The sequence below is a fragment of the Equus asinus genome, chromosome 29 (genome assembly GCF_041296235.1).
Source record: "Equus asinus isolate D_3611 breed Donkey chromosome 29, EquAss-T2T_v2, whole genome shotgun sequence".
Lineage (NCBI taxonomy): Eukaryota > Metazoa > Chordata > Mammalia > Perissodactyla > Equidae > Equus > Equus asinus.
The window spans coordinates 40781169-40852229 of NC_091818.1; the positions used below are offsets into that span (position 1 = coordinate 40781169).

General features: G+C 48.6%; 1 protein-coding gene across 1 annotated transcript; it reads left to right on the forward strand.

Annotated features, from left to right (window-relative positions):
• The first annotated feature begins 2210 nt into the window (after nucleotides 1-2210).
• ASB13 (ankyrin repeat and SOCS box containing 13) lies at nucleotides 2211-31914 on the forward strand. Its single transcript, XM_044762184.2, has 6 exons — nucleotides 2211-2423; nucleotides 20557-20744; nucleotides 22001-22151; nucleotides 25030-25164; nucleotides 28254-28445; nucleotides 29947-31914. The coding sequence occupies exons 1-6, from the start codon at nucleotides 2381-2383 to the stop codon at nucleotides 30072-30074; spliced, it is 837 nt and encodes a 278-aa protein (XP_044618119.1). The 5' UTR covers nucleotides 2211-2380; the 3' UTR covers nucleotides 30075-31914.
• Nucleotides 31915-71061: the final 39147 nt, after the last annotated feature.

Consider the following 71061-nt stretch of genomic DNA (forward strand, 5'->3'; position numbering starts at 1 on the left):
CACTAGTTCCAAATGTTCCGGGAGTAACCTCTGTGTGGGCTACTTGTGTCTTTCTGTTGTGGTAGGTTTGCTCTTGCTGCAGCTGCCCAGGGAGTCTAGGCTGTCCCCCTTCAGCCACTATATCAGTTTTGGGGAGCCCAAGCACAGTTGGCTGCAAGGTCTAACAGCACATTCCTGTTGCAGTTTTTCTGTTAGGTGAGTAGGCTCCTAGCATGGCTGGTTGCTAGGCTCAGGGGCTTACAATTGCTGTAGGCCACTCGCCTACAAGGTGGTTCTCAGCTCTAAGAGAGTAGATCTTAAAAATTCTCATCACAAGAAGAAAAATTATAATTATGGTGATGGATGTTAAGTAGACATTGTGGTGATCATTTAGCAATATATACAAATATCAAATCATTACATTGTACACCTGAAACTAATATGTTATATGTCAATTATATCAATAAAAGAAGAAAAAAATTGGAAGCTAATATCCAATAAAAGGAGATTAACACAAAAATAGATGTGATTTACTATTTTATGAATATTTTGGGAACAGTTCTATTTCAGTTTAGAGAAAAATTAATATAGATCCTATACATTGCAACAAGTTCCAGATGGATTAAAGCCTTAACAACAGAACAGAATGAAACAGAATAATATACACATTCTGGGTCTTGGTGGGGAAATACTTTCTGAATATTGAAGAAAGATGAAATACTCTCAAAGAATATATTTCTGAATATATAAAAACTTAAAAAAGCTTTTCTGCAATAAAATATTGATATCAAGCAAGAGAATGGAGAAAAAATGACAATATAACAAAATAATAATAATGAAACATTTGCTTTCTAATATATTCAGCAAATATTTGCACACATACACATATATGTATGTGTACATATATGCATACATATATATAGACAAATACACACATAACTAGAAACATATAAATAAATATATAGTTTATAAATATATAAGGTATACATGTAAATATAAACATATATATGTGGTCTATACTCAGATCTAGATGATACTTTGTCAAGGAAGAAATATTGAAGTAAATGCAAACGTAGAAACACATGACACTGTCATAGTAGAAAACATAACATCTCATGGCAATTATATCAATTCGAACATGTATTACATTTAAAAAATTACATTAAATTTAAATTAAATTAAATTAAAATTACATTTTAATTACATTAAAAAATGCAAGAAAAATGCAAGAGCCTAATTTTTGAAGACAAGTGGCAAAAAGGTTACAAACACATATTGCTAATAGGCTGGCAATGTCCTTCCCAGGCCTGAGCTCTAATCCTCAGGAGGCTGGGATTCTGACAGATAGGCTTCAAATCCTTCCTCAATGCGGGCCTGCGGTGGAGCCTGGAGGTAAAGATTCCCGTCCCCGGGGAGCCTGGCCCACTCCGGGTAAAGACCAAACCTTTTGCTCTCTGCTAGGCCTTATGTATTTCCAGATCGCATGATTCCTCATATTTTTACTTTCCAGCCCAAACTACCTTTACATTAGGCTCAGCACAGGTCAGGGTGATTGAGAAATCTCGTGACCGGGCTGCACTGAACTTTGGTTAAGGTTAAACCTTCTGGATTACGTAGGCCGCCTACAACACCCCCCGCCCCGCTTACTCAGTCGTTGGCTTGGAATCATTTGGAAACAGGTTTTTCATTTCCGTCAAACGTGCCCCAGCTTTTATCTGCTAAGACTATTAGGGGACCATTGGATTTAAAACAGTCCCTAAAGATTTGGATAGGGGTTAAAAAAAAGAAAAAGAATGTGAACCATTTGGAATTTATGATTCATCTCGAAAGATGAAAGACGCAGGGAGCATGAACACCAGCGCTGGTTGGAAGCCCATCTTGAAAATTCAGTCATGGTGGGACTCCTGAGCTTTGCTGAGCTCGATAATGTGAAGGATGACAGTGAGTTTTAGCAGCTGGGCACGTTTTGCACGTGGGCACATGCTTTGTACATGGACACGTCTTTTGCACATGAACACGTTTTGCACGTGGAAACGTGTTTTGCATGTGGACACATGTTCAGCTCTTGGACACATGGGGATGTTTTACACGTAGACATGGGACATGTTTCGCACGTGGGCACGTTTTACACATGGACACGTTTTGCTCAGCACAGCGCTGCGGCAGCGACAGGGGAGTGGGACGCAGGTGACCGCGAAGCGGCGCTGGCCCCGAGTCCCGGGAGCGGCGCCACACCGCCCGGGAACTACAACTCCCGGCACGCGGGGCCACCTCGGGCCGGATGCGCGGCCCCAGCGCGCCGATTGGCCCCGCCCAGCCGGCCCGGCGCGGTCGCCGGCCCAGGTCCCCGGCACCGCCAGTCGCCGGGCCGCCGAGCTAGGGGCGCGCGGCAGCGAGCGGCATGGAGCCGCGGACTGCGGACGGCTACTTCCTGGGCGACGTGGGTACGCGCGGGGCGCAGCGGACGGTTCGGGTGCCGGCCTCGGGTACAGGGGACGCGGGGCGGGGGTGCTGGCAAAAGAGCGAGGACGGCCGGAGCCGACTCTTGGGGCTGAAGAGGTGCTTCTGATGACATTCGCTCCGAGATCGGTGACGCGCCTGGCTGAGAGTCAGGGGCGTTTTGGTGGGTCCAGGTTGGAGGGCCATGTCCTTGAAGGAGCAGGGTCCGGTGATCCTATGCATCTCCGACGAGGTTTCTGTGTCCCACTCCTTGTCCTCGGCTAGCGCCTTGCAGGGCTGGTCATCATTGTGACGTGACAGTTGTAGGACTTCAGAACAGCAGACCTACCGGAGCGCCGCGCACCTTGGGGAAGATCAAGGAGTGTGTGCGCGCGTGGTCATTGCCAAGTTCTGAGGAGAACCTGGGAAATGCCCTGGCGGGACCATTCAAAGAGCAGCCCTGGCATGAGCCCAGTGTGGGAGCTGGAACCTCTTCCAGGCGGCCGATGTCATTAGCATCCTACAGACTTACCCAGGTGTGATAGAAGGAATCTGCTCCAGGAGGAGGATGTGCCCCTGTGACATCAGGTCACACTGAGTAAACAATGCGACCTCGGTTCTTCACTGAATCTTCTTTACCATTTGAGCTACCCAAGAATAAAATAGATTTGAGGGCAAAGGGAGGTTCTCTGGGGAAGCAAACTTTCCTGCCTATGAAATTATACTATGGCAAATGAAATGAGCAGTGAGAGCACATTGAAAGGTTGGAAAGAAACAAAAATCGAAGGTGTTTTTACACTGGTAAAAACAGTAGTGCGAATAAAAGTGAGAAGTCTTAACAGTAAATTTAGGTTAAGAGAAATTGCAGTCAGAGCAAGGCCAAAGGTATTTTAATTGATTTTCCAAAACAGCCACCTTCAACGTGATCAAAGGCATTTAATAAGCCTCTATTTTCTCTTGGCATTCTGCCCCAGGCAGGCACAAGACTTTGACCTGCCAGTGTGATCTGTGTTTGATTGGTTCAAATAAATCAGCGATGAACAGCTAAGCATGGAACCTACTTGAACACATATTTTAATATTTTTATTCCTGTAGAGCATTCAATAGCACAGTATTACTTCTGAGCATTTTTTTTTTTTGCATAGTTTAAGGAATGTATCTTTTGAAGAAAAGCGTATTCTAAACTAATGGATGCATGCTTCTGGGGTTTGTGTCTATTTTTGACTCTGTCATTGTTTTATTTAATATATGTCTCCAAAAATATATCCTGCTGACATTTTTATTCTCAACCCTCATGAATAAGCGGAATGTGTTGTATCCAAAACAACCCAGAAGTAGGGGCCCATCGTAGGAACTTTAACCCATTTTAACATTCTGATCTCAAGTTCTATATGTGTGGTGTGCTCCAATAAGTTCAAAGAATTAGGAGCAAGTCACATCCTAAAGTGAATCCAGTGTTTATAACTTAGATTAAAATGTAAACAGATTGTTATTGACCCAAGGTAAGTGTCTATTTGCAAAGCTGAAAAAAATGATCCCCATATTCAGCATCTGTACTCAAGAGCTTCTCACTTGGAAGTAAGAAGCTGGCAGAAGATGAAAGGCTGCCTTAGGCAATTTGGGCTCTAGCAAGGTGAGCTGCCGATCTTCTCCAGTTGTCCTTAGCCAGGAACTCTAAACAGTTCATTGCCGTCTGGGGTGTTCAGAAGGGGAGATGGAGAGAGAAAGGAGAGGCAGCTCCTGGGACTGTGATCAGAGCCACTGAGCCGCTAGGACACACTTATGTGCTGGACACTAGCCACAAGCCCTGGGACAGCTGTAAGACGGTCATCATTATTGATAATTAGAGACGAAACCGAGTTCACACAGCTAGAAAGTAGCAAAGCTGAGGTTTTAACTCAGGTGGCGTTTCATTTCGTTTTGTTTTTTTTTGGTGGTTATTTGTTTTAAGCTAAAAGTCTCATGCCTTTCCCATGAAATAGGCTGGTCTCTAATGATTTTGTCAACTTGAAAAGCAAATTTGCCTGTTATTTTATCTCAAAGTGAGTTTATTTGGGAATAGCCAAAAGAATTGCAATTTGGGATGTGCGTGCTATGGCAAATTAAAGGCAAATCCAGAAAACAAAGGAAGGGAGATGCTTTTATAGAGAAGGGGAATCAGGAGGGGCTGTTCTAAATGAAAGTCCATTGGGAGAAAGAAGCGGTTCAGGGTGGCAAGGGCCTCTCATCAGCTGAAGGCTTCATTTCTCATTGGCTGAACTGAGGCGTTTCTTATTGGCTGAGCTGCGGTGTTTCTCATTGGCTGAGCTGCAGCATTTCTCATTGGCTGAGCTGTGGCCTTTCTCATTGGCTGAGCTGCAGTGTTTCTAATTGGCTGAGCTGTGGCGTTTCTCATTGGCTGAGCTGTGGCATTTCTCATTGGCTGAGCTGCAGTGTTTCTCATTGGCTGAGCTGCGGTGTTTCTCATTGTCTGAGCTGTTGACTGGTGGGGAGAGAAATCCTCTTTCAGCAGTAAGGTAGTTTTACTCCTCATCCAAGGTGCTAGCCTCCCTCTCTTCCTGTTTGGTGTAATTAATGGTGTTTGATAGGGCTTGAGAGCTCCTCCTACAGGCCTTCCAGACTCCAAGTTAGTTAAGGTTTCTTTTATTGATTTCCACAATTTGTAGGGTACATGGAGTGTTGGACTGGTTTTGTGGCTGGGATGGATGAGCTGTGTCTGCTTTGGGTTTCTCGGGGATGTGGGACTACTTTTACCACCGATTGGCCATCTCTGCATTAAACCACATCACCTTTCCTACTGTGAGAAGTGTATTTCCCTCAGGAGTCCACAGTCAGGAGCATGGGTTGGTCTGCATCCCCGTGCATGGGGAACCTATATGCCAGCTCATTCTTCTGTTGAGTCTGCGGACTTTGATTTTTTAAAAATACAGTTGTATTGAAAGTACTTTGAGAGATCTAAATAATCGGTGTCCTTGCTGGGAAGTCAACTTCCTTAAAATTTTCTCAAATCTTGTTTGTGTCTCTGCCTTGGAGAACGCTGAATTGTAGAAATCTCTAGATGTGTCCTTTAGTGGAGAAACTCTGGGCACTGCTAATAAAAATGTCTCAAGGAAATCCATTTAGGATGATTTTAACACCAATTGGGATTCCAGGGCAGTCACTGGGGCCAGTAGTGGTCGCCGTCTATAGCAGTACAAATGAGTTTTAATTTTTTGGCACAACTTTGAAGCCTTGGAGCATGGGGAGGCGTTGGGAGTTTCTTCATCTGGGGATTGAGGAACGGTGGGTTTCTCACAGCGGGAAAGATGATGTAGTATAATGCAGAGATGGCCAATTGGTGGTAAAAGTGCTCCCATGTAACACCTTTTGAAAGCAGGCTGACTTGAGCTAGACCACAAAGCTCCTTCAGGAGGAAAGAAAAAAGATTTGCTGCTCCAGGACGCTGGCGCTGGGACGCAGCGGAAGGTAAAGACAGTGCTTTCCTATGACAGAGAAACAACCGAACAGGGATTCCCCATCTTGGCCACACACTGCCATGACTCAAGGAGCTCTAAAAATTACTGATGCCTGGGTCCCATCCCCGGAGATTCTGATTTAACTGTTCTGGGGTACTGCTTGCGTGCCATATGTTTTAAAACACCCCAATTCATACTGATGAAGTGGATACAGACATAAGCGCTAATGTCAATCAAGAATTTAGTTAGTGTGATTTGATAGAATAGGAGGAAATGTCTTCCATCTCCTATTTCTACCTTCGTAAAGATTTAAATAGCACCAAAAAGCTGTCTGAAGCAGTATATAGAAGCAAACAAATTAGCAAGACCAGGTTGAAAAGTACGTCCCTTGCAGATACATAAGTCACTAGCAGCTATTTTAAGGAGCAGAATTTATAGAAGTGATAAGACAATTTAAATTCTTTGGATCTCCCTTCATGGCCAGTCTAGGTGAGGATGGAGATTAGGTTACTAACAGGAAAAAGCTGAGAAAACACTTCTAAGTCTGTGCTCGGAGATCTGCCTTGCTCCTGAGCATTTGACTAAACCTGTCATTTAAAATGGTCTCTTCCACTTGCTGGAGCTCACAGATGTTCAGAAAGGAGACTAGTGTGAGCTCACCTGTTCCATCATGGTTGCGACTGAATCCGTACATTTTTAACACGAGCACAGACATGCATCCTGCTATAAGATAAAGTGGAATTATGCGTGGGTTGGGTAGTTTGGGAGCTCATTCAAAGGGCCTTGTTATTCGGAGTTTCCCTCTTTGTGGGGTGAGTTTCATTGCATGGTTCCAGAGAACAGAAACCCCTGCAATTCCAGAAATGGTGGCCTGCCAGGGGTGGGGGTTAGGGGTGAATGCTATCCATGTGTGCAGCGCTGTGAAGGGTCACTCAGAAGCCACTGGGAAAGACTACAGGAACAAGTTGTTCAAAGACGCACACTTAAGTGACCTGGGTTTCTCATATGGGTGGTAAAAAAAACAACAACAGGGGCTGGCCCCGTGGCCGAGTGGTTAAGTTCGCGCGCTCCGCTGCAGGCGGCCCAGTGTTTCGTTAGTTCGAATCCTGGGCGCGGACATGGCACTGCTCATCAGACCACGCTGAGGCGGCGTCCCACATGCCACAACTAGAAGAACCCACAACGAAGAATACACAACTATGTACCAGGGGGCTTTGGGGAGAAAAAGGAAAAAATAAAATCTTTAAAAAAAAAAAAAAAAAACAACAACAGTGAAATCCATTAGATGCCTGTGAATGGTCAAGCTTTGAGAATTTGATTTTGATGGGTTGGAAAGGCAAAGCCAGAAATAACGCTCTCCTGTTTGGGCCTGTATATTTAACATGTTTGTTAGAAACCAGAGCCAAGAATCCCAGTGATGCTGAATGGCCCTAAATGGTTTTTGCTTTTGCATTGAGACAAGAAATGTGTCCCATGTCCAGATGGGTTAGTTCTTAAATATGGGGCATGCCCACAAACACACATGCACAGCCCGGTGTGGTGGGAAAGGAACCAATTTGAGACCCAGGGATTCCCGTGCTGGGTGATCTTAGGCAAGCCTTTTGCTCTGTGTCAGTTTCCTAAAATGGGTTAAATGAGAGGTTATAAGGATTTCTTATTAGTTTTTAAAATATAATATTTTATGGATATAATACTATACGTAGTTTTAAAAAATTGAATAAAACCAAAAGACTTGTCGTGAAAAATTTCTGTCTTCATCCAACGCCTCCTCTACTCCCACTACCCAGAGGCAAATACTTTCAACTCTTTTAGCTGTTCAGCTGGTTTACCTCCATGTTTCTAAATAACGTGCTGGTAGAGCGATCTCCCGACTTTTAAGTTTTACGCTCCCTACAGACATCCTCTCAGAGGAGAGGAAGCCCTAGTCCACTTGGTGCTTCTCTACTCCCACACTGTTTCCCTCTAGGATCCTCCAATATAATTGAATTTTTTGTTTAAATCAGTATTGCAGCATTTACATTATTATGACCGTGAATGTAGTCCACAGCTTGCTCTGTTAGGATTACCTTGCTCTCCTTGTATGACTTTCACTTTCCTCGAAGGTAACGACTGTTCTTTTTATCTGTTTACTTTTCTTTATACACAATCACTAATTTATCCCAGACTGTCTGTGAGAGCCTTGCTCGGGCACCTCAGGTCCCATCAGTTCCACCCTCTGTCTTGTCCCCTTTATAATTTGGGGACACTCCCCGACAGCCTTGTGTCTTCCTACTCTATGTGTGCGGGTTGCTCCTTAGGCCTGCTGCCGGCCTGTCATCCTGGAGCCCCCTTGACCAAATCCTGGGAATTCACATCCTCTCTTTTCTAAGTTAAATCCTGGCTCCTGTATCTCCCTCTTTCCTGCTTTTAACTCCCTCATTCTGATGGAACACGTCTTCCAGGAATGTCCCGAGAGAGTGAAGGGGAGGCAGGTTATTTCAGATCTTATTATCCCCAAATGTCTTGATTCTATCTCCACGCTTAATTGGCAGTCTGGCTGTGTTTGGAATTCTGGGTTGGAAATCTGTTTCCCACAGAATTTCAAAGGCATTGCTTCTGTGCTCAAGTGTCCAGAACTGCTTTAAGAGGCCAGATGCTGAGGTCTGCCCGGTGGCACAGTGGTTAAGTGCGCACGTTCCATTTCTCAGCGGTGCGGGGTTCGCTGGTTCGGATCCCGGGTGCGGACATGGCACCGCTTGGCAAAAGCCATGCTGTGGTAGGCGTCCCACATATAAAGTAGAGGAAGATGGTCACGGATGTTAGCTTAGGGCCAGTGTTCCTCAGCAAAAAGAGGAGGATTGGCAGTAGTTAGCTCAGAGCTAATCTCCAAAAAAATAAAAAGAGGTCAGATGCCATACTGATTCCTTATTCTTTGTGATTTTTTTCCTCTCTGGAAACTTTTAGGGGTTTTCCTTATCCTTGGTGTTGTGAATTATATGACAATGTGGCTTGGTGTGGGTGCTTTTTATTCATCTCTCTGGCTGCTCACTGGACCCTTTCCATCTAGAAACTCATCCCCTTCAATGCGTGGACTTGAGTGTAATTTCTTTGAGAGTCCTCTTCTCTCTTTTTGATGCCCCTAATGATTCGATTTTAGACTTCCTGGATGGAATCTTTATTTTTCTTACTATTTTTCTTGTGCTTTCCATCTCGTCTTTTTGTTCTAACCTCTGGATTTTCTGAACTTCATTTTCCAACTCTTTTATTGGACTTGTTTTTAATTTTTGCTATCATATTTTTTGTTGCCAAAAGCTCTCTCTTATTCCTTGAATTTTCTTTCAAAAAGCCTCCTGCTATTGTGTCAGTGTTTGCTCTGCTGTCTGCTTGGGTATCGAGAATAGTGTTTTAAAAGTTTTTACCTGCATTGACCCTGTTTCTTCAGAATTCCTGGTTTTCTGTTTGTTTTGGTCTCTTTCTTGTTCTAATATGAACCGTGGCTGTGAATTTGTTTCTATGAGAGAGGCGCTAAAGAGATAGCTGGGCAGCTCTGTGAGTCCAGTGGGCAGGCTTGTCCATGGGTAGACTTCATGCCAGGAGTTTGGGTGAGCACCTGCCTGTTCACTGGGGGCTCTCTGTAGATTTCAATGTCAGCATCTGTAGGTCTCCCCTCTCCCCTATTTGCTCTCAGTGCAGCGGGGTCTTTGGGGAAGACCCAGAGGAGTGTGCGCTCCATCCTCCGTGTTCAACTTGACATGCCCACAGCTCCATCATTCTTTACTTCCTGTGGGAGGGGAGGAGGGAAAGGAGACTCCAACAGGGAGGTGACCCAGGGTATCTTCTCACTGATAGGGAGATATTTAGACTGGGAAGCTTACCCTACAGCTGGACTTCAAAGAGGACTTGTTAACAAACTGAGAATGCCTATTTAGGGCAAATGAAGGTATTCAGGGAAATCGTATGTCGTGAGTCACGAAGACTTACTGAGTACTTTTCTGGCCAAAGCATCGTACATCATTCTCTTATTTTCTCCATAAAACAGTCCTGTGAAATGTTATCTCCAATTATAAGAAAACCAAGGCTCAGGTCATTTTAGATGAAAAGCTTCCCAAAGTCCCTTGGCTGAGATGGGGAAGACGAGGCTTCCCCACCCCTGAGGTCGTTAGGCGGCAGAGCTCCTTACTCTGTGGTTAGGCAGTGAGGAAGCAGGGAGGGGCGAGTTGGAGACGCGTGTGTTTGGGGAGGTCTGCCTGTCGCAGGGCTGCAGTGCTCATGAAGAAGCTGCCTCTTCCGATACCTTCCTTTTTCCTGGCTTTCACTTTATAGGTCATCTTTTTTGACTTTCTCTTTCACTTTCTTTTTTCCTCTCACTGAGTTTTGACTATTTCGTCCCTATAGGACGTTAAGCCTTTTCTATTGAATTTTTACCCACTTTAACACACCTAAAAACACACTGGCTGCCCTTTGACCTCAAGTTTACTGACAGTCTTTTGAGCACTCACAATGAAAACATTAAAAAAGCCATTGCTGAAAAAATCTTAAAAAGCAGCAGAACACTCAGCCCCAATTCCTAAGTAAAGGTTTGCACACATAAAAATAGAGATTTCTGTTTTCCCTTGAGAACCAACGTGACTGCTAATTTCAAGTGCACTCCAACTTTAATTCTGACTGCACTATTAAAAATTGGTGGTCATGATAAACAGCATTGACTGAGTACCCCCCTGTGCCAGGCTCCTAACAAACATTGTGTCCTTGGTCCTTACAACATCCTGCAGAGTAAGTATTGTCATCCTGAGGCTTCTGTTGTTACCTTGCTAGTCTCTTTGTCCTTGAGGGTTCATGCCCTTCAAAAATTTTTTTATTCCTTTACTATATCAGATGGTTGAGTACACTTCGCCATGCTATTCTGGAAGTGTCCATCATAAAGGGTTTCTAAGTTCCTTTCAGCTCTAAAATTCATTGTGAGCCTTATACACACAAATCCTTGTCCTTGCGGGACCTTGGTGAGCGAGTCACTCGAGACCTCTGACTTTCCCTGGGAGCAGGCCTCAGAGAACCACCTCCACTGTGGCTTCAGTCTCAATTCACTGCTGCGACATCCCGCACGTGGCCATCCCTCACAGGTATGGTCTGCCCCTCCCTTCTTCCTCGCACTGTACTTATGGGTGGGGTAGGCAGAAGGCCATCATTTCAAGAATGTTTAGTGGGGTATTTTGGGGAAGGGCTTATTCCGGAGCCTGGAGAATTATTTTCAATCTGCAGCTGTGGCAGGGAAGGTCATTTCTGCAGCAAGGACCCCAGGCTCCTCAAAATTCCTGGCTCAAGCAACATTTCAGGGTACATGGTGGTATTGGCCCTGAGTCAACGCCAGTGTGTTGGATCAGCTTTGTCGTGAAGGTATTCTCTGTGGCATTTGGAAAACCCTCTTTGTTAGAGTGGAGCTGCTGCCAGTGGAGAGGCCAGCTGGGCTGGGGAGGAGCAGCCTGGAGCATGGAGCAGGGTCAGGGTCAGGGTCAGGGTTAGGGCCAGCACAGACAGAGCGGCGTGGATTATGGCCTCTGGAGAGTTTGGTAGGACCAGTGAGTGCCCGCTCTGCACGTGGGTGGGGAGCCTGGGCAGGCCATGTGCATCAGAGACACAGCTCTCTGGGAAGGCTGGCGGGGTCTGGGCTGAGGAGCTGCTATTTGGGCTCAAAGAGCAGAATTCCTTTGAGAGGTCTCAGGGATGACTAAGTGGGATGCTGGCAAACTGGCTCTCTGGAGGAAAAAGAAAAAAATAAAAGGAACCAAAACAAGATCTGATTTGCTGCTTTCCCTGGTGTAAATGCTCACACCATGGCTGATTTTGAGCCTCAGTGTTTTCTGGCTGGTGCAATTCCTGGTTATGTAACAGTTGGGGGTGGCGAGCTGGTAGGAACTGGTAGGAACGCAGACTCCAGTGTCAGAGGCCCTAGAATTGTGCAGGTAAAACTCAGTACAGGGACTTACACGGGATCCAGTTACTGGAGCTGGGGTCCGGGGGTGGTGGTGGCGGGATGGCTCCTTATGGAACAAGGCCAGATAGTAGAAGTGGAAGCCAAGGTCCAACCAGGACTACCAGGAGTGGTCATGGTGATAACGACCCCGTCATAGCTAGATCATCTGTCATTTATTGAGTGCTTACGATTGTCCAGGCGAAATAACGTGCAGGCAGTATTTCTTCCAGTCCTCATAGCCACCCTGTGGGTAGACAAAAATATCTCCATTTTTTTAAGCGAGAAAACTGAGGCTTTGAGAGGGCGAGCAACTTGCCCAAGGTCTCAGAGCTCGTTGTAGGTGACAGATGGGAGTTGAGCTCACACGCTGGGTGATTCCTGCCCCTCCTCAGTCACCACAAATCCAGCTCCCTCTGGGGAGGCTGATGCCGAACGTCTTAAAGTACTCAACTGGGGCTTCTTAATTCCCCAAGGCTGGGGTTGGGCCAGCCCTCAGATGTGCAGGTGTCAGGGGCCCCAGCGAAGGTAAAGAGGGGTTTCCAAGCAGGGAGGCAGAGAGATACACATCTGGTACACAGGCTGAGTCAACAAGGTCATGTTGTGGGGCAGAAAAGGGGCAAAACGGTTCTCAAGCACCTGTCATTCCTTCCTGGCTGATGCTCACAGCCTCTGGCAGATTTGTAGATGATGTCGGTGAAACTCTAGTTTTCAAGATGAAGGTTTTCACGTAGCCCTTTGTGAGCTTGAGCTCGCCAGTGCAGGTCGACATGAGGAATGGTACAGGTATCACCATGACCTTGAAATGACCTTGAACCGAAGCTCGGGGAAGAGGCAGGAGTGAGCCAAGATGCAGGTCCAGAGCACCAGTGCCCAGGTGCTCTGTCTTCCAGGGGCTGCGGCCTTGGCTCTGGTTGCAACAAACTCCTATTTAATCGATGCCCTGGTGCCTGGCCCAGCCGCCATGGGTGAGGCCTTGGGTGTGGCTCAGTGTCCTGGGCGAGGCAGGCCTGTAACGGGCTGGAAGGTGGTTCCATGGGGTGGAGGGCAGACCCAACTGCAGGGGGAAAAAGTTCAGTCTGGCAAGGAAAATATGCTTCTGGAGTGTATTTACCTGAAACCTGCGTGTCAGGTGCTGTGCTGGGACTGGAGAGTGGGCAGCGCTGTGCTATCTAAGGATGCTCGTGGAAGCATGGGAGGGGAGTCAAATCAGGCACTGTGTAGGGGAGTGTGTGTGCTGCTATTTGTCCAGAGATGGCGTAAAGAAGGGAGTGGCTGGGTGGGCTGCACGTTGGACGACTTCTGAAGGAGCAGACATTCGACTTGGTCTTGGTGGGTGAGGAGGAATTTACTCAGCTGAAGGGCAGAGGATGGGGAATGAGGAGACTGGGGGGGATGCGTTCCAGGCTGGGGACAGCACACACAAGGTAGGGGTGCTAAGAGACCAATTATGTGGCAGAACTTGGATTTAGGGGGAATGCTAGTCCCAGAGGGAACTTGCCAGATGGGTGGGTCTCAGGTTTCCAAGGCCACCTCTCTCCCTAGGGGGATGGCACAGGGATGTGGCATCTTGTCACAACTGGGGTCCAGGCACAGGGGTGGAAACAAAGCCTGAGGTCAGGACCAGCCAGTGGTTTGACTAATGAATGGTGTTTTCGCGCCCTCTTCACAGATTGCAAGCAGATGCATCCTTTTGCCTTAAGGTTAAGGTTGCAGGCTGACCCTCCCCATCTTTTCAGTGGGGGAAGCTGAGCTTCCCACTGAGGGCCAGTAGGGCCCTTTCATGCAGCTCTGTGGGGCACCAGGTGGCCCCCACATTCTTTGTGCAGGAGATGGGGTCCCCACTTCCTCTCTGCCCCTCCCCTCCTGCTGTAAAGCTGTCCCCTGTTGACAGTCTGTGGTTGGTACCAGCTGCCAGTGACAACCTTCTCCACCCCCAGGTCCTCCTCCATATTTTTGTTACTCTTTTAAAAATATAATCGGGGGGCTGGTCTGGTGGCACAGTGGTTAAGTTCATGCTCCCCACTTCGGTGCTGGGGGTTCGTGGGTTCTGATCCCCGGCATGAACCTACACACCGCTCATCAAGCCATGCTGTGGCAGTGTCCCACATACAAAGTAGACGAAGACTGGCACAGATGTCAGCTCACCTTCCTCAGCGAAAAGAGAAAAAATAATCAGAAAAATTTTAATTGTGGTCAAACCTAAACTTTACCATCTTAAGCCTTTTTAAGTGTACGGTTCAGTAAACTATATGTACACCGCTGGGAAACAGATCTCCAGAACTTTTTCATCTTGCAATACTGAAACTTTGCACCCATTAAACAAGAACTCCTCCTTTCTCCCCTCTCCTCAGCCCCTGACAACCACCACGCTGCTTTCAGTCTCCACGAATTTGACTATTCTACATGTCTCATAAGTGGATTCATGCAGTATTTATCTTTTTGTGTCTGGCTTATTTCACTTAGCATAATGTCTTCAGAGTTCATCCATGTTGTAACATGTGTCAGAATTTCCTTCCTTTGTAAGGCTGAATAATATGTCACCGTATGTTTATACTACATCTTGCTTATCCATTCCTCCCTTGATGGACATTTGGGTTGCTTCCACCTCTTGGCTGTTGTGAGTAATTCTACAGTGAACATGGGGATGCAAATATCTCTGAGCTCCTGCTTTCAGTTCTTTTGGGGGTATATCCAGAAGTGGGATTCCTGGATCATATGGTAATTCTATTTTTAATCTTTTGAAAAACCAGAATACTGTTTTCTATAGTGGCTGCACCATTTTACATTCCCACTAACATTGCATAAGGGTGCAGTTTCTCTGCATCCTCATCAACCTTTCTTTTCTGTTTTTCTGATGGTAGCCATCCTAATGAGTGTGAGGTGATATCTCATTGTGGTTTAGATTTGCATTTCTCTGATGATTAGTGGTGTTGAACATCTTTTCATATGCTCATTGACCATCTGTATGTCTTCGTTGGAGAAATATCTATTTAAGTCCTTTGCCAATTTTTTAATCAGGTTATTTGTTTTTATGTTGTTGATTTTTAGGAGTTCTCTATGTATTCTGGATATTAACCCCTTTAGATATATGATTTGCAAACTTTTTTTCCCTGGTCTGTAGGTTTCTTTTTCACTGTGTTGATTGTGCCCTTTGATGCACAGAAGTTTTCGTTTTCTTCCTTTTTGTTATCACATCTCCCGCTTCTTATCTCTGCCCTCAATCACTGCTGCTAAGACCATTGCAGCTGATGTTTCTTCATTAGAAAATACAGTTACCAGTAAGTTGCATTTCTTTTACACACTGATCATCAAGAAATAAAGTTAGATTTTCTTTTAAAAATTTTATGTCCAGTCTTCATAATTTGTTTTAGTAATGCCTTCCATTCATTCATTCACTTATTCATTCAACAAGGGAGTGGATAGGAGTGAGCCATATACTGTGCCAGGTGCTGGGAATACAGAGCCAAACCAGCGATGCTTGTCACAGACTCGCTGCAGCCCGCCTCCTCCCTGATGGTTCCTGACTGGCCCTGGGGACTTGGGTCGTCTTGCTTTTGAGTCTCCATAATGTGAAATGTTCCTCCAGTATCGCGGTCATCGTGTTGTTTTGATTCTTTGCACATTCCCCTCACCCGTGACCATGAACTGCTAATTGTCACATCTTATCCATCTTTGAACACTGCAGTGGAAGGTGCTACATCTCTAGATAGTGACTGAATGCAGGCATGTGGGAGCCCGCGGTTCAACCTCAGGGCCTCCCTCAGTGCAGGCAGCTGTCCTCGTCCTCGGCTGCACTTTCCTTTTTGCGGCAGGACCTCGGGCCTCGCCCTGCTCTCTGTTTCTTTTAAAAGTTGCAACCTCTCATTCTATTCTTAGGGTTTTTGCTCCCCTGAGATTGACTTTAAAGTGATCCATAGCCACTTTTCCCTAACCCCCAAGATAGCACGTGAGTTGCTGTTAATTACCACTGGGGAAACATACTGTGTTCCTTTCTTGAGATGGTAAGTAGAAAGTTCCACAAGCTTGGCTTTTATATTTTGTGGGAATCCAATCTTCCTCTGTGTTGCAGCTCCCCCTTAGCCTCCTCCCACCCCTCCACGATCCAGTCCTCATTTCATGGGGTCACACACGCTCTTGGGCTCATGGGCAAGACAGATGGGTACAACTGGGGGGTAAAAACGCTAGAAATGGACCCCATTTATTGAGCACTTACTCTATGTGCCAGGCCTCACACTAAGTTTTTTGTACTTTTTAACATTCACTTAATTTTCATAACCCACCAATGAATAAACTTATTATTATTATCCCAATTGACAAGTGAAGACACTGACACTTGGGGAAGCTGGTTCTCACACTTGCCGGTAAATGGCCGAGCTGAGCTTCAGACCTCAGTGTGTCTGGCTCTAGAGGAATGCTGGCCATGGTACTAGACTGCCCACTGTAGAGGTGGCCGGGCTGGTGTGTGGAGGAGTGGGGCGATCTCCAAGAGCAGACAGTCCTCGACGTGTAACTGACGAGGCGATCCATCTGCAGAGGAAATGAATTCACCCCAGATGTGGTTTATAAAAGTGCTTCTGATAAGATTCTGGAACTATCTACTTGATTAGGTTTTCTAGGGAAATGTAGTAATAAAGGAACTTATTATGAAGAGGCATGTAATGTGATCGTGACTGCTTGAAGTAGGGACCTTGACAATAATGATATATTAGTATTAATCCAGTATTGTTGTCATTTATGACTTTTTTTTTTTTTGCTGAGGAAGATTCACCCTGAGCTAACATCTACTGCCAATCTTCCTCTTTTTGTATATGAGCCAGTCACTGATGGACAAGTGGTGTAGGTCCATGCATGGGACCTGAACCCAGGCAGCTGAAGCTGAGCATGCTGAACTTAACCACTAGGCCACTGGAGCTTGCCCTATGACATTTAAAAAAAAGCTTCTAGAGGCCAGCCCAGTGACCTAGTGGTTAAGTTTGTGCACTCTGCTTTGGCAGCCTGGGGTTCACAGGTTTGGATCCCAAGCACTGACCTAGCACTGCTCATCAAGCCATGCTGTGGCGGCATCCCACATAAAATACAGGAAGATTGACACAGATGTTAGCTCAGCGACAATCTTCCTCAAGCAAAAAGAGAGGGATTGGCAACAGATGTTAGCCCAGGGCCAATCTTTCTGGCAAAAAAAAAAAAAAAATGTGTCTATAAGACTCTACTGTATCCCAGATGCTGTGATGGGTGCTGAGTAAACATTGCCGTGTTTTCTGCATTCGGGGAGTTCACAATCTCTAGTAGTTAGCATGCTTTTGTCTTCATTTGCCTGAGACAAGAAGGAAATATCCTTCTCATATAATAGGAAGCCCAACTGTCAGCTGTGCACAGGCCCCATGGGACCATCGACGACCTGTGGTTCTCAAGACTCTGGTACTTTCCATTTCCCAGCTCTCCTGGCTGTATCGTTCTTGGTGGTTCCATACTTAGGCACAGGTAGCCAGATGGCTGCAGCATTTCCGAGTTCACTTCCAGGCAGTATCCAGAGGAAGAAAGGAGACCGTCTTCTCCTGTAACTCCTTGGGCGAGAGTGAGTTTTTCAGCTGTGACCCCCTCAGCAGTCTCTCTTGCTTCTCGTTAGCTAGAGTTGGGTCAGATGTTCCACTGGAGATAGGATTACTGTTATGGACTTAGACCACTCATCTGGGGTGGAAAGAATGGGTCCGAGAAACAACCGCACTGACTGTTATATAGTCTGTTTCTACCATGTGGCAGATAGCAGGCAAACAGGTGGTGGCCAGAGGACAATAATGCTTGGTGGGCACAAACAGGCCAGTTGTGGGGACAAGAGGAGGGGCTACTGACCCAGTGTGGATGGGCTGAGGTGGGGCAAGGCCTGCCAGAAAAAATAACCACTGGATTTGAGTCTGGAAAGGTACAAGTTAGAAGTTATCTAGGATGAGTGAGGAGAGGTGGGGGGTTGGAGGATGAGATGAAGAGGCCAGAGCTGGGGCGAGAAGGGGGCTTTTATTCAGAGGGAGAAGTGTTGTGTAAAGCGGTGGTTCTCAAAGTGTGGTCCCCAGACCAGCTGCACCAGCATCATCTGGGAGCTTGCTGGAAATTCAGATTATCAGGCACCGACGGAGACCTACTGTTCAAACTCTGGAGGTGGGGCTCAGCACTGTGCGTTTTCGCAAGCCCTCCAGGTGGTGCTGATGCAAATCTGAGCACCACTGGTTGGAAATATGGGGAGGTTGGAGTGCTGCATTCTGTGTCCCTTGTTCTCTAGAGCTGGGTGGGGGGCAATGAGGGGAGGGGAGGGATGAGAAGAGTAAGCCACTGTATAAGAAAGAGGGACATTTTAGAGAATTTTACTCCATTTGGGATAGCGCCTTTGTTTATTTCTTAATCAATTACATATTTGTTGGACGTGTACTTTATGAGGTTGGAATGCAAAAATGAATAATTATAGTTTCAGATGATTGAAAATGAAAACACAACATACCAAAATGTATGCGATGCAGCTCAAGCAGTACTTAGAGGAAATTTACAGCAGTAAACATCTATGTTAAAAAGAAGAAAGATCTCAAATCAATAACCTAACCTTCCATCTTAAGACACTGGAAATAGAAGAGCAAGGTAAACCTAAAGAAAGCAGAAGGGAAGAAATAATAAAGATTAGAGAGAAAATTAGTGACATAGAGAATAGAAAAATGATAGAGAATAGCAACAAAACCAAAAGTTGCTTCTTTGAAAAGATCGAAAAGACTGACAGACCTTTAGCTAAATTGACCAAGTACAAAAAAGCAAGAAGACTCAAATTACTAAAATGAGCCGTGAAAGAGGGGAGCTTTCATTACTATGGCCTTACAGAAATAAAAAGGGTTATTATCAGGGCCCACTATGGACAATTGTGCATTCGTCTGCTCAGGCTGTCACAACAAAATACCGCAGCCTAGGGGGCTCAAACAACAGAAGTTTATTTTCTCAGTGTTCTGGAGGCTGGAAGTCCCAGACCAAGGTGCTGGCAGGGCTGGTTTCTCCTGAGGCCTCTCTCCTGGGCTTGCAGGCGGCCGCCTTCCCGCTGTGTCCTCACACGGCCTTTCCTCTCTTTGTGCATATCCCTGGTGTCTCTCGGTGTGTCCTAACCTGCTCTTCTAGTAAAGAGTCCAGTCAGACTGGATTAGGGCTCACCCTGAGGGCCTCCCTTTAACTTAATCACTTCTGTAAAGCCCCGTCTCCAAGCACAGTCACATTATGAGGTACTTGGGGTTAGGACCTCAACCTGTGAATTTTGTGGGGGATACAGTTCAGTCTATAACAAATTGTATGTCAACAAATTAGATAATGTACACGAAGTGGACAAATTCCTAAAAAGACATCAACTACAAACTACCAAAACTGACTGAAAAAAAAATAGAAAATCTAAATAGACCTATAACATATGAAGAGATTGAATTAGTAATTAAAAAACTTATAACAAAGGAAAGCCCAGGCCCAGATGTCCTCACAGGTGCCTTTGACCCAACATTTAAAGATTTAATACCAGTTCCTCATAAACTCTTCCAAAAATTAGGAGAGAGTGTACTTCACAATACCTTCTGCGAGGCCCGTATTACCTTGGTACCCAAACCAGACAGATACATCAAATCACAAGAAAAACGACACTTAGGAATACACACACAAAATTCCTCACCAGAATACTAGCAAACCAAATCTAGCATCCCATACAAAGGATTGTATACCATGACCAAGTGGGATTTATCCCAGGAATGCATGGTTGGTTTAACATCTGAAAATCAATTAACGTCATACAGCATTTCAACAGAAGAGCAAAATGCTGTCATGATCATTGCACTCGATGCAGAAAAAGTATTTGACAAAATCCAGCACCCTATCATGATAAAAACATTCAACAAACTGGAAATAAAAGAAACTTCCTTGACTTGGTAAAGAGCATCTACGAAAAACCCACAACTAATATTTTCCTTTATGGTGAAAGATTGAAAGCTTTTGCTTCAAGACGAGGAACAAGGCAAGGAAGTGTGCTCTCCCCACTTCCGTTCAACACTGTGCTAGAAGTTTAGGCTGGGGAAATTAGGCAAGAAAAAGAAAAAAGGCATCCCGATTAGAAAGGAAGAAGCAAAACTTTCTCTATATGCAGATGATGTGATTTTGAATGTAGAAAATCCTGAGGAGTTCCCTAAAATTGAATGATTTAAAACATGGTCCTTATTTTCAAGGTACTCCCAGGCAAGGAGGGGGGACAGTGTAAATGCCGTGAGTGAGTGCGTATGTGTGAGTATTTGTCAGAGAAGGGTCCCAGAGCAGATGTTTCAAATGGGTCCACGTGGAGTATGTAACGTGTCAACAGGAGATTTCAGAATGGACGATTGGAGTGGGGGCAGAGGTGGGCATTTCAGGCAGGGAGAACATATGCAAAGAGATGCAGGTGGGCAGTGATGAGCTCCAAGTGACAGGAGAGTGGGGTTTGTTTGGGGTAGTGGTGGGAGATGAGTCAAAGAGGTGAGCAAGGTCCGAATCACGAAGACCCTTATACGCTGTGCCAAAGACTTTGGATCCCACCCTTCAGGCAGTGGGGATTGCTCAAAGATTTTGAGTAGGAGCCCATTACGTGATCAAATATAGGGTCTCGGGTTTTGTAAAGGGTGCCCGGAGTTGTCCATATCTTCATATGACCTGATAGAAGTGGCGTGGTCTCAGCACTGGGTCTGTTTTTCTTTCCAGGTTTCTGGGTGGAGCGCACCCCGGTACACGAGGCAGCCCAGCGGGGTGAGACCCTGCAGCTGCAGCAGCTCATCGAGAGTGGTGCCTGCGTCAACCAGGTCACGGTGGACTCCATCACGCCCCTGCACGTGGCCAGTCTGCGGGGCCAGGCGCAGTGTGTGCAACTACTGCTGGCCGCCGGGGCGCAGGTGAGCGGCCCTTCAGGACAGACCCCTGAGACTGGCCGTGGCTGTGGGAAGGGATGGGACCAGCTCAAGAGGAAACGAAGAGGCTTGGGATTGGCATGGAAAGAAAAGAAATCCCTGCAGGAGACGGAGAGGGAACGGAAGGAGGAAGCCAGGATGGGATGTTCTGGAAGCCAAGGGAGGAGGGGGGGCAGTCTCTATGCCAACCGCACACTGAGGACCAGTAAATGTGGTCGTGGACTTGGCTAGTGGGAGGTCACTGGGGGCAGAAGAGAAGGCAGTTTTAGGAAAGTGCTGGAGGGAGCCCCTGCTCTGTCGTGGGCAGGGGCAGGCCGTGCACATCAGATGCAGGCTGTCCGGGAGGGCTGGCGGGACCTTGGCTGAAGAGCTACTGTTTGGGCTCAGAAAGCAGGATGACTAAGTGGGATGCTGGCAACTGGCTCTCTGGGGAAAAAAAAAAAGGTAAAAAGGATCAAAACCAAGATTCTGATTTGCTGCTTTCCCTGGTGTAAATACTCACACCATGGCTTTGTCAGCCCCCAGTGGCTTCTGGCTGGAGGGATTCCTGAATATTTAACTGTTGGCTGTGGGTTGGAGCCGGCCGGCACACCACTGGACAGCCGGCGCATATGGAATGCAGGCTCTAGGGTCAGGGCTTAGCGGGCGAGGCAGAAATGAAGACTGTGCACTTCTTACTCTTTTCAAAAGCTTGGCTATGAAGGCGGTTCAAGAGGAACTGGAACAAGCTTCAGCGTGTACCCAAATAGCAGCTGAATTTGAGCAAATTTTATGCAGGATCTGCCAGTTTGGGGAGTTGCCTTTTTCCTGCCCTGTGATTTTCCAGCTGGAGGCGGCTTGTGAGGCAGGTTCAGGCACTCCATCTAGCTGAGGCTGGAGTTAAAACCTACTTTTATACCCTGCCTTTCTCAGCTTGCAACCTGGAGCTCTCTCTGCCTGCTCTGTGCTTATTAAGGGTTTGGGTTGGTGGTGAGAGTGAAGCTGAGTTGATCCCACCTCGAGAGAGAAAGGGGCCCCAAACAGGACGACTCGTGGACGTAGGAGGCTGGTAGGCACTCCCCACCCCATCTCCTTTCTATCTTTGAACTCCCTTGCCTGGCAGGCGCCTTGGCACATGATTCAAAGCCTAAGAACTTCTTTGAGAGACGAAGACATGTCTTTGCAAAGATGAATGTGCATTGAGAGGAGACTGCATGCATTTTCCGCCCCGCCTGCTGACGCTGGTTTCTACCCCCCACAAGGTGGACGCCCGCAACATTGATGGCAGCACCCCGCTCTGTGACGCCTGCGCCTCGGGCAGCATCGAGTGTGTGAAGCTCTTGCTCTCCTACGGCGCCAAGGTCAACCCACCCTTGTACACAGCATCCCCGCTGCACGAGGCCTGCATGAGCGGTGAGTGGCAGGAGGGAGCTGTGTGGACAGGAAGTGGAAGCCATCAGCAGGCGAAGGAGAGCTCCCTGTCTGTAGGTCACTCTTGGTCTCTTCCTCCTGGAGACACCGTCCTCATCCAGGACGAGGGAGCTGTTGTTTCTATGATGGGATTTTATTTCTTAGCTGACTGCTGGTGCCTTTCAGATGTTAAGACTGGAGGTTGGTCCATGTTGCCCTGTGGGCCCTGGTCGAGTTGGGAGACGAGACCCAGACACATTGCCAAGGGCAGGTGCTCTCAGAGGAGGGGGATCTGGGCCTGGAGGCTCAGGGAGCAGGTCCGATTTCAACTGCCCTCCAAGAATGGATAGATTCTGCATGGTGGGAGATTCGGAAGCCCACTCCAGTCTCGCTGGGTCAGAAGTTCCCAGGAGAGGAGCTGCAATGGACAGGGCTGGAAGTTTAGGATGAGAGCAGCTGGTGGAAAATTTTTTAAATGACAGATGTAGGGGAAGATGGAGAGTTCCCTCTCTCCACTTCCGTTTGATTCTTATGGCTGGTCAAACAATTGAAAAGGCAGGTTAGCAGGAAAAAATCAAAGTTTAATAACGTAATACATAGAAGAAACCCAGGAAAACTGAGCAACTCGCCACAACGGCCAAAGCCACCACCTTAAATACCATCTTCAGCTAAAGACAAAGGAGGATGCTGGGGGTAGTGGTTTGGGACTTCAAAGGGGAGGCAGGAAATTCACATGGAGATGGAAAAGCAAATGTTTGCTAGACAACTTTTGCTGGGCCACCTATACAGAATGTGGCCCGAGAGACAGGATTTCCATAAGGTGGCCTTGTTGGTGCCTTTCCTATCACACCTATTTTACATTATACTAGAGTTGTCTCATGGTGCTAGCTCCTTCCTGGATCTAGGCCTTCTGTCTTAAATTCTGTTAGGCAATTTGGGGAAGGCCAAATGTTCTTCCTGAGTCTTCTGAGCCTTTATTGTCTTCTGCTCAAAATAATCCACATACCAGAGTGGGCACATCTTGGGGTGGCCTGCCTTGAACCCCATCACAGAGTAAGGAGTTTGTATTTGACTGTTTTGGGCAAAGGTTGCAAGCTTGTGGCCTATATTTTGATTGGCCGGCACGGTGTTTGTCTTTGGTGCATTTCGTTGGGGTGGAGGGTGTGCTCTTCCATGCCTCCACCCAGGGCCACTGTTCTCTGCTGCCTCACACCCTGGTCCCCAGGTAGGCCATCCTTTGTCGTCTGCAGGCACTGGGAATTGCTACAGGCAGCTCTGGAAGGTTTTTGAGCAGATGTTGAACGATAGGAAAACAACATTTTTGAAGGGTTGGTTTAGTGGCCATCCACGTATACTGTAGGGGAGGGGAAAAAAATAGTTTTTCTTTTACCCATGTTAGGTTCATTGGCTGGGGCCCTGCCAGTTAGACTGACATAGGACAGATTGACAAGAGAAATGTGAGTAGAAGTTTGTTAATGTGTGCCTTGTATGGACACATGGGAGAAGTCAGTGATGAGCCACTCAAAGGGGTGGTTAGAACTTGGGCTTATGAGCATCTTAACAAAGAACAATAAATTTCTAGAGAAGTGACAAGACAAAGGAAAAGGACTTTGAGTTTCTAGGGGGGCAAATTGTGGGATGGGAACTAATGGGAGACAAAGGCCAGTTAGTGAGGTTTATCGTGCAGAATAATCCTCTGGTGCTGGCTCTGGGCTGGTCAGGGTCTAGAGTTTTTCCTGGTGATTAACTTCTGTCCTTCCTCATAGAGAGGGGAGGGGGACACCTTTACAAATTTAAGGTCCTGCTTTTAGCCAAAGGGGGGAGGGCAGAGAGCTTTTCTTCTATCTGCTGCTTCTCAATTGTCTTCAGCTCAAAATAATCCTTACGGCAAAGTGGCATATTTTGGGGTGGCATGTTCTGCTGTTCTTCAGCAGATAGACTGAACTGGTGGGGGGTGTCCTGGAAGTGGAGAAGTGAGTTGGGGGCCATCGCAGTGATCCAAGTGGGTGGATTCATTTAGAAACTCTGGGGTAGGGGAGAAGCAGTGGGATTTGATATGAGGGAGAGGAGAACACGGGGTCAACACCAACTCAGGGCTGAGCCGGGAGTGCTGCCAACCACTGAGCTGGACTGGCCAGGAACAGGTGCCTTCCGGGAAGGGAGGCAGGGGACGTCATAGTGATCAAGACATCCAAACAAGAACGGCCAGCAAACGGCTGTAGAGGTGGGGCCGGGTTTCAGGGCTAATGGTGGAAAGTCCATAGCTGCCAACAGCAAAGTGTGATGAAGTGAGGGGAGAGGATGATCCTGGGACAGAATGAACCTTGACCCAAAGCCACACTAAAGATACCCGAGAGGAGCCCGGGGAAGAGGCAGGAAAGGCGTCTGCCGGGATAACGGGTGGGGAACCCGGTAAGAAAGTTTAGAGAAGCTCATCCAGGATGCCAGCAGCTGTCTGTCATCCCCTCCAGCTGGGAGCTCCCCACACAGCTTAGGGGCACCCTAGAGATGGGGAGCACCTTCTTCCCAACTGAGGAGCCAGGGAGCAGTGAGGAGAAGTCTTCTCTGGCTGTTCAGAGGCCGTGTTTCCCAAGTTTTCGTTCTCCCAGCAAGAGGGCCGGCCGCACCCTCCCTTCCTCCCGCTGCCACGTGGGCCGGAAGAACCCCTGGGCTCTCAGCAGAAAGGACAGCCATCCCCGTGCTCCCCAGGGCCAGGTGGGGTCGTGAACTCCTCTTAGCTCGGGATAGGGTCCTGGTTCTCCTCTCTCCCCCCTCCAACCAAGCATGGGGCTTACCTGTTCCAGCTGCTGCTTCTGTCTTGCCTGTTATTTCAAATGTTTGTGTTCTTTGACGGTTTTCATCCTTTTCCATTTCTTTTAAGGAAGTTCCGAATGTGTGAGGCTTCTTATTGACGTCGGGGCCAATCTGGAAGCACACGATTGCCATTTTGGGACCCCTCTGCACGTTGCCTGTGCCCGGGAGCATCTGGACTGCGTGAAAGTGCTGCTCAAGGCAGGTGTGTTGCTGTTTATACCTGTGCTGCTCGGGGCAGGTGTGTCATGTTGACACCTGCTCTGCTCGATGCAGGTGTTTTGTTGACCTGCGCCGTGTGCCGGCAGAGGGCTGGGTGGCGGAGTCAGACAGCCCAGGTTTGAAGCTGGCTCTTCCACTTGTCACCTGAGACCTTGGGCCTCAGTTTCCGTATTTATAAAACTGGGAAAACAAAAGCTGTTTTGCAGGGTCATTGGGAGGATCCGTGATAACATTTCTGCAGTATCTGGTGCACCGTAGGTGGTGGACAAATGCTAACAATTATTTTCAGTGGCCACAGGGGATCGTCCACAATACCCGCCTAATACGCTTGCTCTCTAAGTCAGGAAGGGATGGGATGCAATGGAAGATGGAGTCGGCTGCAGTTGGAATCCAGGTTGTTGTCAGATGTTCTGAAAAGCCTCAGGATAGAGAGGTTCCCAAGGTGAAAAACAAAATTAAAAAACAACCAACCAACTGAAGGTTAAGTTCAGGGCCTGCCTGCCACAGAAATTTTCAAATGGAGCCAAAGTGGGTATTGGCAAGGAATTTTTATTATGAACCCAACTTAAATATTTTGTTGATGGAAAATTTTAGCTCAGCCATCTCCTCTATTCTGGGTGCAACTTAGGATAAGAAAACAAAACTGTTCAGAAATAGAAAGATTATGAATTCTCTCCAGATGAGGGTCATTTGAGCTCAAGCTGTATGTACTTTTCTATTAGGGAGTCTTACTCACTTTAATGTGCCGCTTTTGTCTTTTCATTGGAAAAGATTCATTTTGTGTAAGGTTAGTCCTTGGGTTAGTTTTTATTTTTTATACGATGATAAAATATCTAGATTAGGAACAGTCATAGGTCTTCTTTCATTCCATTTTTTCTTTAGTTCCTTTTGTTGTGGCTAAAGGGGAAAGGATTAAATTTGTGGTTTTAACCCCAACATCCCTTCTGCATTAGTTAGGACTTTATAAAAGTGATTATTCCTTTGTCAGTAATAGGAAACCAGCTCCACCTGAGTGAGGGGAGTTCTTGATTCAGGTAACCGAAAAGATCCGAACTAAATCAGGTTTCAGGGTCAGTTTGACCCAGGCATTAAACAGTGTCATCAAGAACTCACTCACTTTCCTTGAATCCTGCAGTTCTGCTTGTCTCAGTGTCCACTTGATCCTATGCCTGGTGTCCCTAATGGGGGTAAAATGGCTGCAGCAGAGTCGGGCTGAAATCCAAACAATTCACTTTGTGAGGCTTCTGATGGCTCTCTCAGAGGAGTGAAGAATCTCTTCCCAGAATGTCTCCTTCACACCTCCCCTTATATCCCATTGGCCAGAATTGGGTCCCTGTCAAACCTTGTCCTTTTGACCAGACTTTGCCAAATTCTGTTTGGCTCAGGCCTGGGTTGGGGGAAGGGATTAACCCAATCAGAGCCCACACCCGGAGCTGGAGGTTAGGTACCCAGGTTGCAGGGTGGCAGTTCAGTGGGGCAGATTGGCAAGGAGTGGCAAGGCAACCACAATGTCCATGACGGTCTCGAGGAGGGGAGCCTGTAGTTTCCAAGGGAGTTTCCGTACACCCGGGGAATGGAGTGAGGGATGAATGGAATTCTCCTGGGGAAGGATCCCGAGGGGTCAGCGTCGTCACTTGATGTTGACTGCCCCCACACTGTCAGCTCTATACTTATCCTTGGTTGCTATTCTAGTCTTTTCACATGCTCTCCTTTGACATCCCTTCTTAGACCAAATGCATTCTTTTTTTTTTTTCCCTAAAGAAAACTATTTTTTAACCATGGGCAATCTCAAATATACAGAAAAGTAGAGAGAAGAGGACAGCATGTGGCTTCTTTTTAAAGTAGCGATTCTTAACTTTGTGGAAAATCTGATGAAAGCCACAGACCACATCTCTAGAAGAAAAATGCATGCAGGCGCTTTTGCACATGATTTCGGAGACGGCCCCAGCCCTGCTGGAGGAGCCGAGCGCTGGGGGGGCCGTGTGGCACCTCCCAGGGATGCATATGAAGCTGCTGGTCTCTTATAGGCCCTGAGGCCAAGTCACTGAGCTGCAGGCTATTTTTGCAGATGAGGAGAGCTGGAGAAGGTGAAAGTCCAGTTATCACGGTGAAGCAATTTTTAATCTGTAAATATTTAACTGCTGGAAGCGTTCTGAAGGAGCTAAGTGAGGCATGCTGGGCTTCCGTCCTCCCAGCCTGGCGCTTGTCACACGCTTCTCAGTTATTGTTTCTGCAAATATATACTGAGCCGTTTGTGTTCGCCATGTCCCAGTTCTTGGCGTGCTAAGGTGCGTGACGGTCCCTTCTCTTCGCTAAGGTTTTACTCTGAGTCCACTTTAATCCCATTTTGCTTTGAAATCAGGATTTTGATAACGAGCGGACTTTGACCTCTTTTCTCTCAAGCCCAAAGTTGAGGATTTTTAATACCCAACTGGCATCGGTTATTTTGCTGGCTCGCTCGCTCGCTCTCCCAGTTCAAGGCACATTTCATCATTAGTCCACACAAGGCCACTTTCTCCTTCTTCTCCCTTCCTTCCTTCCTCTGTCCTAGCCCACCACCATTCTAATGTGTCCCTCTATGTGTTTTTGTAAGATACACATTCATTTAACACGTAGTTTTAGAACCTCTGTCCTGTGCCCGTGGTGTGTGCGTGTGTGTGTGTGTGTGTCCACAGGGTGGTTGTGTGTGTGCGTTTGCGTTCGAGGATAGGAAAGACAGCTTGAGCCCCAGGACCTGTGGGGAGAGACTGCGTTGGGCTTTAGAACTGCATCTTAACCCACAGGGAACTTTTTTGTTTTCTTTTTCTTCTTTTTGGTTCTATTTCCAGTTCTATTTCTTTATTACTGCTACCTGTCTTTAGCTCTCTTGTCATAAGACTAAAACCGTAATTCCTGCTTTTTGGATTTTGAAAGAGATTTTGAGCCGGCTGTAGCAGAGTCCGTCTTGATTTTGTTTCCCGGATGGGGATGGCTTTTGTACACCGTGGCTGGCGGAAAATGTCCAAGCCGGTGTTCCTCTCGGCTCCACGTTCTCTCCTCGGTGATGCTTGTCCCCCCGCTCTGGTCCTGCAGGGGCCAATGTGAACGCAGCAAAGCTTCATGAGACAGCCCTTCATCACGCGGCCAAGGTGAGGAACGTGGACCTGATCGAGATGCTCATCGAGTTTGGCGGCAACATCTACGCTCGGGACAACCGGGGGAAGAAACCGTCCGACTATACGTGGAGCAGCAGCGCCCCAGCCAAGTGCTTCGAGCACTACGAAAGTGAGGCGGCCCTTCTTGTCGTTGCTGTTCGAATGACGCAGTGTATTCTAGAATTGCACGAGGCCCGTTATGCGAGAAGCTCTGTTCTGACAATACATCAGATCATTTATGAGTAAATAATCTCAAAGTCCATACGGGGCTGATCATACAGACGCAAGCTTCACTCTTCAGGAAACAAAGTAGAAACGATCTGGCTAAGGACGAGACTTCTTTGGGTACCCATCTTTAAATGAGTTTACATAGAATTACATTCACAAGAGCCTTTCAAACATCTGTCAGTTGAAAAAAAACTGTCAAGTTATTCAAATTTTTGCCATCCCTACCCAACCAAAATCCATTATGAATTCAGAGGCAAACACCATCCATGTCTGTTGGTTAACCATTTCCTAGAAGATGTTTCTTTTTCTGCATCCAAGTAATTTGGGGGAAGAAGTAACATGGGAAAATGAATTTCACCTGTAGTTCTTTTTTTCTTTCTTTTTCTTTTTAAAGATTGGCCCTGAGTTAACATCAGTCACCAATCTTCCTCTTTATTTTTTCTGCTCCCCAAAGCCCCCCAGTACATAGTTGTATATTCTAGTTGTAGGTCCTTCTAGTTCTGCTATGTGGGACGCTGCTATGTGGCTTTATGGGCGGTGCAAGGTCCACGCCCGGGATCTGAACTGGCGAAACCCTGGGCCACGGAACTGGAGTGCAAGAACTTAACCACTCGGTCGGGGGGCCCACCCCTTTTTTCTTTCAGAGGGCTTTTTGTTTCATACATTTTCATAAATTGAGAATATTCTGGTTAATTTGTGTTTTTATCCATCACAGATCATTCTAAAAGGCAGTGCTTGAGGCCAGGCTCTGGTTTTGCAAATATTTCCGTGCCTCAGCTGCCAGGGACCTCCAGCATCTGCCCTCCCTGGCCCTGGCTTGCTCGCCCTACAGCTCCAGGCTTCCTCTGTAGTCTTGAGGTGCTGGCCCTCTGCCAGCAGGACTTGCCTTTGCATCCCGTGTCTGCTGGAGCTGTTCTGTGATGTGCGTCAGTCCTCCTCGGGTCCCCTTGTGGCCCGTGGCTCTCGGTTGAGAGAGCGGAGCCTGTGGCCTGGAACGGCAGGAGCTGGCAGCCAGCACCGGCCCAGCACTAACCCTTGCCCCATCCCTCATTTGTCTGGAGGTTTGACAAACAAGCCTGCTAGCCATAGTTAGTCCTTTGCTGACAAATCCGTGTGCCAAGATATACCATTATGGAAAAAAAAAAAAAAAAAAAAGAAAATTGAAACAAAAAATCCCACAAAATGAAATCCCTAGGCACCTCCCCGGAATTCCATTTCCTGATCTTCCTTCCTTGGTCCCTGGCTGTCCTTCCTGGGAGTTTTCCTGAGAAGGCGTGCAGGGCACGTCCTCGTTCCAGGAAAACGGAGGTGCTTCCAGGCCCAGCTTGGGGGGTTTGTTAACCTGGAGTGTGTTATGCTACTTCCTTTAGCTGACCTCGCATGCTTCCTGTTCCTTTTTCCAGAGACACCTCTGACCCTGTCACAGCTGTGCAGGGTGACCTTGAGGAGGGCCACGGGCGTCAGAGGGCTGGAGAAGATCGCCAAGTTGAACATCCCGTCCCGGCTCATCGATTATCTTTCCTACAACTGAGCTGCAGGCGTGGAGGCAGGAGCAGCCTGATGGCACCGTGGCTGCTGGCCTTGCTGAGCCCAGCGTCGGGCTGCAAAGGGTTCTGCCTTGTTTGTTGAAGCCGTGCAGTTGCCATAGATAGAACGACGTTCCCCGAGTCCCTTTTGGCTGTCCTGTTTCGTCCTCTCTGCAGACTCCTGGAGGACGTTTCCAAGATGTGGGGAAGACCCTGCCTCAGCTTCTGCTGGGGGCCTCTCCCTGTGCTGGCTGTCCGAGAACTCTACTCTAACACTGTCCAGTTGTCGTCTTTTCACCGACCTTCGTCAGAGGGACTCTCAGAAAAGACTCTTGTGGGAGCACGGGGGAAGGCCAGGTGGGGCTGGGGGTCCAGGGCACTGCTGCTGATTTCCATGTGCCTGGGAGGCCCAGGCGCCTGGCACCATCTCCAATTCATTCAGCACTGGGGCGGCCCTGGGCGTTCAAAGGGAGGGTGTGCCACAGAGCGTGGGCCCGTGGGAGGTCGGATCCTGACCACATGGCCTGGGAGGGCTGCTGTGGTGACATCCTGCCACTTGGACGCTGTTTTCTGGGGCCGAGGTTGGCACTTTGCAAGGCCCACCTGCGTGCATCCCGAGGCCAGGTGTGGCCATCACTCAGGGGGCTTAATACGAGTCTTAGTTGGGGAAGGTTCGGGCTCTCAATTCCCCACAACTAGCACAGTGTTTCTTAGGAAGTTTTTCTCAGTTTTAGGTCTCAACTCTTTAAAAAAGTTGATGTAGGGGATAAAAAGCTTTTAGAGGTTATATGGGCTGTACCACTTAGGTTTTGTTAATGACTCTAAAACAACAAGTGTGTTAGCACATATTCCCAGGAGTAGTCGTTTCTCATGTGAGGGGCTGTTGTGAAATTCTTTAGGGATTATTTTTCATCTTTTTCTAAAGATGAATTCTTCTCCCACCCGAAATTATGCTAACTCCTTGAAGCTCTGAAATTGGCAGGAGAGGTTGCCAGCACCCCTGGCTACTATCAGCCATTGATCCGTTCATTCTCTAGATACCTGTGGAACATCTGTTATGCTGAAGCATTGTCTCAGTGCTCTGAACTGGACAGGAGTCGCTTCATCATCCAAGGCAGGGGAGGAAAATGTTCCGCAGTCTGTCCCTGTAGTAATAGAAATAGTTCCGCGTTGTATGCCGTGGGGTGCGCTATTAAGTTCTATATTCAGGCGGCGTTTGTCTGCCTAAGATTCTGTATCGTAATTAAAACAAAAACAAAACCAGGGAGTTAAGCTGGAGGACTTTGCATAATTAGTTCAGGTATATTTGTTTCTGGGGAAATGGAGAAGGCACCACTTGTGAACGCTGTCGTGGGTCATGCCCGAAGCCAGTGTCCCCAGAAATGTGAACGTCACCAGATTCTCCGAGGTCTGCCTGGGCCTCCCGCCCCTGGGGAGTGTGTGGAATAGAATGAGCCAGAATTGGCCACGGTAATGCCCGTCGTGCTCCGCCACCAGAAGTGTCTCTTCGCAGGGTGACTTGGGTGGGGCCCAGGTCTGGTGAGAAGTTTCATGCTGGCATCCACGGGTGTTTTCCATCTCTGCTGCTTCAGCCATTGTTACGGTGGTATGTCATCGTATGCTGAGAATAGGAGCCACTCCTGTTCTGTTACAGTCTTGGTACATGTTTTGGGTAAATCATTGTTTCTGCATGTACTAATATCAATGAAAAAATAACCCGTCCATCTTTGTAAGAGAAACTTGCCTCTAGCAATGAAAGCTGATAATATTTCCACACGTGGAGCACTGAGTGCAGAATCTGGGCCCCATACTCTTTGCTCAATAAAAGTTATTGAATAGAGTCCACGCTTGTGTTCACACATCCCTTTTCTTTTTTTTTTTTTTCCTTTTTATTTATTTCTGTTTTAGGAAGATTAGCCCTGAGCTAACGTCTGCCACCAATCCTCCTCTTTTTGCTGAGGAAGACTGGCCCTGAGCTAACATCTATGCCCATCCTCCTCTGCTTTATACGTGGGATGCCTGTCACTGCATGGCTTGATAAGCAGTGTGTATGTCCCAGCCTGGGATGTGACACCCCGGGCTGCCGAAGTGGAGCACGTGAACTGAACCACTATGCCACTGGGCCAGTGACATGGCCCTTTTCTTATTGGGAGCAGAAGCACTAGATGGGTTCATCCTATGTGAGTTGAGCGGGGCCACTGTCATCTTCCTGTGTTTTGGAAGGTCCAGTGATGGAGCCGTGCCTGTCTCTGTCTCAGACTCCATCCTCTTGCCTCTCTCCTTGTCTCCTAGGGCGATCTCAATGCCACCCTCACGGGGAGAGACTCTGCCCAAGGGATCAGACGACTAAGGTTTTAGGGCCCCCTGTACTCCCCCCTCCCCTGCTTTATTGAGATGTAATTGATATAAAACCTGCCTGTACCCTAAGTAGGGGTGTGACTGTAGACAAATTTATCCACTGCTCTGGGCTGGATCTTCCCAGCTGCAGACGAGGGAGGAAAGATCAGACTTTGATCATTAAAAGGATTTCGATGATCAACCACTGAATCTTACAGATGAGAAAATCAGGCCCCGCTAGCCTCGTATGTTTTGTGAGACTGAAATTAAGTGATTAAAAGATGCCTTGAAAAGTATAAAGTGCTCCCCAGATGTAAAATGTATATGATTATGACTGTACTCTTGTGGATCTTTGTAGATCTTGTAGCTGTGTGAATGATTCTCTTCTGACTTCGGGGCAGTACCACCCATCTCAGGGGTAATATATTCAGAAGACTTCTTAGGTTACATTTCAAAACTCAACGTGCAGCTGACAGATTTCAAGAAGACATTTGCAACATAGATAACAAATTGGCAATCAAAATGTATAAAGACCTTTTATAAATCATTAAGAAAAAGATTAACAACCCCATAGGGGAAAAAAAGAGGCAAAGACTACGAACAGGAAATTTACGAAAGAGGAAACCTCAAATGTTCACTGACATTTGAGAAAGGATGGTCAGTTATAATGGGGGAAATGCAAATTAGTGAATACTTAACAAAATGATACCATTATATACCATCATCTTTTTATTTTTATTGAAGAAAAGTTGACATACAACATTGTATTAGTTTTATATACCATCATCTTGACGAACATTCAAAGGTCTGACAATTTCTTAATGTTGCTGGATCCTACGGAAAAGTGGAGACCCACAGGCTGCTAACGAGAGTGTGAATTGACAGCTGTATTTTGGAGAACCATTAGATGACATCTAGTATGATTAAGTGTTTACACCCAGTATTTCTACCTTTACAGATATCCCTTAAAGAAACTCTCAGCCCCATCATAAGGAGACGTGTGTGAGGATATTTAGTGCGGGAATGTTTGTAGTAGTGGAAGGCCCCATTAGTCAGGGAGAAGTTATGGAACATGTTGTAACAACGCCTGCACTCTACAAAAGTTAAGATGAGTTAGAGTTATATGTTTTTTCTTTTAACGATTGGCACCTGAGCTAACAACTGTTGTCAATCTTCTTTTTCTTCCCCCCAAATACCCTGCAGTACAAAGTTGTATATTTTAATTGTGGGTCCTTCTACTTGTGGCATGTGGGACGCCGCCTCAGCGTGGCCTGACGAGTGGTACCATGTCCGGGCCCAGGATCTGAACCAGCGAAACCCTGGGCCGCTGAAGGGCATCATGCGAACTTAACCACTTGGCCACGGGGCCTGCCCCAGAGTTAGATATTTTAACACAAATAGATCTAAACGTTATAAAGGCAGATGAAAAAAAGGTGCCAACCTGTTTGTGTACAGTATGAACTCATTTGTATAAATTGAAATACAAAACAGCCTAAGTACCTAAGGATGCCTATGTGTGTAGTAAACGTACAGAATCATGGGAACTATATGCCTGCGTCCCACTGTGGTTCCCTCCAGGGGAGAGAGGGACATGTGACTTGGGGATATAATCAAAGGGAACTGCACCTCTCTGTGATATTTCGTTTCTTTAAAAGATCTGAAGCACATATGGCAGAGTGCTGGTATTCATTCATGTTGGGTGGTGAATAGATCCATGGGTGTCATTCTCCATGAGTTTCAGTATTTATTTTTTTCATACTAAAAATTTAACGCACAATGGAGGGACAAAGGGCAGAAATGTCTTTAGAAAAAAAAGGAAGAGATCTGTGTGACCATCATAAACTGGATTCTGTTTAAGAATACTTTCCTATTGGCCACGAGGTCATGTTTGGGGCTGTAAGATCTTGAGCGTTCCACAATAGGGGCTGATGCTTTTTTTGGACCAACCTCATTTTTGGGCGAGGAAACAGGTTGCAGCCACTTCTCTTGGCTAAACTAGACCTAAAAAGCCCTGAGCATGCTGTGTGCCTCACAGGGCCTGCCCGCATCTCACCTGAGGAAAGTGTTGGGTAAGATCCCTTTCACTGGTTAGCCTCTCCTGCTTCAGCATGACTCACTCCCTAGACGAATATGAGCCTTCTAGATGGGGCTCCGGGGAAAGTCTTCAGCTTCAAATCCTACCATTTGGAGAGATCAAAGCCAGTTCCTCTAAATCGAGGAAGCATTTCACAGTGGGAAGACGCAGCCTTCGGGTGCCTGGGTGCTGCCTGCCCTCTGCAGGTGGGGCGAGGGGCGGCAGAGGGAAGAAGTGGGGTCTCCCAGCAGTGCTGTTGCTCTCCTGCTCATCCCTGGGTCCCCTCTTGTCTCCAGGGAAGGAAGCAGAGTCTCCTCCCTTCCTCCTTCCTTGGCTGACGCTGAAGCTTGCACAGAAATGCTACGTGTGGTAAACCATTGGTACTTCTAGATGAGTCTGCACAAAGCTTTGAAGTTGTTTGGGACAAAAAGAATGCCTCCCCCTTCCTCTCCTGGGTTGCTTGGTCAGCACTACTGTTCATGCTTTCCTTCCAGGGGCCACTCCCTTTACTTGAAGCAGTTGGTTCTTTTTATGCTCACAAAAAAAAGAGCATAAAACCAACTCCCAACACACAGCTCACCAGCTTGCCCATCCTGTGAGCAGCTGTGCTGTCTTCCAGACGTAAGGAGGGATTGCCAGGGGGTAGCAGGCTGTGACTGCTCTCCCGCCCTCTGGGCAGGACTGTAGCATTTACCGTTCTCCCTGTAATGGCTCAGAAAATGCTTCCAGACCCTGGAGTCTTTGCTTTTTCTCTTTTCTCAGTGTTGGTACCACATGGTATTGACAGCTAGGCCCCGGTTAGGTTGGTGTGAAAGTCTTGTGATCTCTGGCAATTTGATTGAAAATATGTCTTAAGTTGGTCCAATCTAAACAGGGTGCCTCCTAAAAGCGTAATGTCTCAAGACCATAAATAAAGGGAGAAAAGGTTCATGATAGATCTCTCTCTCATGCACACATTTATTTATTTATATAAAATTTTGCTTCCCAGCAGCTGGTGTCCAGGTGTGCAGTTCTTGTGAACCACAGACCTCAGGGCTAAGAGAGAATTTGCAACTGAACTCTGAACCAGGATGCACACTTAATTTAGCTCTCTGCATTCTGCTTGATCAACAAAGAAAACTTCCATTGCTTCTTGTTGTTAATCTGAATCCTGAGACTAATTCTTCTGTGTTAGAGGCAGAGGTTTAGATGAGACGAGAAGGAAGAACATTCGCCCATTCTTTGGTCCACTTTCCCTATCCATCTATCCACCCACCCACCTACCCACCCATCCATCCATCCATCTACCCATCCATCCATCCACCCATCCATCCATTCATCCACCCATCCATCCATCCACCCATCCATCTATCCACTCATCCTTCCATCCACCCATCCATCCATTCATCCATCCACCCATCCATACATCCATCCACCCATCCATCCATTCATCCACCCATCCATCCATCCACCCATCCATCTATCCACTCATCCTTCCATCCACCCATCATCCATCCACCCACTATCCATCCACCCATCGATCCTTTTTTCTTTCTTCTTCTTCTTTTTTTTAAACCAGTTATTCTATTTTAGTTTCTCTGCTGGACACTAAGGATACAAAAAACCATAAACATAAACTTGCCCCTGCAGGATCTCACTCTTTCTCAGAGAGCAGACGCAGGAACAAATGCTGCATCTAGAAATGCCATGGGTTGGGGGCATGAGCCCCAAACAGGAAGGAAGAGCCAATTGTGCCAGGGCTGCTGGGGAAGCTCCCCAGGAAAGAAGAGGGGGAGAAGGAGAGAAGAGAGATGATCTTGATCTGTTTCTCAAGTCTTGGGTTAATAAATGCAGTTACATAACATAAAAACAACCTCATTTTTATATTCATAGTGTTGTGTAGTTTACAAAGCTTATAAGGACCTGGGTTATTGGCAGCACCTCTCCAGAGTGAGTGTGAAGACACAACAGACTCATTGATGCAGCTTCTGTTCTGTTTCATAACTTTTCTCCCAAGCAGAGCAACAGGAGAATGAAGTTTAATTCCTTGGAATTTTACATGTGAAGGGTGGGGAAGGGTGAGTTCCATCGTGCTGCCTGACTGCTGAGCTGGGACGCTGGTTCTCTCCTGCCCTCAGACAGAGACTCACACTTTATCTTTCAGGCCTTCAGGCTTGGGCTGAACTACACCACCAACTCTCAGGGTCTCCAGTTTACAGATGGCAGATTGTGGGACTCGTCCACCTCCATAATCATGTGATCCACTTTTTAACAATAAATCCTTCTTTCTCTCTATCTCCCATTGGTTCTGTTTCCGTGGAGAATCCTAACACAAGAAGGGAGTATCTTGCAAATCTGATAGTCATAATTCAACACAGCAGTGCCTACTGAATATGAACCTAGGACCCATCATTTGCCAAGCAAGAATGTTGCTTTAAATTTGACGTTTATTAAAATATGTGTTATAGTCTACTGCCTATTAAGCATTGACTTTTGTCAGGGACTAATGTAAGAAAGCACTGGGTTGGGATTCCCAGGCTCGGGATCAGATGCACCTGAACTATCAAATCCCACACCCTGATTTTCCAAGGAGGAGATGAAGGTGGCCAAGGAACTTTCCTGATCTTCTATTCCAGTGGTTCTCAAACGTTTAGCATATGTCAGAGTCACCTGGAGGGCTTGTTAAAATGCAGATTGCTGGCGTCCACTCCCAGAGTTTTTGATTCAGTGGGTCTGGGGTGGGGCCTGAGAACCTGCATTTCTAGTAAGTCCCAGGGGTCCCTGGGGCTGCTGGTCAGATATGGGGAGAAATGACACTTTGAGAACCTCTGCTCTATCCCTCTGCAGCTTCCTCTTCACCAGGCTCTCTCATTTTCCTTTCTAGCCCCAGTTTAATGAAACGTCCCTGAAGTCTAGCATTTTAGGGAGACTTATGGAGTCTCAGGTTTCCCATTGTGGACCCTGCTCGGTGCTTCCTGACGTCACCTGGAACCGAGTTTCTAAGGCTGGAGTCCCTGCACATGTGCTTTGCAGATCTTGGCTATGAGGAGTATGATTGTGTCTTTCTCTCTGCCACCATTTGTTCAGACTTCACGCTGCAGCCAAGCGTTTGAGCCTCAGGAACTGAACGCTGTAATTGCGTGTACTTTGTGCTGACAGACAACTGCTGGTTACCTCAGACCAGGTGCGAATCATTATTTCCCTCGGAACATTCCGACCGCTGAAGGAAGTGATTGATGAGCGGAAGACATCCAAAGACGTCAGATAAATCTGTCTTATGATGAGTAAAGACACTCCACTGTTAACTGTGCTTCCTTTCGTGTTTTTATATTTCCAGTTGAATTGAGGCCCTCTGTAAAGTCTTGCCCTTGAGCAGCTTCATGAGGTAAAGGCAGGGAGTTGCTGCCATCTTTCTGCCCCCAAACACTGAGCAATAGAATAAAAATATAACTTGGGAACAACTACATCCACATTCACTGCAGGATGGGGACAGTTTCTCTTGCTTCTGGGAGCTTGTCAGACTGAGTCCTTGAGCACCCTATTTCCTCAGGAGCTCCTTTTGCCCAAACTGGGACATCTAGTCCTCTTAGGAAATCAGAATGCTCACCTGGGCTTGTGGCGTGTTCCCAGGTGGACGCTCTGAGCAAGGCAGCTACCTGAGGTCAGGTTTGTTTCTCACAGTGCTCAGGAGGCTACAGCCAGAGTATGAACAACCCCCTGGCCAGCACAGCCAGAACTTTTAACAGGGCGTCAATAGCATCCTCCACAAGGCCAGAGACAATGGCTCTTCATATCTCTTTATCTGCTGGCCTATCTATCTATCTGTCTATATCTATCTATCTATGTATCTATCTATCTATCTATCATCTATCATCTAACTATATTTATATCTGTATCTATATTTATCTATCATCTATCTACCTATCTATCCATCTACCTATCTATCCATTTATCTACCTACCTACCTGTCTATCCATCTATTCATCTATCTATCTATCTATCTATCCATCTATCTACCTACCTATCTGTCTATCTATCATCTCTCTATAGATTATTTAATAGACATGTATTGAATGTCCAATATGTGCTTCTGAACTGGGTATCAAGAAGGGGAATGCAGGGTCTTAGTGTCCTTCTAAGACCTTCCCATTTAGGAGGGGATAAAAGATATGTAAACATTATCAACATCAATCTCAAAAAAAGCCAGAATGGGGGCTCACATGGTCTTCTCTTTCTGTGCACATCTCTGCTGTCTCTTCCTCTTCTTATGAGGACACCAGTCCCATCGGGTCAGGGCCCCACCTTAATGACATCATTACACATTAATCACCTCACTAAAGGCCCCATCTCCAAATATAGTCATCCTGGGGGCTAGGAATTCAATATACAAATTTGGGGGGGCACAATTCAGTCCCTAACATATGGATGCTTGGCTTATTTCCTTTATACTGCAAGCTTCTAAAGACCAGGGACCACGTTATATTCACCTTCCACGGTACCTGACACAGAGATATTCCACACATACCGGCTGAATGAATGGACTGCAGGATGAAGCCAGGGCTACAGGGCTGCTATGTACAGCTGCCCAGGCTGTGCACTGCACAGCTCCGCCTAGACTACAGTGTGAACAGAGTTCCTGGGAGTGCTGTAGGGCTATGTCCACTGGGTTGACTATGCTCATTTTTCTAATGGAGGAATTTGGGATGTGTCTTTTTCTTAATTTCCCCAAAGTTGCTATGTTCTTCTCCCACAGCTGTGTAAACTCTAATTGCTTGAAGCACATTATTATCTCAATTAGACTGTGAGTAACAGAAAGCTTACTTCATGTCTTAAACACAAGAAGATTCTTTACTTTTACATAATAATTCTGGGGGTAGGCAGTTACTGCCTGTCCTTTAGAGCAGAAGTTGACAAACTTTTTCCATAAAGGACCAGACAGTAAATATTTTTGGTTTTTTGGGACATATGGTCTCTGTTGCAACTACTCTGTCACTACAGGGCAAACAAAATCAGACACAGACAAATGAAAGAGTGTGGTTGTATTCCAATAAAACTTTATTTACAAAAACAGATGGTGGGCCAGATTTGGCTCACGGGCCATAGTTTGCCAACCCCTGGTATAGAAGCTCAAGTATGCCAGGGCCAAAGTTTTATAATTTTCTTGACTTTTCCTTCATGGTTCCAAGATGGCTGCCACAGCTCCAGTCATCATGCCCATGTTCCAGGCAGGAAGAAAAAGGAACAAGCAGGGACAAGGGGTGTCTGCAGGCTAAATAAGTCTTGTTTACTGGAGGCCCCATCCAAAAGCTTCTGTTTATAGCTCATTGGCCACTCACATCTGCAAAGAAGACCTGGACATACAGTTTTTGTTTTGTGTTTTTAGTTTGGGTACACTGCTATCCAAAACAATACAAGTTTTCTCTTATTAAGGAAGAAAGGAAGAATAGAGAGTAAGTAGCACCTAGCAGCCCCAAGCATAACTGCTTTTTTTTTTAATCCTCCTCCAAGTAATTAGGCCATAAAGCTTCCTCAGTTTGTTTCTGGTCACCTCCAACTTCTCCCCATTGTAAAATCCTTAGAGGGGAGCACAACCTTCATACTCTAACGTTGCAAAAAGACTACTCAAATTTTCCAGTTCTTGTTAAGAAAAAAGCAAAACAAAAACTCAACAAGTCCTTTCAAGCAACATCAATTTCCAGGTGGGGAATAAAGAAGAAAAGAGGTGGGAGAGAAAGGATTCTCTGAATCGCTGGCACAGCAGTGATTGTCAGCAGCTTGAAGAGAGGAGCGGTGGAGGCTCCTGTGGCTTCCGGCATGATGGCTGATGGCTGATGGATAATGGCTAATGGATAATGGATGATGGATGATGGATAAAGGATGAAGGATGATGGATGATGGGTACTAGGAACTATCTGTCCTGCTTGTTCAAGGGTGTAGGCAAGAATATTCCATGACATCTCTTGATCATTCTTTCAACGCCCCCTCATCCAAAAGGATTTGTGAAAAGGCAGGAGTTCTCCTGGGCCCCAGCTTTTGCTCTGTTTTCCATGAGTCTTTCCAAACTACCACCGTGCAGATGCTCTCCTGGGCCTGTGAGGCATGTGGTGTGCAGAAAGTTCCTAACTCGCAGACCTAGGGAGACCCATGTCCTCTCAGGACCTAAAGTGTAACAGTCTCTCTCTCTGATCTCTTTCCCATCACCTCCTCCCTGTCTCCAAATGAGTGCTTTTTTTTGAGTCTATGGTGACAAGGAGAGGAGAAGATGCCCTGAGTTGGCACCAGGATCCAGGAGAGCTGGCGTAGAGTAGAGGAAGACCACCATGCGCCCTTTCAGCCTTTCCTGCCGATTTACGAGTGGCCCCAGATGGTGGTCTGGATCCCTGGTTTTACGTATTTTTGGTGACTCTCTCTGACACCGTCTTGGCCATGGCCCCTTCCCTTCCCCACTCTTTCTTCTCTGGCATTCTCTCTTTTCAAACTTCCATGTCTTTTGGTGCAATGCGGTGCGTGACTGCTGTGGACTGAACTGTGTCCCTCCAAAGTCACATGCTGAAGCTCTGACCTCCCAAGTGATTGTATTGCAGATGGGCCTGTCTGCAGGTGATGAAGGTTAAATGAGGTCAGAAGGGTGGGGCCCTCATCTGACAGAACTGGTGCCCTTGTAAGAAGAGGAAGAGACACCAGAGCTTGCTCTCTCTCTGCCCTGTGAGGACACAGTGACCAGGCGCCATCTGCAAACCAGGAAGAGACCTCTCACCAGAACCCAACCAGGCTGGCACTTCCAGCCTCCAGAAGTGTGAGAATCAAACGTCTCTTGTTCAAGCCCCCAGTCTATGGTTCTTGTTACAGCAGCCCGAGATGACGAAGACACTGCCCATCCACCTGGAAGTCCTGGAAAGAGCAGGTTACTGTGTGGATTCTGGATATCTGTGGCTTTGAGGACTGGAGTTTTTACCTCCCACTGTACTCTGAACTTTGCTCAAACATGCACATTAGCACGATGAGGTGTAACGCTGGCCTCAAACACCACCACCACCATGTGTCCAGGCAGGAAGAATGGCGTTTGTCAGGAACGCGTGTCCTAGGACCTGGGTCCCCAGGGCACATGGCAGGGAGTTCGGCTGGCCCCTGTTAGTGCTTCCATTGCATCTGGCTTCTGTGTATACTCTGCCCAGAGGAAAGAGCCTGAACATCTCAGCCGTTTATTTTGTTATCATTTCCCAGGTAGACCCTGAGCCACGAGCTGCAGGACTGCAGGTGAAACCTGGGAGATGGTAAGCAGTCCAAGAGGAGACCACTCGGCCAGGGCATTTCTGGGGTCAATGGCTGAAGGAAGAGGGCTGCCTTTTAGCAGCATTTGGAATCTGGAATTTGGATTTTAGTCGCAGCATGGGGTGGATGGGTGAATAAGCAACTGCTCTGAGCTTGTTCCCTGGACAAGGGAGTAAGCCCTCCCTCTAGAGTTCCAGAATCTGCCAGGAATAAGTGGCCTTCTGGCCCAGACGTTGGTCAACAGCAACTCCTCTCCCACCGTTGCCACAAGTTCAGCTGCCCCTTGGGGTTTCTGACCTTTGAACCAGCAGTGGTCAGGATGCCCAGCCCGCAGTGCTGGGGTGTTAAAGAGGCCGCAGCACTTTGTCCTCAAGCCAGAGAGTCAGCAAAGCAGAGAGAAAGCAGAGCAACTTCTCCGCGGGAACCAGTCCCGCCGTGCGGGGTGGTCAGTGAGGGGCCAGTTCCCGGAGGATCATGGAGCAGCTCATCTCTACTGTTGTTCCGGACCCTTCTGTGAATCTCCCCAAGGCCAGTGCTCCCTCCCGCAGTGGGAGACTTCCTCCTGCCTCCCTGTCCCTCCCAAGGCTGCAAACGGCCCCAGACTGATCCTCAGCCACGGGCTCTAACCACCCCACCTGCCCACCCAGCTCTGGTGCGCCCTGCGACCTGAGGCAGGGACTGGCCACCTCCAGAGGCCCCTGTCCCATCTTTGGACAGCTCAGCCTTTGCTCTGAGATGACACTGAAGCTTTTACTCCTTGGCTTTTGCTCCTTCTTTGGGACTAAAGAGAACAGGTCTGCTTTTTCTCCACTTGGCAGTCCTGCAAATAGAAATGCTGATGATTTGTCTTAGTCTGCTCAGGCAGCCAGAACTGAACACCACAGACTCGGGGCTTAAACAAGAGAGATTTATTTCTCACAGTTCTGGAGGCTGGAAGCCCAAGGTCAAGGTGCCGGGAGATCCAGTTCCTGGTGAGAAAGGACCGTCTCTCTGTCAGCAGATGACCTTCTCCCTGTGCGCTCACAGGGTAGTGACAGCAGCTCTGGTTCTCTCTGTCTTCTATAAGGGCACTAGTCCCCTCACAGGAGCCCCACCCTCACCACCTCATTTAGCCCTCATCACTCCCAAAGGCCCCGCTTCCAAGCACGACAGCACTGGGGGTCAGGCTTCAATGTAGGAAGTGGGGAGGGGACACAAACATTCGGTCTGTAATGTCGTTATTATTCAGCTCCATTCCTTGAGCGTTTACTGTGTGTCACAACAGCTGTATCAGGGGTGTATTCCTATCTTCATTGTTTTTCAGATGATACAAGTTTCCAAGAGGTTAAATCACTTATTCTAGTTCACGCACCCCACTTGACACCCTGCGTCCTCACGTGCGACGACGTGAGCCAAGGATTCACCCCAAAATATTGGTCAGCCGCCGGTGGGGCCCACATTTATGGCCTGAGTCTGCACACGCACAGACTTCCTTGGCTTCGCTGGCCGGTGACCTGCGGGGGTGAAAGATGCTCCTTAGGGCGAAGCTCAGGGCAGCCGCACCTGCCGCCTCCGTCCCCGCCTGGCGTTTCAGCGCTTGGCCACAAGGGGGCATCGACGGGCCGGCACGCCGCCTCCACCGCCCAGGCCTCCTTCTGGGATCTCTGCCTGAGCCCGTCCTCCCGGCCGGCGTTTGCCCAGCTGTCTGAGGCCTGCGCCAGAGCAGGGTATTTATCTAGAAGGCCTCTCTGTCCCTGCCCCCCTCGGTAACCCCCAGCACTCCAGGGACACTGAAGGCGACTCGGTTCCAAGAAAACGCTGATCCTGGACTGCCACCTCACATGTTACTGCTGAGCTGTGTGGCGCTGGGGCAGGAGTGTCCCCTCTCTGGGCCTCCGGCTCCTTATCTGAAACACTCAGGGTGGACTATAAAGATCTCTAAGGCCGCTTCTGCTCTCAAATTTTAATGCTGCAGGGAAGGCAGCAGGACTGAAGCATACGCTGCACCCACGGCTGTGGGCCAGTTTCCAGTTTCTGCTCAGCCATTACGTTGGCTGGGTGACCTCAGGCAAGCCACTTTCCCTCTCTGGTTCTCACTTGCTTGTCCGTAAGAATGAGGCCTTTCAGTGGGCCACCAGCCTGTCCCGAGGATCTCTAGGGCCCACGTGACTTTGCCTTCTCCTGCCTCTCCAGGATGCTGGCTGAGACAGGGCTGGCTGGGGCCATCTCAGAGAAAGGGGGCTGGACTTTCTAGGCCGCTAAGAAACCCCACACCTGGAAACTGGAACCTTCCACCTTCCTGCTGCTGAGGGCTGGAGGAACAGCTGAGTTCTGGGGGAGCAGAAAAAGGCAGAAGAGCTGCGCCCCGGGCACAAATCCCACCGTCTCATGCGATGACAGATCTCCCAAGAAGAGCCGTCGCTTAGCTTGGTCCAGACCCCACTGGGAATATTGACTGATGCTGCTTATTGAAGTGCCTCCCCCGTGCTGTGAACTCTCTTGCATTTAAACATATTTGTGTCTCTAGCAACCCCCACAGCAGTGGTGCAGAAGAGTCAGCTGAGGCACTGATTAAAAAGACAGATTCTGGTGGTGGCCCAGTGGTGGTTGCATTCTCCCACTCTGCTTCAGGGCCCAGGGTTTGCAGGTTCAGATCCCAGGTGTGGACGTATGCAATGCTCATCAAGCCATGCTGTGGAGGAGTCCCATATACAAAATTGAGGAAGATTGGCACAGATGTTAGCTCAGCAACAATCTTCCTCACCAAAAAAAAAAAAAAAAAAAGATTCCAGGCCCTGTTCCTGAGTTGATTTCCTGGGTCTGGTGTGGGACCCAGAAATCCATGTTCTTTTAACCAGCTGTCCCTGTGAAATAATGCCTTAGAAATGAGTTGAAGGAATCAATAATTTTCATTAGGGGATTTTTTTTTTTCTATTCTTTCTGTGTTGGTTCTTTTCATTTTAAATAATATCTTAGTACCTTGGAATTCTGGGAAGGGTGATGTAAAAATAGCCATTTTTCAGAACCAGCGCTTTCCGTCTCATGTTTAGTCTGGGGCAATGTTCCCGCCTCTCCTGGGCTGTGGTCACTGTGGAATGCTGGTGGCATCGCACAACCTCAGCACCCCTCAAAACCCCGGGTGCTCTCAGCTGCCGTCTGCAGCCCCCAGAGAGGGCAGCTGGGCCACCACCAGGCGTCTCCCCCAGAGCAGGCCGAGGACACGTGTGGCCTTCTTTCACCCCAGGACACCTTGGAGGCCAGAACCTAAATCCTGCCCCTCAACCATCTCAAGCACATGAGGAACCCTCAGTTTGGGGCGGATAAATGATGCCTGTGCTGGGCTCAGAGCACAATCTAAAGACACAAATTGAGAAGTCCTCACAAGGAAGCCTTCTCTCCTTAGGGACTTGGCATGCCCATTTTCTCCCTTCTCTTTCCCTCTCACTTGATCCACCTCCTAAACCCCAGACCACTTTCTGGCAGCTGTAACCCAGCTGCCCCTCCTCCTGCACTTGGGGTCTAGCCCCGTCCCCAGGCACTGCTGGGACCCCAGCCCGACCTCTGACCTCTGCAGGCAGGGGTCCCCTGGCCCCCTTCAGGCTGCCCTCCCTTGTCAGGGCCCTGCCACCCCCCCAGCCTGCGCCTCCTCCTCCCCCTGTAAGCCTGGCTCCAAAACCAGCCATAACAAACTCTCAAAAGAGGAAAAGGGGGAAAAAAGTTAAAAAATGTATCTTGGCCTCAAAACCCAGGATCAGATTCACTTCCAAACCACTTAAAACAGCAAAGTGAGGAGGCTCCTACATGCGGGCTCTGCTGTGGCGGGGTCCCCTGCCTCGGAGAGAGGTCTCTGTTGGGGGCGGGCGTGTAGGGATGGGGCGCCCCGGGAGGGGATGGTCCCCTGAGCAGATCTGAGAGCTTAGCCCGCAGGCGGGACTCAAGGGGAGGAGCCGGTGTCTGGAGTTAATTGTCAGACCGGCTTTTCCATCACATCTCTTGTACCCCCTCCCCCTCCTTGGCCCTCCAGCCAGCCCCAGCCTCCGGAGAGCGTCTGGCTTGTGGGTTTCCTGTAAGTCCTTCCGCACGTGTTTCTGCCCCAGGCCTGCTCGGTTCAGCCCTTTCCTCCAGCCCAAGAGCGGAGCCAGCTCCTCCGCCTCCTTCTGGAAAGGAGCACCCTTTCTTGGCTCACCTTTGCAGGGAGGCAGCCGCGGGCCCAGGGCTGGGGGCTTGGCGACACTGTGTCCCCGTACGGAAGTGCGGTCGCTGCCGCCGGGTGTGCAGTGCGCAGGTGAAGCCTGAGAGGTCACTGCAGGAGGAACGAGCCGGGCGCTTGGATAGGCCTGCTGCTGCGGCGATGCCTGGGACCTGAGCGCGTGGGTCCTCCCGCAGCAGGCCCCTCTTCTCAGCACTGAGCCCAGGCAAGAGCCGCCGCTGCAGTGCGCTTACTAGAGAAGAGGAGGAAGGATTCCTTCACTCACTCATTCGTTCCCTCATCCGTCATTTCAGCATTTAATGCGCACTCACTCTGTTCCAGGCTCTTTCCGCAGATCGACAGGCAGGCTGTTCCAGACATTGGGCTGGAGAGACCCAGGCAGCTCTGAGCTACAGCCCAGCCCGGCTGCAAAACCACAAGGAGCTGGAGCCTTGACCCTGGGCCAGCCGAACCAACAGCTGCAGCTGTAACCGATTACTGTGCCTGCACCGAGCGCTCCCCCGCCTCGGGGGTCAGGCATCCTTCTCACTCTGAAGAGGAGTGGCTGATGCCTCCCACACCTGTAGGGAAGAAGTGCAGGCCTGTGTGCTAGGATGGAGCCGGTCGGTCCCCTGGGTCCTGCCTCCATGGTCCCTGCCTCTAATTCTGCCCGCCAGAGCCCGCCAGCCTCCAGGACATGGTCGCCCATCTTTTTTGCCCCCCTTCCTGAACGCCAGGTGCTCCGGAAGGCTCAGGCCAGCAGGTACCCTCTCCATGCTCGACGCTGAGAAGTGGGCTCGCCTCCAACGTGAGCTTCGCCCCTTGTACAGCTGTGCGATTATGCACATTATTTAACCTTCCAAGGTTTGGTTTCCTCCTCAGAAACATGGGAGTAATTGCAGTTCTTACCTCCAAAACTCTCAAAAGATTCATTATTATTCAAATTTTCAAAGACGGTTTCAAAGCAAAATGCTAGAGAGACACATCATCGAAAGCTCATTTTATGATGGTCTCAGAATATGCCAGGGGTGGTCCTGAGAGTTTGCACACGTTATCTCAGCAAATCCTCAGACTGTCTCCGTGGGGTAGATACTGCTGTGAGCCCTAGTGCTAATGGGAGAGAAGTTAAGGAACGTGCACAAGGTCCCACACCCAGTAGTGGCGGAGCTGGGATTCCATGCTGGGTGTTGACACCAGAACCCATGCTCTCTGTTTCCCGGCTGCGTTGAGATATAACTGACATACAACACTGTGTAATTTTTGAGATGTGCAACCTGAGAACTCACACTTTTCCTCATTGCCCTGTCCCACCTCCCAGTGCGAAGGACGGTCAGTCACAGGGTCCCCACTGTTTGCAGAACATTGTGGCTTTGCCTTCAAGGCTCCATGCTGAGTCCCGCCCCAGCCTCACTCTCCAGCCTCTGGACGACGAGGTGAGGTCCTTGTGCGGAGCGAGGCAGTTGCTGAACGGCTGCATGGTGACTGCCCTGCTGGGGGCAAGGATCCTGCTCTGGAGCACGGCACTCTCTCCACCTTCAGAAATTTTCCTTCTGGCTCTAGTCTCTCAAGAGATTTCGAGGCTCCTCCTTGCCTTCGGTCTCAGAGTCGCTGGGTTTCCCCTGTGCCTTCTTCTCACTGCATATGACTGAGATGCCCTGCAGAGGGATGAGCTGGCAGAATCTTCTGCCTCTAGTCCTGCCAAGCTCTGCCGCTACCCTGCTAAGAACCCTTGGTCCTCAGGGCAAAGCCCAGTCTCCCTGGTGTAGCTTTCAGGGTCCTGCCCAGCTGCTTACTTGTCCAGCCTCATCTTTCCTGGCCGCCTGCTGCCATCCTACACAGAGAAGTCAGCTCTAGGAGTCGTCCCTGACTCCCTGGCCCCACGCAGCCACCTCTTTTATGGCAGCACGTGGACCCTTCCTCGCACTTGTGGATTCACATGCCCATCTGGCCCGCAGTAGACTCCTTCAGGCAGTGGCCTCCCCTGTAGCATCTTCATCTTCCATAGAAAACTATGGGTGCCGGACAGCAATGACCATCTTGCAGACGAGGGGTCAAAACTGGAGATGAAGAGGGATTTTCCATCAAGCCCCAATCCGCCAATGTGAGACATGGAACCGGAACCCAGTTCCGTGGTGTCCCAGGCTGAACTGTTTAGGGAGCAAGAGGGCATCCCCACCCACGTCCACCCCAGGGCACTGAGAAGGAACCACAGAAGGGGGACTTACTGCACACAAGCTGAGGACTGACCACAGGTCCCCAAATCCTAAATACTGAACTCCCGACAGGCTAGCATCTCCTCTCAAGAAAACCTACCTTTTCCCTCCCTCCCCAGATTCCTATATGCAGAGTGAGGGAATGCATAAAACTGAAAAAACAAAAAGAAACCTGTCTGCCCAAATCCCCAAACACCCTTTATTAGAGTTATCTGAAGGATTACATTACCAGTGGAGACCACACAGGTTTACTTACACTCGGGCCCGTGTGGTCAGACGCGCACCTGGGCCTGAGGGGAGAACACGAAGCACTAGAAGAGCAGAGGGCAGGCGGGCTAACGGGAATTTGGCAAGAACGCGCAGGCTGCTGTTTGTGGTGGCTGCCAGACGAGGAAAACTGAGATGGTGTGAGCAGAAGTGACTGGAAGGAGAGGGCCTTTCCAAGAAATTGCAGAGGGATCTCCTTCCAAGGGGCTGGGGGCCTCTGCAGACATGATCTCATTGCCTGCTCCTGCCATGGCCTCCAGGGGTCCTAGGGCCGGGGTCTCCGCGCAGTCCCAAGTCCAAAGAAGACTCATACCGCCAACTTCCCCAGAGAGGCCTGGACCTGACACTTGCCCGCTGACAGCCGAGGGACCAGAAGGTCCCCCCACGGCTAACACGGCAGAAGTTTCCTCAAGCTTCAAGGGTCCTTAGAAACACTTGAGCTCTCTCAGGATGAAAATGACTGAAAAAAAGCAGTTATTCAAAGAGAATTGTTTCATTCTGTCCCAAGGGGGTCAATTGTCTCGATTTGCTTTGGTAAGAGGACAGGGAATAGGACCCAACTGTGTTAGTCACGGTTCTCCGGGGAAACAGAACCAATGGGGTGTAGATATAGAAGCATAGAAAGAGAGTTTTTTCTTTTTTTTTAGGAGGGATTGGCTCACGAAATTATGGAGGCTGAGAAGTCCCACCACCTGCCGTCTGCAAGCCAGGGGCCCAGGAGAGCTGGCGGTATAGGTCCGGTTCAAGTCAGAAGGCCCAGGAACCAGGAGCGTCGATGTCCGAGGGCAGGAGAAGATGGATGTCTCGGGTCAGAGACAGCAAATTCTCTCTTTCTCCACCTTTTTGTTCTATTTGGACCCTCAACGGGCTGGACGATGCCCACCATATTGGTGAGGGCAATCTTCTCTTCTCAGTCTATGGATTCACATGCTAACCTCTTCCAGCGATGCCCTCACAGACACACCCGTGAATAATGTTTCACAGCTCTCTGGGCGTCCCTTAGACCAGTGAAGTTGACTCACAAAATCAGCCATCATACCAGCCGTGTGGAGGGAGACTCGAGGGTGCCCGGCGCTGTGGGCAGAGAACATTTTGGGGATCGACTAAGCAACATTGTTGGTTTTTTTCTATGCTGCCAGCACTTTGCTAGATGCTAGAGGGTACGAAGATGAGGCATAGCCAGACCTTTCGTGGGGCCATCATTACTAGCTAGCCCCCATCTTTCGGTCGCCAACTATGTGCCAGTGCTATGCTGAGTGATCTCTATACACCATGTCATTAATCTCCACGGCAACCTGGGGGGCTGCTTGGCAGCACTTCCCACTCACAGCGCTTAGCACAGTGCCGGGGACTTTCCATTGCTGTTCTTGAGTGAATGGTTGACAGTGCTGCAAAATAAGGAAAGGGAAGCCATAGAAGAAAAGTAATCTGTCACCAGTTGCTGAGTATATGAGCAAGGGGATCAGATCCAGAATCCTAGGACCCCAGTGGTTAAGAGCCCAGGCAGACAGCCCAACCTGGACCTGGCTGTGCCTGTGAGTGGCCATGTGACCTTGGGAAGGTCTCAGATTCTGCATGGATCAATTTGAATATGGAGATAATGTTTATTTCAGAGGGCTGTTGGGAGAATTAAATAATATAACATAGACTGGCCTGTAGGATTTGTTCAGTAAATTATTTCATGAGTTTCACCCCAACGCTGGGTCTGTGAGAGCCTCTTAGATTCATGCTTCGTCCCCAGAGGTCGTCTTTTATCATCCCTCCTTCAGTGTCACTTCCTCCTCAAACTTTGGGCTAATCTTCAAAGTCTTCTCATTACAAGATGACCCATACAGGAACCTAACCAAGGCTTTTTAGCACAGACATTAACATTTATGAGAGAAAACAGGCCTATTTAAGAGGACAATATGATTAAAATTAGAAACTGGACACAACTTGCTGACTGTGGTCATTGAATGACGCCAGAATAAGTGACCAAAGGCTTTTTGAAACTCACTTTATCTAAATAGTTGAAGAATAGTAAGAATATTAGGGCTAACAATTAAAGAAGGAAAGAAAGAAAGAAAGAAAAAGAAAAAGAAAAGAAGAAAGAAAGGAAGAAAGAAACAGCTGAAATGTCACAACGAGGAAGAATGAAGACTAATGCTAATCAGGCTCTGATTTGAATCTCAGTTATGGTAAATATTTGTTAACTGAAGTAAGATTCTGTATCTTGCATTGGGTTGTCATAGGAGAGTGTTGGCTGAATGTGAGCTGTGGCTATGAAGTCTGAGATCTGAGAAGTCCCGGCACTTCATCCTTCATGGACATGATGAAAGCAGAACCCTTACCCAAGGCAACCAAAGAGCATGCTGGAGCCTGGCATGGTGATCCATGCCCCAATTAGGCTGTCTGTTAGTGGTTTGTCCTTGCTTCCCAGGCCGTGGGGCAGAGACACCCATATTTGGGGCCGATTGGGGGAAAGGGAAGAAGTCGATTTCTCTCTGTCTCTGTAATGACAGAATTGTGGTCTGAGATAGATGTGAAAACATGACATTTTCCAGTGCAGCAGCGTCTTGTTCCCTTTGCTGCCAACCTAAAGAAACTTGAGGAGTCTTAGCAGCTGGGGCCCGGGAGGCGCCGTCAGCCCTGTGGTGTGCAGCTGGAATGCAGGTGGAGATGGGGTGTGGACTCGACAAGAGAGAAAGACTCGTGGCAGCCACTCCCTTTCAGTCTTCCTCTTTTCCAAATCCCAGTATTTATTTTGGCTCTGGGCAGCAGACCCCTCTGGGGTCAGAAGAACCAAGTGGAACAGAGGCAGGGAGGAGGCTTTTGAAAACCACAGGGTTAGTGATGAGACAGTGAAAAACAAACCTAACCAAAATACTGAATTAGGATGGGTAGGGCAAAGTGGATGTCAGGACTGTTCCGTTCCATCAAGGGCAGTGTGCAGAGCTAAACACACCCAGATTCCTGGTTCCTGGCAGACCTCAATTTCCTGGAAAACCTCCATAAAGTGATGCCAAGCTGTAGCTAAGTGGCCACAATAAGCCTCCCTCGCTGCCCCCATAATCATAAGCTTTGAGGTTAAGGGATCTGAATGTGATAAACAAAGCTTCCTAAAGGCCACGAGAGGTTTCTCTTTGCCCTCCCAGCCCCACGTGGGCTCTCTGGGCACCTCATGGCCCCAGCACAGACTGGGGCTATGTCCTTCTCCAGCATCCCTAGGGATGCCACCCAAGCTCTCCGATTGGCTGGAGCCACAGATCCATCACCTCCAGCTACAAAGCCTCTCAGAGCCTGGAGCTCACCTGGAGTTCTGAGGACAGAGGGAACCCTGTAGTCATAACCTCCTGGACTGGACCTTTCTACCTGTCCTTGTAAACGTTCCTCTTTAGTTTTGCTCTGTTTGTAGGGAGGTGAAGGGAGTTGGAGCAGAGAGCTGGGCAAATATCAGGTTCAGTCTCTGATGGGGTCCGGCACTGAAGAAGCACTTTCCAGGTGGGAGAGACTGTGAACAATCAAGGACTGTACCCTTGGGAGCTGTCTCCCAGTCTGCCACCATAATTCTGCTGGAACTGGAAATGTAGGCCTCAGCATGGCTTTTCAAGGAGTCCATGGATGGCCTCTTTGTCTGCATTATTTTCCCTGATCAGCAGGGCCAAGGGGGTCTGCCTGTCCCTCCAACCATCTGCTCACATGTTTGGGCTTTGGGTCCTTCGGACCTTAAGTGGCTAAAAGGTCAACAGTCACCCTAGGGGGCTTCCAGGCCATGCTCCGGCGCCCCCCCCCCCCCCCACCACAACAAAGCAGAACACACAAGCAAAAACCCTTTCAACTGCCCAGACCTTGCCAGCTTAGGAGGAAAATTCTATCTTGGCCAATGGAGAATCTGCCAGGTTCAAGGGAATGGTGAACTCAGGCCTTCTCTCTGCTTCCTGGTGGTAAATGTCATGTCATGAGATGGTTTGACTTGTGGACTTTAATGAGGAGCACACAAAAATGTCAGGACAAAGTTAGACGGGGTTCAGAACTTCTCCAGACCACACCTCATTCCTTCTACACTTCTGTGTAAAGGCATCAAGAATTTCCAGTCCAATCCTGGTCTCGTTTCACCACCTCTAGGAGGTCTGGCTGTGCAGGACCAACCACCTAGAGGCCGTCTCTTAGGTTCTATGCTTAAGAGAGTTGCTTCTGGATGGACAGTGGTGCATGGTCAGGAAACCGAGCCACAAACATAATTTTAATGCAGCGGAACTGTTTGGGAATGCTGAGGCCTCCTACCCAGCGCTGCCTTCAGGATTCCGATGAAGACCCAAAGCAGTGAAGACGCTCCTCTTTGAACTGCTCACTTGCAGGAAGAAGTGGTCAAGGACTTGGCTTCCTTCTCCCTAGTCCCCAGGCACTCAAGGTGACTAGAAGCAAGCTTTTTTCTCCTGGCTGGTGTCAGGTTTTACCTTAGAGGCAGGAATGCTGCCTTACCCATCTTTGTACCCTCAGGGCCTAGCATGAAATCTAGCACAGAGTAGGTCCCTAAAATGTGAATTAGGTCCCTAAAATGTCCCTAAATGTAAGTGAATTGGGGTGAGGAGAGGGGTAGGAAATGATAGAGGAGAGGAGGAAGAAAAAGAAGGACAGAGAAGTTACCTGCAGAGCCAGCAAGGTGGGGAAAAGAGATGAGGAGGTGGAATTGGTAATACGGATGGTGAAGGTAAAGAACCCATTTTCTCTCACACTTCAGATGCTATCTGGAAACCTCATCGATTCCCCTTCCGCAGTCTTTCCTGGCTGTTTGCTTAAGACACTAAAGAGAGAGGGAATTACCCAGTGATCCAGAGTCAAACAGATGGCAGAAGGTGGGGGTAGAGACGCTGGCCTGCAGTGAGCTGGCCTTCAGATTCACACCGGATCCTCCGTCACCATGAGACCCAGGCCCTAGACAGCTCCAGGCAGGCCCTCGTGCTAGCGAGGGCTGGTGCAGAGCAGTGAGTCATTCATTCTTCATGGCCTAGCTGTTGCCTTCCAGGAAATGGTATTGGACACGTACCCATAGATACACACATAGTGTGTACCCAGGAGTGTGTAGATTGGGCACACCAACAATAGAGCTGATACCACAAGACGGGCCGGCGCAGGTTTCTCCAGCTCTGGTCCAGCAGAGCCTTGGGCGTCTGGATGGCCAAGACCAGGTGGAGAGGAGATTTGCTGAGATGCTTCTTCTCTTTTGTGGTGTCAAAGTGACCGGGATAAAGACTCTGGTCCCCTGGTGGCTGCTGCTTTGGTGAGCAGACATGAAGAATATATAAGTCTACAAACATTTCAATTAATGGGATGCCGTGGAGACTGGGGACAGAGCCTCAGGCCTTAAAAGCGCAGATGGATCTATCTGGCAGTTACGTAGTTGTATGTATTAAGAAATCGTCTCTAGCTTACTGAGGAAATCGTCAGTGAGCTCTCATGGTTCTGTGCCAGGCACCGGGACCAGTGCTGGGTATAGTCAGGAACAGGCGGGCGTAGTCCTGCCCTCAGGAATATCAGCTTTCTTCCATGCCCACCTCAGTAGGTTGATTGAACCTGAGCATTTCCCCAAAGCTTGTACTTTTTGAGTTTTCTCACAAATAACGTTTCCATGTATCCAAATCTAAAGGCCCCAGAAAGGAGGAGACTGGTGCTTCAGACTGAATGTTTGTGTCCCCACCAAATTCATATATGGAAGCACTAACTCCCAAGGTGGTGTTATTAGGAAGTGGTGTCTTTGGGATGTGATGAGGTCATGAATGTGATGGGGGCCATCATGAACGAGATTAGTGCCCGTATAGAACAGACTCCAGAAAGCCCCGTTGCCCGTTCCACCTTGGGGGGGACACAGAGAGAGGAGGCCCTCTATGAACCAGGCAGTTGACCCTCATCTGATGCCAAACCTGCCCACACCTTAATCTTGGACTTCAGCCTCCAGAACCGTGAGGAATAAATGTCTGTTGCTGATAAAGCCCCACCCTTTCAAATCTTAGCTCCGCCTCTGATGGACCATGTGATCTGGGCCAACATATTTACCATGGGAAAGAGCAGGCATTCCAAAGGCAGGGGCAGCGGGACTCAGTGATCCCTGAAGGGAAGAGAGCCCTTCTCATGCACGGCAGCACGTCCTGCACCCCCTGGAAGGGGAGGCACCCATCCCAGCTCCAGCACTAGGCCCCCAGGCAGCCAGCAGAAAACCCTGGGTTCTCAAACCCGGGGTCCTTTTCCACTAAGATCCAGTCTCTCCTCTGGGTCCTCAGGGCTAAGAAAGGGACTTGGCGATTCTCTGCTCTTCATTGGTCCCACTCGGGGTTTTAACAGTGAACTGGAAGGAGTTGTTTCTCCTCATCCCCATCTTTCCTTCTTTGAGCAGAGATTTCTCACGCTCTCATTCCCATAAATCTCCCACTTACCACTCGAACTCCCACCCACCCTGCCGAACAAACCAAGACAAAGACGGATTAAACAAAACAAACAAATCTCTAAATGATCTGAGACCAAGACAGAGCCTTCCTGATTCCACCTTGCAGTTGGTCATTGCGGTTCATTCAACCAAATCGCTAAGCTTGTCTTCCCAGCGCACACCCCTCCCGTTTCTCCCTCCCTGTGAAAGCTGTCGCCATGTTCTGCGCAGCTCAGAGTCCCTGCTGGCCCCCTCCTCCCTCTAACTCTGCCGGGCTGCTCCTCCTTGGAAGGGTCTCTCCCACGCTGGCCTTCCTCTCCTTCTGGCCTCCATCTGGCCTCCGCAGGCCTCCATCGCTGCCGCTGCCTCCCAGCTGGTGTTTCTGCTTCTCAGTGCCGTCTGCATAATACTGCCAGGCAATCCTGTTAGAATATCTTATTCATCATGTGGTCCATTCTGCTCAAGAAGCTGTCATCTCTGGAAGTGTGGGGACGGGTGTGGATGTTGGATGGGACTTTTGGTAGGTTCCTGCCCAGAGGATCCAGAATATCATTATAGGAGGACTGGGTGTGGCGATCTGGCTGGAAGAGAGGGATGAGGACCTGTCTTGGGGAGCACTTTCATAGTAAGCACAATGTTTTCATCTCCTTTGGAGTAAAAGATGCATACAAGTAGCAAAGGTTTCTAAAGGTGATTTCATTAGAGTTCTTCCTGGTTCAATAATAGAAAATCCACATCCAACTGGTGGAAACAACAGGACACCTGTCGGCTCGCACAACAAAAACATTCCGAGGTAGGTGAGCTTCTGGGTTACTTGCTCTGGAAGATTTCAGTCTCATCAGGATGCAGGTGGATTTGTCTGTGATTCTCTGGGCCCTGCCTCCTCTGCGGGGCAGTTTGTCCTCAGGCTGTCTTCCCTCATGGTGATGGCATGGCTGCCGCACCTCCCAGGGCATGTGCTTCCTTATTTACCTCTAGGAGAAGGGAGAGGGCGCCTCTTCTCCCTTTGGAGCCCTACGTCTCACTCGGAATGCATGGATTGAGTTTTTGCGTCCATCCCCGAATCACACCGATGACAAGAGAAGTCACCAGGAGCTTTTTGGGGCTCCCCAAACTGTGGAGGTGGATGGGACGGCCCTCAATGTCCACTGCAGCACGAGATTGAAAAACCACATCAAAGACTAACAACGTCCGGGGCGGCTTGGGTGAGGGGTAGATGGAGATAATGTGTGTGTCCTGGCAAGAGGGGTGAGGGGTGGGGTTTGCGAAATAGTTGTGTGGGAGGGGCTTCTCTGAAAGAACTACTTTTTATTAGAAAAAGGAGAAACGGTGGACCTAGAAGGATCTCCTCTTGGAGTTAGGCTTGAGTCCAATCAGGGGTCCTGGGAACACATCACGTCTACGGAGAAGGAAGGAGAGGAGTACAGGAGACACCTGTCCTGGGATAGCCCCACCCGGTGTCCAGTGTGTTGACCTTCCGGACTGATCATTTACCTTCACCTTGTGCTCACCTCTTCCTCTAGTTACCGGCCTTAACCTTGAGGACCAAACTGACACGTGATTTCCTCAGAGTTGGGTACCGCCGCTTTCTGTTTCTGTTCTGGCAGGGAGTCCGGAAAGGCCTTGCCGCCCGGTCCGTGATGATGTGTGACCTCTCCATTCTTTGCTTCCTTTGGGCGGGAAACAACAGATGGCACTTGCTTTGCTCTTTCCAGCCCGACTCCACTCCCGGTGCTGGAGAATGCATGTCCTCCATGTAGTGAAGGGAAGATGCTTTGGCTCCAAGTGCAGCTACATTCTGTGCTCACGGCTGCATCCCGGCACCTGGGCACTTGGTACCCATCGTCAGGTGGATGGCTGCACTGAGAGGGGCTCCTGCACACACTCTCAACCATGAGTCGGGGTCACACAGTGGCCACTTGGAGGCATTTGTCTTGGTGGACTCCAAATTTCATAGCAGTAAGACCCACTGGTCTGACCCAGCTGAATAGTGGGGATGGGGGTCCCTGAGAGGCCTGCCTATTAGATACCAGAAGACATCATTGCTAAAGCCATCATAGGATAACCCAGGAAGAACTGACTCAGACACTGGTGACCAAGAAGGGACCCTGGAGATCATCTGGTCCCCTCTTTTGAACTTATATAGGAGACGCTGGAAAGTGATGGAATTAGAATTCGAACACGTGTGCTTATTGCCTCCTAATCTCCATTCCTGGGCTTGTTATTACAAATATTTCATTTAAATGGATAAATTTAATGTTTTCAAGAATTTTTGCCTCGAATAACATGGACTCTTAACTCTTTTAAGACCTAAAAGCAAAAGTAAAAGCAGCCAGGCCAATCTTACCCTCCCCAGTTCTTTCCAATCACACAGGATGGATTCTCACTGGTCTGTGTGGCCGGAAGTCAGAAAGTTGGGCGGGAACCTCTCCGGATCCTAGGATTCTGGGATTCTAGGACCTGATTCGTCTGACTTTCTGTTAAAGCAGTTTCGAACACAAGTGTGGGTGGGTGGGAGTTAACTGTCATGGAGCGGATCTCCCCAACCTCTTTTCACTGCGCCTCTGGGGCAATCTTCCTTAAGATGCTCTAAGAAAGTGACAAAATGTGAGAGAAGCAGCTAAACGAAGATGTTAACATGAGCTGGTGGGGTAGTTTTGGAGGAATCATGAAGTCGTCAGAGGTTAGACTTGGGAAATTGTGCACAGAAGGGACAGCAAGAAAACAAGGGGGTCTTTATAGGGTCTGCCTGACAAGGTCCTCACTGGCTCGTTGGTGTGAGTTTTGTTTTTGTTTTTGACAGCAGGAGTCAATCTTTCCATTGCCCTCACTCCCTGCCTTATATAACTCTGCAGACTTCTTTAAAGCTGGATTGTATTTTTAGGTGGAGATAGATATGGCTTATTGGGCTTTACGAGGAGTGGAATTTGGTTTGGCTGATGCTTCCTCTGGGAATTCATGTGGTGCTTTTCCCCTGGCTTCTGGGAATCAAGCTGCCTCGGGAAGATTGCTTGGGTCCCACACAGGTCCTGGGCAGGTCCCCCTCATGCCTCAGATTCTAGGTCTTCCTGAGAAGAATCTTGTGATGAAGCACAGGGAGATCTTTGAAGACAAGGCAGCAAAACTGAGTCTAACTCTGAGACGGGTGGGGAAGACCCAGGTGGGGAGTGCATACCTGTGTCCATGCGGCCCCCAAGGGACGACACCTGTCTCCAGGGTTCTGCATGATTTAATCACTCACATATGCTTTATGTGCCTGCTCCACGTCCTGGAGCCCAAGGATCACACTGTGCATCCTCATCACCAGGCCGTTTCACTTTCGACGACTGGGTGCTGTGGAAATGGCAGAGTGGGCAAACCTCTCCCTTCTGAAGTCGGAGGGCAGGTTCTTTCTGATTCGGGACATTAAACATCATTATCATTTTTATGAGAAGGCGAAAGGGAAGTCATCCCCTGTAGAAGAAGGTAAGCCAGCTTTGAAATCTATAGAAACCCCCAACATTGGAGGAGCCGTTTAGCTGTGCTGTGTCCTTGTCTCTCTTTTTAACTTTTTATTGAATATAATTGTAGAAAAATACCCAAGCCGTAAGCATTCAGCTAGTTGAAATTTTATAAATTGACCACACCTGTGAAGTCAGCACCCAGCTCAAGAAACAAAAGAGTGCTGGCCCCCAGGAGCCTCCTTGCTGTCTCTTCCATTGCCCCCCGGCTCCCCACATCCACCCCAGCAGGCTGTGGCACTGGCTGCTGACGCATAGTTGGTTTTGCCTGTTCTTGGACTTCATAGAGATGGAAGCATACAATAGGCCCTCTTTTGTGTCTGGCTCTTTCTGCTCAATATTGGTGGTCCCACCTCTTTTGAGGGGTCTAAAAACAAAGCAGCGTCATCAGGGTGTCTGCACATGTAGGTGGCTTCCTCATAGGACTGCGTGAAGAGAAGGCAGGGGCCCGCTCAGAGGATGCTCAGTGGAGAGCTGGAGAACGGGGCTGTCTCCAAAGCTGGTTCCTGGCCACGCTCAGAGTTGTGGCCAGCTGTCCAGAGCACTGGGGATCTCTAAAGCTGAGGGGAAGGAGCTGTTCTTGTGGCCCAAGGAGCCAACCTAAAAGGAACGGCTTTTCAGGGCTGTGCCACACATCACGTGCATGCATGCTCCCCTGGGAAGCCTGTTGCTGCTGCTTCTTCTTTTTCTCTTTTTAAATCTAACCAAACTCTTGACCTGGTAATTTAGAAAAGAGATAACATGTCTTCTGAAGGGAGATTATTCAACAGGGAATGACACAGGCTCAGAGTCTGCAAAAGCTCATGTGCTCCTTAGAAAATGTGTAAAGCAGGGGCTGGCCCCGTGGCCGAGTGGTTAAGTTCGCGCGCTCCGCTGCAGGCGGCCCAGTGTTTCGTTAGTTCGAATCCTGGGCGCGGACATGGCACTGCTCATCAAACCACGCTGAGGCAGCGTCCCACATGCCACAACTAGAAGAACCCACAACGAAGAATACACAACTATGTACCGGGGGGCTTTGGGGAGAAAAAGGAAAAAAATAAAAAAAAAAATCTTTAAAAAAAAAAAAAAAAAGAAAATGTGTAAAGCAACTTCTGTATCACGAGAGCCTTGAAATAATTTTCTTTCATTGTACCTCACGCCACCAATTTAGGAGGGAGATTTTTACCTTCCACCCTATTTTACACAAGGGCAAAAAAGGATAAGAAACGAGGTCAAGTTGGGCAAAGGACTCTGGCTCCCTTCAACAATGGACTCCGGCTCCCTTCAGCAATGTGAGCGCAGGCCACACGATAGGTGAGCACCAGGCCTGTGGTGACATCTGCAGGCTGTATGCGAGTGTCTTTCCTCTGGGGCCCAGCTGCTTCCTTCTCCTGCCTGATCTCAAGCTGAGTACCCCCAAAACACCTCACCACACACAGACGCTCCAAGGAACCCTGCAGACTTCAGCAACTCCACAGACGATCAGGACCTGTGTGTTGACACAAGCTTCCTTCTGAAGGCCTTAAGGGAGAGTCCGTTCATGCCTCTCCCGTCGGCTTCTGGGAGTTTGTTGGCGATCTTTGGCATTCCTTGGCTGGGAGAGGTATCGCCTGCATCTCTGCCTCCATCCTCACAGGGCCTTCTCCTTGTGTGCATCTGTGTCTATATTTCCCCTTTATAAGGACACTAGTCATACTGGATTCGGGCCCACCCTCTCCAGTAGGGCCCCATCTTAACGAATCGTCTGCAATGACTTGTTTCCAAGTGAGGTCACCTTCTGAGGTCTTGGGGGTTAGGACTCCAATATACAAACTTTGGGCAGACACGATTCAACCCATAACGCTAGTCTAGTGTTAAGGGAGAAAAAGTTAAGAAATGGCTTCAGTTGGAGCCAGGGAAAGCTCAACAGCAGTGCTGGCAGTCAGGGTAGTGGGATGGTAGTGAGAAGAGAGAGGTGGTGATGGAGAGGGAAGCTGCAGGCCGATTCTAGGGGACCTGCCGTGTTCTACTTCCTGCCTGGTGTGTTAAGGACTGAATGTGTGTGTCCCCACCAATTCATGTGTTGAAATCCTACTCCCCCAACGTGATGGTATTTGGAGGGGAGCCTTTGGGAGGTGATGAGGATTAGATGTGGTCATGAGGGTGGGGCCTCATGGATGGGATTAGCACCCTTATAAGAGTCACAAGACAGCTGGCTTCCCCTCTCGGCTCTGGCCATGTGAGGACACAGCGAGGAGCTGGCCATCTGCAACCCAGAGGAGGGTTCTCACCAGACGCCAAATCTGCCCGCACCTTGATCTTGGACTTCTAGCCTCCAGAACTGTGAGGAATAAATATCTATGGTTTGGGAGCCCCCCCAGTCAGTGGTGTTCTGCTGGAGCAGCCCTCAGGGACTAAGACGCTGTGCTTATGCGGTTGCTCGCTTCATGCTAATTCATCAACTAAATGTGTACATTTCATATACTTTTCTCTATGTGCGTTATACTTCACAATTTTTTTAAAGTTAAAAAATAGGGGGGCACAGGAAGAGTTTTTGCTCACCTGAGTGAGGTTGTAGTTGGCAGCCCTGATCTCACCTGTCCAGCCTGGTTCCATGGGCACTGGGGGCTCTGCTGACATGGCAGGTCCTGTGTAGATGGAGGGCCTGCTGTGTGTGTGTGTGCATGCACGTGTGTGTGTGTGCGTGTGAGGTGGTCCCAGGCTCCTTTTGTGGCTGGCAGCTCGCTGAGGAACAAGCTGCTGTATCCCGGTGGCCCCTCCATCAGACACATTGCCTGCTCCTTTCCTGAGTGGCAGTGTCCCTTGCTCCTGACCCTCTCTTCCCTGTCTGCTCCTTCAGGTGGCCACAGGAGCCTCTGAGACCCTTTCTGACCTTCCGGAACCTCATGGAACTGGGACGATGTCCTTTCCTTCTCTTCCTGGGCCATGGTCTCTTAAAGCCGCTGCTGACATGGGCCACTCCAGTGACCTTCGCCTTCCTGCCTGCCCCAGACTTCGGGGGACCACGTCCTGCACTCCCGGTGCTCTCTCACCATGCTCCACTCTTGCTTCTTCTTGGCAGGTACCTGCTGGGGAAGGAGACGGTATCCTTGCTTGGAGGAAGCGAGTCCCTGAATGAGCCCCACCTGGCTTCAGAGAGAAGAAAGCACTCTCCACGGGGCTGGGGGAGAAAAGCCTCTTGCTGCAGCCTCCCCACAGGCCGCACCCCGACTTCCTTCTCCCCTCTGTGCTCTTCCACCTGGGCGGGTTGGGGTGGAGTGAGGCCGGTGCTACCATCTCTGCCTTTTGGGGTGGTCCCTCTGTGAGGCCCTTCCGTCCCCTTAGGACATGAGGACACAGATTCCTTTTATTTCCAGCACTTGCTAGAATCTACCATCATGCTGGTACCTCAGGGTCAGCACTGGGCAAAGAGTTGGTGCTGTAAGTTGACAGACACCTGGGCCCCCTCACAGGGCTGCTGTCCAGAGGGGGACAGACTGGAAAGGCAGGTGAGTTGAGGCGTGGTGGTTAGTGGGCAGGCCATGGAGTCAGACTGAGGGGTTCCCACATCCACGGGGCCACCTGAAAACCAAGAGATGATTGGCGGGTTATTTCACCTCTTTGAGCCTTCTTTTCCTCCTCTGTAAAATGAGGGAGGGCTTTCTGGTGATTAAATGAGACAATGCACGTAAAGTACCAGGTAGATCACAAGTGCTTAATAAAAACTAGTTATTTTACATTATTTATATTATATAAGGTATATAAGTACATTATGTATTATAACATATAGTTATTTATACAATTTTTAATTTTTATTATTATTGGAAGAAGTCCCTAAAACGTGATGTGTTAGGACAGAAAAATGTACACGATGCAATGGGAGCCTAAGGAAGGAGCTCTCAGGCCTTCCTGAGATCCTCAGCAGAGTCCTCACGGAGGAGGGATGTCTCGGGGCATGTGACAGCTGAGCAGACATTGCCTTATGAACAAATGGAGAAGGGACCTTCTAGGCAAGTGGGGTCATCAAAGGAGTAAGGACCTGGCTTGTTTGGGGCTAGCAACCCGCTGATGGTTGAATCCAGAAGGATGGGGGAGGCGCCGTTCCCCGGGACTTCCTGGTTAGCTGCAGTTGGGGATGGCACCGTTCATGACAGCAGCTCTGGAGGAAGGCACACGGCCAGACATGAATGTTTCCTTTCTTCATAGAGTCTAATCTTTTTCAGAATATTGAAGATTTTATCGTAAATCCAAGTGCTGAGAGTACCCAGGCAGATGAGCTGCCTTCCTGTGAACACCTCATCAGTGTGTCATCCCCTAGGTGTTAGATCTGAGCTGTGGATGAGGCCGTAATAGCACAATGGGAGCTTAAACTAAGTCTTGATGTATGAACCCCACTCTTTCTGGGATGGTCTGTTTTCAGAGCCGGTTTGCTTAGGGTTGGATTGGCAGAGTGCATAGAGAAATCAGGGTCAAGTCCAGTGAGATCCTGTGGGGAAAGCTGAGACCAGGAAGCCCAAAAGCAAAGGTCAAACCCGCAAATTGCCAGCAGCCCAGTTGAAGTTAGGGAGACACACTCGGAGGTCCCACGTTGGGTGAAGATGGATGCGATCTGGAGTGGGCAGGTTAGGAAAAACGAGGGGCTTCAGGTGATCCTGTGACAACTTTGATGATTCCAGGCCCAACTTCCTGGGTGGGCATTGCAAGGTCTGGCTGATGTTAGGACTCTGGGCTCCTCGTATTGGCAGCTGAGGACCTGGCCCAGGAGGAATTTCAGCTGCGTGGGCTCATCCCCGCTCTGAGACACACACGGGCATGATTCTGTTCCCCAAGGCTTTCCAAAGAGGAGAGACAGCTCTGCAGGTACCAGCCGGCTCACTCAGCACTGAGAACGGAATCTGCATCTCAGCAATGACTCGTCCATGGGCTGAGTTATTGCGTCTTGAGAGCCAAGGGAGAGAAGGGGCAGGGGCTGGTACTACTCACTTCTTGTGGGTAAGAAAATGGGGGGAGGGGCATGTGAGCAACATTTGTGGAATTCATCAAGATGTCTGCTGCCTGTTCTCCACAGTCAGGCAGCAAAGAGAACAAATTCCAGTGGCTCCAGGGCTCTTGCGAGAAAGATCTTAATTCCAGACCCTTTTACTCACCTCAAACTCCTTTTCTGAAGCTTCAAGTCACTCTAGCTTTCTCTTTTTTTCTGATTCTTCTGGGATTTGGAAGCTCATAATGTTCCTCTATGGCTCACCCACCATCTTGGGTCTTTATCATTTATGTCTCCTAAGGTCAAGGGAATATTAAAACCTAGAACCTGTAGTTTTTCTGGATGTTATCAAAAGAGCTGAAGTGGAAGAATAGACTCTTCCTCCCGCTTCCATTTCTCCTTCACTCTCCTTATCTTTCTCTCTCCTCCTCTCCTCTCTTCCCTTTTTCCTCAGGCTAGGAGATGATAAGAGAAAAAAAAATGGAAACGGAAAACTAAAATGAGACATACACTAATGATTCTGCTTTGGGCAATGGAAAAATAAACCATACCCACATTTCTATTTTTCCCAGGATCTGAAGAACCTTGGCTATTTGGGCAGTTGGCTATTCTTGGGTACATTTCAGAAATAATTCATGTTTATTTATTATGGAGTATTTATAACAGTGTTTCAGAGCAGGTTTCCAATAACCCCAAAAAGGACTGAGGGCTCCAGCTCTGGGAGGGATGGAGCGCAAAGGGCAGGATGTCATCGCTGCTTGGAATCACAGCCTCGCCCTCTCCTTAGTGTTGCACTTGCTGAGGCCACAACGTGAGTTGGGGGAGAGTGGGGGGAAGGGGGCTGAAAAACAAGGCTCTGAGCTTTCCCTGAAAGTTTCCCTGAAAGGGGGTCAGAGCGTAAATTGGATTACTTTTAGCATTTGATGGAGTATACACACACACACACACACACACACACACACTCTGGGCTCAGGCAGAGATTAAAGGTGACATTTCTGGAGGCACAAAAGGGAGGCGGATTCCTGAGCAGTCACCCACAGACCTGAGCTGCCCAGGAATGCTGACAGCTCCTGGGCACTGACATCATCCCTTCTCCTTGTCCTGGGAGGAGCCCTCTGACCCCCAGGTCTTGGGGCAATTATTTTTAGCCAGCGACCCCATCCTGTAGCATTCCCATGGTGTATTCAAGGGAGCCAGAATGTCAGAGAGGGCTCCTTTGACGTTATCGAGTGTCCGTCTCTTCCTCTGCCTGTGAAATTAGAGAATGTTAAGGATGGAGCCCTTGGAGCCCATCAGTCCAGCGTCTTCATTTGGTCGATGAGCATGGAGAGGTCGAATGGCTTGTTCAAGGTCAAACAGCCTGTTGCAAATCTGCCCTCTTGTCCCTCCCACCTCACCCCTCTGTCTGCCCTTTGTCTGTTGCAGCAGTTTCTACACAATTTGATCTTGGGACCCCTTGCACTCTCAGAAATTATTGATGATATCCAAGAGCTCTATTGATGTATGTCGTGTTAAAGCTGAGAAATTTAAAAAATGTGATTTATTAATGCATTAAAAATACCTTAATAAACTCAGTTCATGTTAACATTAAATCTTTTATGATTAATAACTATGTTTTCCAAAACAGAAAAAAAATCAGTGAAAAGAGTGGGATGATTCTATGTTTCGCACATGGTTTTAATGTCTGGCTGAATAGACGACAGTGGGATTGTTATATCTGCTTCAGTTGCAATATCACACTTTATGTAGCCTCTGAAAAACTCCACTTGGAGAGAATGAGAGTGAAAAAAATTTAACTTAATGTCTTTGAGTTATTATGAAAGGATCTCGGACACCCCTAGGGGTCCCTGTACCGTGCTTTGAGAACCGCTGGTCTATTACATATCTGTATTTGCGTTGTCCAAACACTCTGTTTTACTCTGGCTCAGACAGTCATTCAATCAATATTCGTTGAAGAACTACCTGGTGTTAAGCTGGGAATTTGAGGACAAACACAGCATACGTGAGTCTCAGTCCAAAAACTCGGCTACCTAGGAAACAGAACCCACCTTATTTTGCTATAACAATGTGATATCTGATTTCACTCCATCCTCTGCCAGGCTGCTGTGGGAAACTTAACCCCAATCCTTCTTAGTCTTCCTCATGCAAAGATTGGGGCATATTCTTGGGGTCTGGAATAGTGCAAAAGCTTTGAGGGGTGGTACTGTGGCCCCCCAGGATGCTCAGTCTACATGGGAGCAGTTGAGACATCCACTGTCCGGTCCGATGACGGCTTCGGTCCTGTGCCTCCATGTCAGGCTTGAGGCGGGGACTCTTCCTCCTGTTTCTGTCTGCCTCTCTCCCTCAGAGGAGCCAAGAAGGTGGGCACAGGTCCTCCACCCTCTACTGCCCCAGAAACCCGTGATTGCCTCTCGCATTCCCTCTTTCTCCCCTTCGGTTCCTTCCTTACAGGCCAGATGAATCTTTTGTCAGTGCCAAATCCTTCTCCCTGCAAGTTCCTTCAAGGCACTACCTCCTCCAATTCTCCCAACAAAAGCCAGAAAAACGTGCAGGCTATTTCTGGTGCCCACCCTGCTTCATGCCTCCCTTGGGATTAAACGAGTTAAAAATAAATGTGCCCAGAGCACATGAAGTACCCAATAAATGTAGCTATTAATATTCTTGCGACTTTTACTTGGGGATATTGAGATACAAAGTGTGAACCAGGAAAGGGAAAAATTCAGAAAAAGAAACCCCCTAGGGTTCACATCTCTGCATGCCCCATGACAACGACACCTGGGCCCCTCTTCACTAGCTGCCTCTCTCGATGTTCAAGTGGAGGGCTGAGAAGGGTCCCCCCAGCCCCCTTCCCTCCTTAGCCACTCTCCTTTCTCGGATCACACCACATTTTTATTTACAGGGAAGTCTGCTCCCAGGTCATTCTGCAGTAAGATAGTCCTCATGCAATCAGCAGGGTCTTGGGACGTATGCTTCGGCAAAGTCCCCGGGTCCCCCAACATGGCCCTGCTAAGGCCATCCAGCCTGTGCTCAGGCCCCTCCGGGGATGTGCAAATTTGCAGAGACAGCCTACTCCTCTCCAGCACTTCTGTCCTCCTTCAGGTGACCGTCCAGGAGTTTTCAGTGGCATTAGCTTTGAGCTCAGTGCCTCCTGAGAAGCAGCCCGGGCTGTCTGATGGGAGCTGTTGCCCAGCTCCAGGCTGTTTCTGTGGTGCAGGCAGACATGGCCATCCATCTTATAGGCAGTCAGGAATTATTCACAGAATGAAAGGTGTGAATGGGCAGACAAAGTCTCTCTGCAGGCTGAGAGCATCCTCTATGGGAGGTGGGTGGCAGCCTCTCCTAACGGGCTGGAGCCCATGGGGCAGGTCTGTTTTTGCCAAGACTCATCGTATTCACGGCTCCCTTCGCCCATCCTGACGGGGCTGCTAATGCATAGTCACTACGAGCTGTATGTGTGTGTGTGACACGCTATTGTGTGTCCACAGGTGCACGGCAGAGGGAAAAAGGCACAATATGGAGAGTCTTCTTTCTTTCTCCTAGTCTGTCAGCTGCAGGCCCTTCACCAAGCCTGGGGGATAAGTCTGGAAGAAATATGGTTGGCAACAATTAAAACTTTTTTAAGCGGAAATACAATTTGCATTTTCCTTAGGGTCTGACATCCATGGCCAAGTGGGTGTCAGGCCTAGTGAGAGCTGCTGTTGAATGCCCTTGTAAGGCTAGGCCAGTGCCTAGTCTCCTGTGTGTGCAGGACAAGTAGGGTCCGGTCCCTACTGGACCTGGTGGCTGCACACCACGCTCTGGTGAGTCTGGGCAGTCTTATCTTCCTGTTCCCTGGAGTGGAAACTGGGGACGAGTGGGATTCATTCCAGGCACCTGCCGAGTTGAGAGCAGAGAAACAGCTTACGACTCAGCCCCGTGGCCCCAGAGCCCGGGGCTCCTGCACAGCGACATGCAACCTGTGGGGGCTTGAGTCAAGAACCACAGTAGATTACAGCTCAGAAAAAAACTCCTTGTCTTGTCCTGAGCAGACGCATGCGAGGTGAATCAGAGGTGAGTCAAATGCCTTCGGAGGAGGAAATGACTTATCAGGCTAACCTTCCTCTCCAGTGCATCCATCAGTCACTTGCAGAAAACAAAAGAGAGCAAGAGAGAAGACAGCGTGCAAACTGCTGATTGCAAACTTCCCTTTTTTCCAGGATTTGATGGAACTGTTGTTGGGGGGGGTGGTGCTGGGGGTGTCTTTTGGCCAAGTCAGGCCTGTTCTGTAAGGTGCAGGAGTTCCCTGAAGACAAAAGGCCATATACTTTCCAGGATGTCTTCTCCCATAGCACAGCCTCGGCTCTTCTGGGTGGGAGTTACCTCGAAGGCAGAACACGGTTGTCAGGGGCCTGGAGAGTATCCTAAAATAACTCTGTAGAGGCCTTCACAATGCAGGACTTTGCGGTTTAGAATCCAAATTCCACCTTGTGCCCAGGGCTTCTTGTTATTGCAATGGCAGCCGTCTTTGATTGTGGCCTCTGGGAAGACACAGGCCTTCTGTCTGAAATGCTTTGGCTTTCGCAGCTCAGCCACGTTCACTGCTACAGTACGAAGATGTCTCAAGTCATGCGTGACTTTATCTGCTGATGGTTTTCTTTCCACGTCTCATAAAGGTGCTTGGAGTGCTAGAGATGGAGGGAAATGCAGATCATTTAAACCCTTAATCTAACAGGAGAGGAAACTGAGGCTCGATGTCCATGACACGCCCAAGGTCCTGGAGCAAAGTCAGGAAGAGCCAGGACAAACCCCAGTTCTCCTCTCCTGCTGGTCCACTGTGTGTTTAACAGTCTCCCTGAGGCTAGTTAATAACAACTAAATTTCCATATGCTGTTCCATAATAGCGGTATATTGTTTCGACAACTCTGGAAATTAGTGCTCAAGTCTGTGTTTTAGGTCTCCGTTGCCTGACACTGTAAAGTTAGATTTGAATGCAGCCTAAACTTCCCGATGCCATGATTTGCTGATAGAGGTGAGGCATTTATATTTTGAGGAGGGGTTGATCTGTCTCTGTAGCTGACTCTAGATTTTTTTCCCTCTTCTGTTTTCACAGTGAACGTGGGATTCTGTCCCGGGACAATCTGTGAACTGTTCCACCACCACGAGTTTGTCGTTTTATTTCACACCCCCCATCAGCAACACGAAGGGCTGTAATTGATGTGGCTCAGAGATGGAGTCCAAGCAATAAAAATGAATCCCTCAGGACAGTCCGCAGCGACGCAAACGGATCCAGCGTCTGGCTTTAATGGGAGCGGGAAATCGCTAACAGATGACTGTGACGTTCACAGGGCTGGAGGCCCTGCCTTCCAACTGAAACCGTTTCTGACGGCAGCCCGTCCTCCCCACATGTGCTCTGCAGACGTGGGTTATTTACAGGCTGCCCGGAGAGCGGCCGAAGCTAAATGTATAGCAGCAGGGGCTGCGTGTGTGAAGGCTGAGGTCATGGTTATTCATTTCAGGCTGTAAAGACATTTGGTTTTAAAAACCCCAGCGACTCCGCTGGGATTGGCTTTCCAAGAAGAAAAACAGCGCCCGAGTTCTTTTCCTGTCCAAACACCGGTGGGATCAGCACTTACATCACCGGCCCCCACTTAACCCTTTGTTGGGAGGAAGGCCTTGCAACCTCTAACTTGCTGCTGGCGATTTTACCTGTTGGAGGAAGATGGCGTGAGTCACAGTGACTTACTAAGAATTCACTAAAACGGTGTCTGATGCGTAGGTACCGGAACCAGAAGGCACAAAAACCACTAAGAAAGTACACGAGGGCTCAGAAACAAGCATTTTGGTTTTTTTCAAGAGGATAAGTCCATTTCTGGAATCAATTTCCTCATCTGTAATACCAAAGCAGAGAGGAGGGACCAGACTCTTTCTCAGTCCCTCTCCAGCTCTTGCACCTCACAAGCCCATGAATATATTCAATCTTGTATTATACGATTATTTTTAATCTACGTACTGCCTCTCCCAAGGTGGATATTTACGTGACATGGGGGGCCATGTCTGGGTGCACACAGCTTTTTTTCTTCATCCTCCTGCCCCGTGGGCTCACTACTCTTGAATCAAAGAGGTTTATTGAGAGGTGGGGAGTTGTTAGTGTTTTAAATATGCTGGGCTCTGCACACTGTATCACAGACGTGCACTGCGGAAAACAAAGGTGAAATTGGGGGTGACGGTGGAGGCAACTGTGTTGGGGGCTGAGGAGACAATGGGTCCTTTCTTATACGAAGATGTCCAGGTTGATGACAAATCCAAGGGATAATGTGACAAGTCACAGTTACCATTCCCCAAAGGTAACTCTTTTCAGCCCTCCTGTACACCAGAGGCGTCACCCTGTCACTGAGCCACCTTTGAATATGTGCAACAACAGCCCAATCTAAGATCAGCATACCCCGAATCAAGGCTTTATTAACAACCTACAATTTAGCAAAACTCTGCTCACGCAGAGAAAAAAGATTGGAATGACGAAGTGTTACCGTGGGTGAGAACACATGTGGTGTGTATTTTCATCTGCTGTTCACTTTTGTGTTCTATATTTTCAAACACAAACACAGATGAAGTATTTTCGTAATGAGATAAAAAAAGTCTTAATCCCATTTAGTTGGTAATTTAGTAATGTTAGAGCCAGGGGGAGTTTCTCAAAACGGGTTTCCCTCTGCCCCCAGGGGCAGAACCACGCTCACTCCTCTTCCTGCTTCGTTGAGATTTGGGCAATTCCATACACTCCTCTTCCAAAAGCAAGAAAATGTGACTTCTGGCATTGATGTGAGCACCTCACATAGACTCACGTGGCTCCATCCTTCATGACATTCAGGACCTGAGTGAATTCCCCCTCCTTTGGCAGCATTTGTCCTCTGTAGCGCAACTGTGGGCACAGAACTGTGTTCTTTCTTGTGTTGTCCTTGCAATGTTTCACGTCCGTTTGTCAGCTCACCTCTCAAATCATCAAGCAGGCCACTTGAGAGTGGTAATCATGTCATCTTCCTTTTAAGTTCTTTCTTTTTTTGTTTACCCGCTTTATTGAGATGTAATTGACATATAACACCGGGTAAATTTAAAATGTACAACGTCGTGATTTCATATTTGTATATATTGCAAAATGAGTGCCACAAAAGACTAGTTAACACATCCCCAAGTATGGAACGCTTCACAAATTTCAGCATCATCCTTGCGTGGGGTCCATGCTAATCTCCAGATGTTCCAATTTTAGCACTTACCTTATTGTTAAAATGGCGTAGGTTGGTGCCTCATATATATTAAGCATTGAGAAATGAATGCAAAACGCAATTGTTTTTGAACCGCACTGATCGCATGCTGCCTAAATTCTGAGAATCTATAAGGTAAGGACTTTGAGGCACCCCGGACGAGGTTTGCGTAATACGACAGAGAGAGGGGAAGAGTTCTGAACAGTGGGGGATGACACCCGTGAGTGGGCAAAGCACGCAGGGGAATGCCATGAGACGTGCTTGTCGCGGGTCGTCTGTTTGCCTTGGCCTCCTGGGTGGCCGAGCAGCAGTGGAGGCAGGTGTGGCCTGGGGGGCTCCCAGAACAGACCTTGATGGAAGGCACGGCACAGCCACACTGCCTCCACTGTGCAGGCTGTGGTTTCCCTCGGGCCCCTAGAGAGCCACTTACATAACAAAGAGAATGGGGGTCATCTTCCCAGAGGTACAACCAGTGGGAACTCAGCCCAAGACCCTGTGACAGGCATGCTTCAGCCTCAGGTCGACGTGAGCTCCCAGCCGTGGTGGCATCAGGGTTTGGAGGTGGCAAGTCCTGCACCAAGGGTCTCCGGCCTGAGTCTCGGTCACAT

What these genes read in the sequence shown, in the direction of transcription:
- ASB13 (XM_044762184.2), top strand. Translation starts at nt 2,381, where the DNA reads ATGGAGCCGCGGACTGCGGACGGCTACTTCCTGGGCGACGTGG. An exon ending in GCACGAGGCCTGCATGAGCG is followed by an intron (nt 22,152 to 25,029) that starts GTGAGTGGCAGG and finishes ATTTCTTTTAAG; the next exon opens with GAAGTTCCGAATGTGTGAGG. An exon ending in GTGCTTCGAGCACTACGAAA is followed by an intron (nt 28,446 to 29,946) that starts GTGAGGCGGCCC and finishes TCCTTTTTCCAG; the next exon opens with AGACACCTCTGACCCTGTCA.